The following is a 71,816-nucleotide window of genomic DNA, read 5'->3' as shown; positions in this document are numbered from 1 at the left end:
AATATCACTAATTATCAGAGAAATGCAAATCAAAACTACAATGAGGTATCATCTCACACCAGTCAGAATGGTCATCATTAAAAAGTCCACAAACCATAAATGCTGGAGGGGGTGTGAAGAAAAGGGAACCCTCCTACAATGCTGATGGGAATGTTGAAAGACATTATGGAAAACAGTATGGAGATTCCTCAAAAGACTAAAAGCACACTTACCATATGATTCAGCAAACCCACTCCTGGGCATATATCCTAGGAGGGAACTCTATTTGAAAAGATACATGCACCCCAATGTTCACAGCAGCACTATTTACAATAGTCAAGAAATGAAAACAGCCTAAATGTCCATAGACAGATGACTAGATAAAGAAGCTGTGTTATATTTATACAATGGAATACTACTCAGCCATAAAAAATAATAAAGTAATGCCATTTGCAGCAACATGGATGAACTTGGAAAATGTCATTCTAAATGAAGTAAGCCAGAAAGAGAAAGAAAAACACCACATGATATCACTTATTTGTGGCATCTAAAAAAAAAAAGGAAAAAAAGAACACTATGAACTCATCTACAAAACAGAAACAGACTCACAGACATAGTAAACAATCTTATGGTTACTGGGGAAAGGGGGTGGGAAGGGATAGATTTGGGAGTTTGAGATTTGCAAATGTTAGCCACTAAATATAAAAATATCTGCTAGATTAGGTCTGATAGCAGGACCCAGTGATCTCCAGAATCTCACTCTAGATTCTGGTCCATCAGATATGGTAATAGCCTATAGAATGTGACTCTACCAGGATCTCCTAGTAACCATGCTTCTTTGGACTAACCAGCTCAAATGGAAACATTTTAGGATAAAAGGAAATGCAGCATGAACTACCTCAATCTTTTTTGGGAATTAATTCAAATGGAAATGCTTAAGCAAGTATTCTCCTTAGTCAAACTCCAAGAGCATGTGATTGTAGATATCAAGGGCAGTTTCTGGTTGTCCTCCTCTTTCAATTCCTTCTGTGACCTGAAACCTGCCCAACAGAACTCTGAGGATATGTTCATTTGTAGGCAAGACAGAGAGGAATCAATTGCAATTAAAATGACAGGATTTTGGGGACCCTTGATAGAAGGTGATCATGAGAAACATGGGGAAACTTAGTGGTCCTAAATCAGGAAATCTGGATATTCGGACCGGTTTCTGGTCGAGATCTTTTTAGCATTTACTTGCTTGATTTATTCTCCTCTCTGTCAGTCTGTGGGTCTATGTCTATATATGCAGGGACCCAGGAGTAGGGGTGGGGAGGATGTATATAATAATCAGAATCTTAGGGCCACTTAGAGTGAAAAATCTATCCGGGATCACAGATATCCACTACATGCTAAAGACCCGGATAGGGTAAGTCAAATTGAAAATGATTCCAGAGTATATCACTGTGGCCAAAGGAAACTGGGACTTAGTAATACAGACATTCTATGTGTGTGGTATCCAGCAGCATCCCAAGAAGCACGTGTCGTATGGCACTAGTTGTAAGTTTGTGAAGGCTGTTCATTCCCGGACACTTCTCTGATGGATAAGATTCCCCCTTCTTTTTGACTCTGGCAGGCCTGGAATTGCTTTGACTGATGGAGTATGGAAGAAATGATGTTATGCTCATTACAGAGCTAATCTCTAAGAGGGCTCTTAGTTTCTGCCTTGCTGTTTGAGAGTTCTGAGCTGACAAGTAAAAAAAAAAAAAACAAAAAAAAAAAACAAAAAAAAAACAAAAAAAAACCAAACCTGCTGGACACTCCCATGGAGGGATACCTCCAGGGCACTAGCACTAGTGTCAGGTGTCTCTTACACTGCAGAGTAGATTAGGCAATAGCTGAGTACCGTTGGGTGACCCTAGCTTGGTTTATACTTTAAGAGTAAGTTACACTTCTACTTTGGGCAGTAAATGGAAGGGAAAATGAAAACCTTCCATTCAAAGCATGAGAAATGTCTTGACAAAATTATTTATATACATTATTTAAAATGTTCAACTTTGTGTGAATAGTGACAGAAATTAATAGTTCACTAAGACCTTTAACAATTATAGTTCCTTGAATGATTGCACCCAAATAAAAACACTAGACTTTCCTTACGGGAAAGGAAGATGCCAAAGAAAATTCTATTCCACAGCCTGGTTTTGAGTGGGAAGATCTCCTTGAGAATTTGTAATCACAAGAGATCCCTTTGGTAGCTTTTGGGTTCATATTAGCATTATCATCATGGCCCAAACAATTCCTTGTTGCATTTTTTCCCCCACAAATTTAACATTGTATTGTGTTTACTATTAACAAATATAGTTGTTTTTTTCTTTATGATTAGAACTATTTTATTAGCAGTAGTATTAGCGGCTCTTTAAAGACCTTACAGGAAATGCATTTGGAAGTATGACCATTTAATTTTTAAAACTTTTTTTCGGGGAGGGGGGAGACAATTAGCATTACTTATTCACTTATTTTTACAGGAGCTACTGGGTATTGAACCCAGGACCTTGTGTGTTCTAAGCATGCACTCTACCTCGAGCTATACCCTCCCCCAGTATGACCATTTCCACCATAGCACAATTGCTTCAAATTTTCATAAATCCCTTTCGGCTCACTGGGTGTAATTAATTTTCATGGGAGTGCATAAAATACCTCTGCTTGTAGAATCATTTATTTTTCAAAGGAATACGTTTCTACTTTTAAAGTATTTCCATTTCATTCATTCTTCTTCTCTCACCCTGGGGGTATCTTAGAGAATCAGACTAAGCTTTTCTTGAACTGACAGCTCAAGGTTCTCTTCATCAATTCAGTAGATGTGGTAGTCTGAGGGAGCCTGAGGAATTTTAAAAACAATTTAAGTTTGGTAAATGTTAAATATTTTTAATATTTCTGTGCAGGTATCCCACTTTTGTAGGGTTCCGTCTGTGAAGAATGCGGTTTTGCCGTTCTCTTTCTTCTGATTCACTGAAGGTTTTGATAAGAATTGCAGGTAAGAGCTGGTCAGTCGTGTCTACGAGTTTGAGGCGCCCTCCGCTCACCGAGTCGGACAGCTCCTCCTCAAGCCACCGCCGCGCACTCAGCCGCCGAGAGAGCAGGTTCTGGGTGCAAGTCAAATGACCCCCAGGGGGCCAGTCATTCTGAGGCGTCACGACTTGGGTTGCGGAGGTCAGACCCTCTCAGGGAGATCAAAGTGATTTTTCTTCCGCGTAGGAGACCGAGCGTTTGACCTCTCTGCAAAGTTCTCACGCATAACTGGTAGGCATAAAGCAGCTGAGGGGAACGGATGATCTTTTCCGACATTACTTGCGTGTTGCAAAGCTTTTCTGGTGGAGGTCATGGAAAGTTTAAACGTCACCTGCTGGAGGTCACGGAAAGTTTAAAGGCCACCAGATTGCCACTCGGATTGGTTGATGTGCGGCCAAGCCCCGGGGTATCCAAGGACATATGACATGGCCTGCCTTAGCGACACGGCTCCTTGCACCGCATCCTGTCCAATCAGATCTGCAGATTGGCCGTGACGTAAGGCAAGGCAGGCTTGATAAACCGGTCCTTGCAGCTGCCGATGCCTTTCCTTCTGAGCTGTGGGGAAGGCGAGCGACTCCAACATAGCTGAGCCGTGGTCTTCCCACACTTCGGAGGAGATCTTGGACACTGAGAAGCGCAAAGAAGCCGAGTCCAAGAGCCCAGAGCAGAAGACGCCGAAGCAGAAGACGCAGAAGCAGAAGACGCAGAAGCAGAAGACGCCGAAGCAGAAGACACACGTGCGCCGCCAACGACGCCGCCGCCGCCCAGCAGACGACTTCGCCAGTTTCGCCACTTACTTCCGCAGGGTGCTGAAGTGGGTACACACAGGCCTGAGCCTCTCGCAGGAGGCCGTGAGCTTCATGGATTCGTTCGTTAAGGACATCTTCGAGCGCGTCGCCAGCGAGGCCGCGCGCCTGGCCCGCTCCAACAAGCGCGTCACCATCACCTCCAGAGAGATCCACACCTCAGTGTGCCTGCTGCTGCCTGGGGAGATCGGCAAGTTTGCCGTGTCGGAGGGCACCAAGGCTGTCATCAGGTACACCATGGGCGAATGAGCTGCCTCAGGACCACCTGAGCATCGCAAACCAAAGGCTCTTTTCAGAGCCACTCACTTGGCGGGAAAAGACCTGTAGCACTGAAAAGTCCGAGCCACTCTGGTTTGTCGACCTGTGCCACTCTATTCATCCTTAAAGCGTTTCTTCCCTGAGGGAAACATTATGAACCTTATCAACTCCACTTGAGTGTACGTCTGTAGAGCCATGGGTTCCATGGAAACCCGTGCATTTTTCTTAAACATACTGCACGTCCTCCCTTCCTAAATGGTCATTTCTATTAGTTATATCTCTAGGTCAGCCTTTTTAGGGATCTTTACTGCCAAAGTTATCTCCCTAACAATTTAATTTGCCTTTTTAGGTTGTCATTCTTCCCCGTGGATGTAGCAGTATGATCCAGGATTTTTAATGTGTGAAATAGGGACAGAGAAAGTTCGGTAGCAGATATAAAAATCAAACTTGCCCATTCACACTCCTTCAGCATATTTCAAATCTCAATGCCATTCAATACATAAAATAATAGGACCCAAACACAGCGTAAAAAGAGATAAAGCAAATTTTCTAGACTCACTGGGTGACTCAAGCGCCATACCTATGGAAATTTCTCTTCTACCTAATTTATAATGATCTGAGTCTATTTTTCGGTAGCCTGTAACTTTTCACTTTTGAAGCAAGTCTTGACTGAACTGCAATTTTGCACGGATGCTGGGAGTGTCCGATGAGACCAGCGGCAGCCGCAGTCTCCACTAGCAGCAGCCAGTGAGGGACTCGCACCCCTTGGGGGCACAGCAATTGGCCCAAAGTGTGGTGGGGTGACCAGGACCGAATGTATAAGAGGCTTCCTGTGATACTCAGCCTGCAGACTTAGGGGGAAGGTGGTGTGATACTGTGCCTGGAGTTTTTCCTTCAACTACTTGCTTTTAACCATAGTGATTTAAGTATAGGCCTCCTGATCTGCTAGTGAGACTTGTGTCTACGTCCTGGCATCAAAATAAGAGGGGGATGTTGGGCATCAAGAGAACAAGATGCCTCCTTCCTCGACCTCACGTGATTTCAGTGTTAATGCCTATGATGGTATTAATTTAATTTAATATCCATTATTTTTTCTTCTTGGTGCATTGTCATCTTTATCTTTCGTTTCTCTGTAGGTATGCTGCTGAGTTTCAAAATACTCAGTGATTTTCCAATTCCTTTCCTTTTAACTTAATTTCTAGCTTCCTACATTGGTAGAGGGAGCACCCACTGTGGAATTTCAATCCTTTGAAATTTACTGTGGTTTACATTAGAACTCAGGATTTCATCATATTTTAAAGGGCTCATTTTGCACCTTGTAATTGCACAAGAAGGAAATGCTGAACAGCACAGGGAAATATTGCCATTATTTTGTAGAAATTTTAAACAGTGTCATCTATAAAACTGTTGAATCTCTATGTTGTGCATCCAAAACTAATATATAATATTCTCACAGCTATACTTTAATAAATGAATTGAAAAAACTTTTCAGTACCCGTTGATTTGGATGTAGGAAACTGTATAGAACATGACTCTGAGGCAAACCATGAGATAAAAGCAAGAGAAACTACTGAAATCCAACTTTTCCTTGAGCCCAGGTTTAGTGCTTTCTCTAGGTCAGCATTTATAGCTTTCTGAAAGGTTGCAATTGGCTTTGTATCATTTTCATTTCCCATTTTTTTCTCCTTCTCCCGCGAGTGCACTATGGACAATTTCAGAAGTATTTTGTGTATGATATGCAATAGATAGATGAAGCGAAGGAGCAGACACAGCCATCAACTACGCCTGTTACCTTTTTCAAAGTATCCCAGTTTAAGCATACATTGAACTATACAAATGGGGACTGGTGTTTAGTACAGAAATTGCTAAATGGAAGTTTTCAGACACATTTCACTTTTCTAAGTCCCGGGTTTTTGAAATTACTTTTCAAGTCCTTTCAGAGGTAGCCAATCGATTCTTCCCAGGCAGACAAACTTTTGATATTTTAAAACACACATTTTCATGACTGGCAATTTTTTTAGATCCATTGAAGAGTGTCCAGTGAGAGCAGCTCAAGCTCCTGGCCCCGCTGTTCCAGACAATGGGGGACTGGCAGTCTGTGAACCATAGTCATTGGCTCAAAGTGTGGTCCAGTGAGCAGAACTGAACACATCATAGCCTTTCTATAAAAATCAGCCTAGAGATTAAGGGGGAAGGAACTGTGGTAATTTGCATGATCTTTTTGGTTCGTTACTTGGATTGAATCCTGGGGATTTAAGGACATGAATCCAGGCAGATCCTGTGTTCAGCGTTGGCATCAATTTAGAGCAGGATTAGGAGCAATATCAGAAGTGAGATGTCCACTTTGCCCTCCAGTGGTTTGAATGTTCATATTCATGTTGGGATGCATATGTTTTCTTTTCCATCGTTTGTTCTTCATGGCCCGTGAAGATTACTTTTCGATTTTTATTGGTATCGTTTTTCTATAAATGTATTGCTGAATTTCAAAGAAGTTGCCAGTTTTCTATTACTTTTGTTTTTAAACAGATTTCTAGCTTCCAACATCTGTGGAGAGAGAACACACTGTGGGATTTCAGTCCTCTCCAATGTACCACAGTTTGCCCTAAAGCCCAGTATTTCATCATGACGGTTAAGTGTTTATTTGGGCATTTAAAATAAGATGTAGGTATAACCCTTTTGACTAGGATGTAGAAATTTATAAAGGATATTTCTATCTCAGCCAGATACAGAAACAATAGCTATATGAACTAGGAAATTCAAAACATTTCTTAGGCCCATTCTTCAGAGAGACCTAAAACAAAATTTTCTACCTGGAGAGAGCTGAAGTGTAAAATAGGGTGCAGGACAGGACACTAGAGAGATTTCACAAAATACTGCAAGCATGAAGGAGGCCAATATTACATCCAGACCTCTTCTTGAGTTCAAAAGAAGGGGGATTAAGGTAAATGCGGCCTCTCAGGTGGTTCATTACTTATATTATTCTGGAGTGATAAAAATTAATTAAAAGGATTTGAGAAAAGGAGCTTGCTGCACAAGTTGTCATTACAATCTGCAGCAAAATTTAGTGCTTACATTTTTGCATAGAAACTGAAAATTGTTGTCAACACAGGAGAAAATTTCTGAAGTCAAAACAACTTACAGAACCAAATGCATTTTAACATAAAGAAATGCAGCCTAGCTAGGGAAGAGCTGACATCACAAAATCACCTAATTTGTATCATGCTAATGGCTGCAGCTTTAAAATCCAAGTGTTTTTCAATATGATGCAGAGATATATCACCAAAGTTATTTTTGCATGCTGGTCCCTTAGTTATGGTACCATGTAAAAATAATTCGAAGAAATCTAATACACTGAGACCGTGTTATCTTGCTTGGGGGGACAGATGCGTTTGTAAACTCGGAAATGAAATAAGAGCATTAGTGAAACACGGTATAAATGCTGCATAATGGGTCTGGAGAGTGAAGACTGAGGGCGCAAGGGTGAGTGGCACCTATAAAATCGAGAAAGTAAAGGAAAAATGGAATTTTGGGTATGCGTGTGAAGATGGGGACGGGGAAGGCGGGATCGTGATTATTCCCTTCAGTGGGTGAATCGGAAAGCAGGGCACCCAGAGCACAATCTCGATCTAACGCTGTTGTTTATGTAAAGCTGAACTTGAGCGAAAGGAATCGCAGCTTAATCAACAAATTATAAACATCAACGCATAGAACACAGTAATGATAGGACCGATATATGCCATTCGAACTCATTTCTCCATTACCCACATTATGGAATTCGCTTATGCCTTGGATCCGAACACAGCAAACGAATAACGAAATCAAAAAGTTCAAGGAGAAAATTCTGTTACAGACTCGAATCTACCCGGAAGAAACTTAACTTTCTAACTGAAGGTACCAGGCTGACTTGTTCAAGACACCTCTTGCAACTTTTTTCCAGGCTTTACTCTTCCGCTACTGAAACCACAAACCTTCGTGATATGAGGCTCGGATGATGCGAGGTCCAATCAGGGAAGCTCAAACACCACTCGGCTCGCAGTCAGCCAATGAGAGACCGGCACCGGAGAGCCACAGCCATTGGTCCGATGTGCAAGCCGGTTTCCTGGGCTGAACAAGCAAGTGCCTTGCTGGGATGCTCAGCCTTAAGCGGGTATCAGGTACGATTATTTGGCTGCTCTTTGTTTCTTTGCTTGATTGACTGTATGATTCTAATGGGGATCACTTAAGACTGTTCTGTTTGCTGCCTACAAAATATACACTTTGCTGATGTGCAAAATGCCAGAGCTTGGCTTTCTCGAACAACACGAAACTAATGTCTCCTGCATGCGGAGGCTGGAAGTCCACATCAAGGTGCCAGCTTCTTTGTTGCCTTCAGCCTCATGTGAAGAAAGCAGCTGTTCCAGGCCTCTCTCCTTGGCTTGTAGACATGGCAGAGACCTCCCTGTACCGGTTCCTATTTTCCCCCCTCCGTGCGAGTCTCGGTGTCCCCATTGCCCCTTTATATATGGGCACAAGTCATTTTGCATTAGGGCCCATGTAATGAGTATATGTTCCCTTGATTCCGCCAATAAAGATCCTATCTCCATAGCAGATCGTGTATGAGGTCGTAAGGTTTAGGACTTCAGCGTGTGAGTTTTAGGGGAAAAGAATTCAACCCACAGGAGATACGAATTTTGAGTGAGCGGATCTCCTGATTCTTCCAGTATAAGAGGACACTGATTCTTCTCACACTTAAATGCTGGTGTCGTGTTCACTAGGAGGAGTAGTTCCAGGTTTAAAGCCTTGCAACACATATAAGCATAGACTATGGACGGGAAGTCCTACTTGAAGAGATTTTCTGATTCATCAAAGCCTCCAATTCCCTGAGCAATCCAGAAAGTTTTGAGTTTTTTAAATAGTGTACCATGTTTTAGCTATTGCTGCCTGGTAAACCACCTCAAAACTTAGTGGATTAAAGCAGCATGTATTACTTACCATGTACCTATGTGCCATCTGAATGCTCCTCCTGATCTTGGTGGTGTTTGTGTGAATTCTCATGTAGCCTTCCTCTCTTTCTTCATGGCCCCTGGTACGGTTCATATCACACCACTTCAAAATAAACAGTTTACAGGTCTCTTCTCTGTGTGTCAATACCGATGTTGGCTCATAAGCCATGCTTTTACATACTCATAAAGAAAAAAGGGAGAGGACACTGGTGACTACTCATGGGAAAATAAGGTGACCCTTCTCATGCAATTTACCTCAGTTATTTGAACAGTGAATAATTTTATTCATTTTTTTAACAAAATTCCTGACTTTCCATCTTTGTGAAGAGAGAACATGCTCTTCCATTTTTCCCTATGAATGCACTATTTTTGCTGCAAACACCAATATTTATTCAGTTTTATTTCCTCTTCCTTTTACAGTTTTTAAAGCGGGTGTAAATGTCCCTATTGATTAGGCTGGAGAGCCCTGAAAAGGATGTGACTCTCAGCCAAGCCATGAGACAAAATATGGACAAACTACAGAAATCAAAACTTTTCTTCAGGACCTGAGAGGAGGGACAGCACCATCTAGGAGAGACAAAAGAGAAAGCCTACTTAAACATTTCCAGAACCCCACAGGCTCAGGAAAAAAGAGAGAGCAAGCAAGGCAGGACATGAGAGAGAAACGAAATACTCTGATTTCTGTGCCTCTGGAGGTGGGAGGCAAATTGCCTGATGGAGGAGGCCTGGAAAGCTCTTCTTGTTTTCCCAACCAATGTAGGAGAACTCTGATGGGCCATTACCCCTGAAGAACTGTCTTTGGGATCCTTAGCCTAAGAGTTTGGAAGAAATGAACCTTTGAATGGAATAGTAATTATTTTTATTCTTGAAGATCAGAAACATCTCATGAAAATATTTGGCAAAAGGAATTTGATTCCCAAAGAGACTAGGAAAAACTACCACCCAATCACCTGCAAGTAACTCAGTTTGTGTGGTGACTTGGGAACTAAAGTTTGGATGAGAAGAGCTCTTGGTAAAGCTCTGTGCATTTTCAAAGACAGCATTATGGGCCAGTTTGAAAACACAGCACTTTGAGTAAGTCGTTTATTTTCTATCACACTCAGCGTTGCAACTTCAAATTGACAGTGTTTGCACGTGTGACATAGAGAAATCTTTCTCGAACTCGTTCTTGCACACTAGTCTCATACACACTGACTTCTGTGAGTAGTCATTTCAGGAAACTTACAACACTAAGATATCTTTAATTGTGCTTGGAGGTTGTGCACCTGTAAATTCAGAAATCAAACAGGAGCAGTATTAAACAATGTTCAAGATGCACCGTGACTGGGTTGTGAAGACTGGGAGCTCAAGGGCGACTGACGCCCTGGGAATCGAAGGAAGACAGGAACGACGGGGTCTGATGTTGAAGAGGATGAGGCCAAATAAGTACATGTGCTTACTCACTTCAGAAAGTGATTAAGGGGAAAGGGCACCTAGTGAGCAGTCATGATCTAACAGGGTGCTTTACTGTAGTGTCAAACTAAGGGAAAGGGCTTATGGCTTAAATAGCAAATGATAATCATCAACTCAGAGAAAAGAGAAGCAATAGGACAAAGGTACCCCATTCAAGCTTCTTCAACATTACTCGTGTCGTGGAAATCATTTGCAGACATAAGCGAGGACCCAAACACAGTACTGAAATCATTAAACCGAACTGTTCAGGAAACAGTACCTATCCAAGGTGGGGGGAAATGAAGGTACTAGTCTGACTGGGTCAGATTTATCCTTTGGTTTTTTTTTTTTTTTTTTTTTTTCTCTCCAGAGCACGGTCTCTTGTGTTTGAACACGGAAAGCTTCACGACTTGCAACTCAGCATCGTGGGGACGCTGGATGCGTCCAGAGCAGCCCAAGCGTCAATCTGGACCGGCTCAGCCAAAGAAAACCCTGCTACCCCTGAGGCACGGCCATTGACTGAAAGTGTCAACAGTTGTCCTGGGCTGAATCAAAAGGAATCTTTATTCTATGTTCAGCCTGGGAGATTGCGGGGTGGGTTAGGGATGGGATACCTTGCCCTTCAAGATTATTAAAACAATTTCCTTGAGTTTTAGTGGGATGTACACCAGAGCTTTGACTGGTGGCATTCTTTGATGTTTAAAAACATTTTTATGGGGAGAAAACAAATCCAAATTTCAATTCTATTTGAAGGTATGATTTTAGCGCAATTTCTTCCAGGAAATATGAATTTTGCTTAACTACACTGCATTTCATCACGTTCCTAAACTGTTGTATCTGTTAGTTCTTTCCTTAGGTCAACCTTTAAGGGGGTGTTTTTGTTACAGAAACCTGAATCCCATCCAGAGACCAAGCGACACTCGGAGGGTTGGAGAACTCTGGTTTATTATGCTGGCGGACCCAGAGGAGTTAACACTCCCGGCTCTGGACCACGTCTGTAGGTTTACACAGGCTTTTATATGGTTTTTGGTTTCGATTAAACTCATGCCATATGCAAATGAGGTGTTAGAAATGGACCAACCAGGAGTGGGCTTTTGGGAACCAAAGGGATTTTGGGGGTAAGTTTCATTTACCTAGAAGCAAGCCGTTTTATAGAAGCGCAAACGTGGTAAGGCAATGGCCCTACCTGGGAGGTCTTGCAGGCCCCTTTGTGGGTTTTGCCCCTTTATTTTCTTTTGCTGATACCTTTTACACTCTGATTCTCTCACGAGGGTACAGTGGCTTTTTCCACAAGTCCTTTTTTCTCAGATGGTCACACAGTGCAGAAGCACGTATGTGAATCCCTCTGGATTCTGTTGGGCCGTATATTAAGGAGATTTTCAAATGCCTAAAGTAATGTCAATCTTCTCTCCACTTTTCAGAAAAGTTATTTTTCATTTCATTTTGTAGTCTATGTTAACATGATGTAATGAGTTTTTATTATAGTTTTAAACGATTTAAAAAAAAAGAATGAATATTTCATTTGTGATGTTTTGTAGAACAAATATTGGCTGTTATAATGCACGTAAAAGATCTTTGGGTCCTAACATATGGTGAAAAAGATAGAACACGAATATAGGTAAGTTCATGTATGACTGAAGTATTATGCTGCACACCAGAAATTGACACAACATGGTAAACTGACTATACTTCACTAAATATATAGAGACAGATATATACAACTATATATAAACACACACAAAAAAAAGATCTTTGGGTCCCTATTGATTTTTAGATGTGTAAAGTTGTCTTGAGGCCAAAAAGGGGTCTAGATTTTTAGGGATTTGTGGTGCCAGTAGAGGAATTGAAAATAGCCTCCTTTTCAGTGGTTTTAAGCTTTTTCAAACTCACTATCTAATATTCAGCAAGACTTGGAAATCATAGTGTCGATAGGAAGCTTTCCCATCATCTTCCTCACTCTAATAAGAATGACAGTAGCATTGCATCAACAAACGCGATCTAGAGCTTTCATTTGTGGCCTTTATGTTCCCAATAACATCTTTGATTTCTGAGCATTTTAGGCAACATGACATATATCAAATATTCACTTAAGCCATCTTAGCAACTTTCGAAATTAACATGATTTTTAATGTTTCGTTTGCTCATATAAATCACAGTAATAGATTTTCCGCTATTAGATCACGCTAGAATTCTGGGAAGCAAATCCCTTCCTCCTGGGTAGGTTTCCTTGGCCATTATTTAGGTCCTTTCCTATGCAGACTCAAGAGCACAATCACCAGTATGATAGAGCTCTGATTTATCATGACGTCTGCTTCCTTGGTCCCTTGCTTCCTTCAACTGTCCCCTAAGCCATACTGCGTCTTGGGAACATCACTTTCCCAGAAGCAGCCCAGGCCCAGCACTTAGCTGGGCCCTGCACTGTGGTTTAAGGCAAAACAGGGGCTAGGGGAGTGGGCTTGACCTAATAAGTAACCTTTCTTTCAGCTGTTCCTATCTGAGTCTCCAACGCTCTGCACGCCTCAGATTTGAGGCACAGCTGTGCTGAGAAGGCAGCTGTGCTCAACCCCACTTGCTCCCAACAAGGGAAGTTCTGCATTCCAAGCATTCCTCTACCCCTGTTTCTTGACCACTCCAGGACCAACAACTGGAATGTAGTGAGAATGTCCTCCAAAGCTCACTTATAGTTTGTTTATTCCTTACTCCATCCTACTCCTCCCTGGTCGAACTCCACCCTCACTCAGGGGAGCTGCAGATCATGGCCCAACAGGTGTGTGAGCCTCGCAAAAAGCCCTGATGTGTGAGCCTGCTTGGCCTCTTCATAGGTAAGGGGATCGTACGTTCTCTTGTCCAATCCATGCAGACCCTTTGAAGAGTGAAAGGGCCACTGTGAATAATTGTGCTGGGACAACAGCAAAACCAGGGTGTGTGGATACCATTTAAGGGGAAAGAAGTGGGGAGAGAGTGAGGATATCTCTTGGGGCTTGGGAATTTGCAGAGCGCAAAGCTTAGTGGGAATATGAGAGTGCACCATCCTTTTCATGATTTGTTCTCTTCAGAGTTCTGGTGCCTTTGTTTTCTGGAGACAGTGTCGAGAGGCTGCATGAACAGGGGAAAGAGACACAGCATGGGGATAGTGTCTGTTTGGGTCCTGTAACTGCTGTGAGCTAGTGAGACGAGGCTTTACAGCACGAGTGATTAGGGACAGGATTGGCAGTCGGATTAGACCTGGGTTCACACTCTAGCCGTGTCCCTTACGTGCTGTGGTGCTTTGGGTAAGCGACTTGTCCTCTCTGAGCCCCAGGTTCCCCCTCTGTAGAATAGGACCTACAAGATTGTTGCGAGGATTCGGTGAGATAATACAGACAGAGGGCCCAAGGAATGGAGGCTATGATTATTCTCAGTGCTGAGATTCATGCTGTCAGGCAACTCGAGGGGTGGGGGTACGATTTGGTGCCCAACAGCTGTATGGACATGCTCTCCTGGCTGCCTTGGCCCGATCTGTTTGCTTAGGGCTGACAATGAGATAAGGGTGGATGACCTTTCCCTCCGGAGCCTCCCATTAGTGAGGCGGCAGAGATAACGCGGCTCTGAGTTGCGATGGGAAGTTGCTAGGAAGCAGTTGGGAAGTGCCTTGCTACCTTGCTGGCTTTGGGCATTGCTGACTCAGGGCTTTGTGGGCCAGCTGTTTCCACTATTAAATCACGGAGGCGGGAAAATGGGAACCGGTACAGGGATGTCTCTGCCATCTCTACAAGCCAAGGAGAGAGGCCTGGAACAGCTGCTTTCTTCACATGAGGCTGAAGGCAACAAAGAAGCTGACACCTTGATGTGGACTTCCAGCCTCCGCATGCAGGAGACATTAGTTTCGTGTTGTTCGAGAAAGCCAAGCTCTGGCATTTTGCACATCAGCAAAGTGTATATTTTGTAGGCAGCAAACAGAACAGTCTTAAGTGATCCCCATTAGAATCATACAGTCAATCAAGCAAAGAAACAAAGAGCAGCCAAATAATCGTACCTGATACCCGCTCAAGGCTGAGCATCCCAGCAAGGCACTTGCTTGTTCAGCCCAGGAAACCGGCTTGCACATCGGACCAATGGCTGTGGCTCTCCGGTGCCGGTCTCTCATTGGCTGACTCCGAGCCGAGTGGTGTTTGAGCTTCTCTGATTGGACCTCGAATCATCCGAGCCTCATAAGACGAAGGTTTGCGGTTTCAATAGCAGAACAGTAAAGCCTGGAAAAGAGTTGCAAGAGGTGTCCTGAACAAGTCTGCGTAGTACCTTTAGTTAGAAAATTAAGTTTCTTCCGGGTAGATTCGAGTCTGTAACAGAATTTTCTCCTTGAACTTTTTGATTTAGTTATTCGTTTGCTGTGTTCGGATCCAAGGCATAAGCGAATTCCATAATGTGGGTAGTGGAGAAAAGAGTTCGAACGGCATATATCGGTCCTATCAATACTGTGTCCCATGCGTTGATCTTTATAATTTGTTGATTAAGCTGCGATTCCTTTCACTCAAGTTCACCTTTGCATAAACAACAGCGTTAGATCGCGATTGTGCTCTGGGTGCCATGCTTTCCGATTCAGCCACTGAAGGGAATAATCACGATCCCACGTTCCCCGTCCCCATCTTCACACGCATACCCAAAATTCCATTTTTCTTTTACTTTCTCGATTTTATAGGTGCCACTCACCCTTGCGCCTTCAGTCTTCACTCTGCAGACCCATTATGCAGCATTTGTGCCGTGTTTCACTAACGCTCTTATTTCATTTCTGAATTTACAAACATACCCCCCTCAAAGCAAGATAACAGTAGCCTGATGTGTTAGATTTCTTAGAGTTACTTCTTACGTGATAAGATAGCTTAGGTAGCAGCATGCAAAAATGACTGGTGGTACATCTTAACGTCATATTGAAAAAAAAAAAAAAAACTTGGATTTTGAAGCCGCAACCATTAGCACGGTAGAAATTTAGTGATTTTTCTGCAGTTAGCTGCTTTCTAACTAATCCACACGTATTTCTCAGAAAATGCATTTGGCTCTGCAAGGTGTTTTGACTTCAGAAATTTAGAGTTGCTACACAAAAATGTAAGCTCTTCATTTTTCAGTTGATTTTAAAGACAACTTGTGCAGTAAGCTTTTTTTTTTTTTTTTTACCAATTCCTTTTATATGAATTTTTAAGTTTTCAGATTACAATAAGTTGTGAACCACATGAGGGGGCTTATTTGCCTTAATCCCGCTTCTCTTGACCTCAACAAGAGCTCTGGATGTAACATTGGCCCCCTTGAAGCTTGCAACCGTTTGCGAAATCTCCCTAGTGTCCTGTCCTGCACCCTATTTTATGCTTGAGCTCTGTCCAAGGTCGAATACTTTGTGTTTGGTCTCTCTGAGAAATGGGCCCAAGAAACGTATTTAATTTCCTAGTTCAAATAGCTATGTCTCCTTATCTGGTTGAGAGAGAGAGAGAGAGACATCGATTACAAGTTTGTACATCCTAGTCAAAAAGGTTATAACTGCATCTTATTTTTTTTTTAAATTTTTTTATTGAGTGATAGACATTTTACAATGTTGTGTCAAATTCTAGTGTAGAGCACAATTTTTCAGTTATACACGAACATATCTATATATATATAATATATATATATATATATATATATATATATATATATATATATATATATTCATTGTCACATTTTATTTCTTCGCTGTGAGTTACCACAAGATCTTGTATATATTTCCCTGAAGTATACAGTATACTTTTTTAATCGATTCTGCATTTTAAAATCTCAGTCTGTCTCTTCCCACCCCCCGCCCCTTTGGCAACCACAAGATTGTATTTTATGCCTAAGAGTCTCTTTCTGTTTTGTATTAATGTTTGTTTTCCTTTTTAGATTCCTCATATGAGCGATCTCATATGGTACTTTTCTTCCTATTTCTGTCTTACTTCACCTAACTACATCTTATTTTAAAGCCCAAATGAAACACTTAACCGTCATGATTAAATACTGGGCTTTTGGGCAAACCGTGATACATTTCAAAGGACTGAAATCCCACAGTGTGTCCTCTCTCCATAGATTCTGGAAGCTAGAAATCTGTTTAAGAAGAAAAGTAATAGAAAACCGGCAACTTCTTTGAAATTCAGCAATACATTTATAGAAAAATGATACCAATGAAAATGGAAAAGTAATCTTCATGGGCCATGAAGAAAAAACGATGGAAAAGAAAATATATGCATCCAAACATGAATATGAACATTCAAACCACTGGAGGGCAAAGTGGACATCTCACTTCTGATATTGCTCCTAATCCTTCTCGAAATTGATTCCAACGCTGAACAGAGGATCTGCCTGGATTCATGTCCTTAAATCCCCTGGGTTCAGTCTAAGTAAGGAATCAAAAAGAACAGGCAAATTGTCACAGACCCCTCCCCCTTAATCTCTAGGCTGATTTTTATAGAAAGGCAATGATGTGTTCAGTTCTGCTCACTGGACCACACTTTGAGCCAATGACTGTGGCTCACAGGCTGCCAGTCCCCCATTGTCTGGAACAGCAGAGCCAGGAGCTTGAGCTGCTCTCACTGGACACTCTTCAATGGATCTAAAATCGCCGGTCATGAAAAATGCGTGTTTTAAAATATCAAAAGATTGTCTGCCTGAGAAGAATTGACTGGCTACCTCTGAAAGGACTTGAAAAGTAATTTCAAACACCACGGACTTAGAAAAGTGAAATGTGTCTGAAAACTTGTGTTTTGCAATTTCTGTACTAAACACCAGTCCCCATTTGTATAGTTCAATGTATGCTTAAACTGGGATACTTTGAAAAATATAACAGGGGTAGTTGATGGCTGTGTCTGCTCCCTCGCTTCATCTATCTATTGCATATCACACACAAGATACTTCTGAAATTGTCCATAGTGCACTCGCGGGAGAAGGAGAAGAAAATGGGAAATGAAAGTGATACAAAGCTAATTTCAACCTTACAGAACGCTATAAATGCTGACCTAGAGAAAGCACTAAACGTGGGTTCAAGAAAAAGTTGGATTTCTGTAGTTTCTCTAGGTTTTAGCTCATGATTTGACTGAGAGTTACGTTCATCACAGCTTCGTACATCCAAATCAACGGGTACTGAAAAGTTTTTTTTTTTTAAACATATTTATTGAAGTATAGTTGTGCCAATATTATATATTTGTTTTGGATTTACAACATAGTGATTTAACAGTTTTATAGAAGACACTCTGTTTAAAATTTCTACAAAATAATGAAAATATTTCCCTGTGCTGTTCAGCTTTTCCTTGTTGTGCAATTACAAGGTGCAAAATGAGCCCTTTAAAATATGATGACACCCTGAGTTCTAATGAAAACCCACAGTAAGTTTCAAAGGATTGAAATCCCACAGTGGGTGCTCCCTCCACCAATGTACGAAGCTAGAAATTAAATTAAAAGGAAAGGAATTGGAAAATCACTGAGTACTTTGAAATTCAGCAACATACCTACAGAGAAACGAAAGAAAAAGAAGACAATGCACCAGGAAGAAAACATAATGCATATTAAATTAAATTAATATCATCATAGGCATTAACACTGAAATCACCTGAGGTCGAGGAAGGAGGCATCTTAGTTCGCTTAATTGGCCGACATCCCCCTCTTATTTTGATGCCAGGAGATAGAGACATGTCTCACTACCAGATCGGGAGGCCTAGACTTAAATCCCCATGGTTAAATGCAAGTCGTTGAAGGAAAACCTTCAGGGACACTATCACACCTGCTTCTCCCTCAATCTGCAGGCCGAGTATCACAGGGAGCCTCTTATAATTTCGGTCCTGGTCACCCCACCACACTTTGGGCCAATTGCTGTGCCCCCAAGGGGTGCGAGTCCCTCACTGGCTGCTGCTAGTGGAGACTGTGGTTGCAGCTGGTCTCATCGGACGCTCCCAGCATCTGTGCAAAATTGCACTTCAGTGAAGACTCTGGCTTCAAAAGTGAAAAGTTATGGGTGCAAAAAAATAGCATCAGATCATTATAAATTAGGTAGAAGAGAAATTTCCATAGGTATGGCGCTTGAGTCACCCAGTGAGTCTAGAAAATTTGCTTTATCTCTTTTTACGCTGTGTTTGGGTCCTATTGTTTCACGTATTGAATGGCATTGAGATTTGAAGTATGTTGAAGGAGTGTGAATGGGCAAGTTTGATTTTTATATCTGCTACCGAACTTTCTCTGTCCCTATTTCACACATTAAAAATCCTGGATGATACTGCTACATCCACGGGGAAGAATGACAACCTAAAAAGGCAAATTAAATTGTTAGGGAGATAACTTTGGCAGTAAAGATCCCTAAAAAGGCTGACCTAGAGATATAACTAATAGAAATGACCATTTAGGAAGGGAGGACGTGCAGTATGATTAAGAAAAATGCACGGGTTTCCATGGAACCCATGGCTCTACAGACGTACACTCAAGTGGAGTTGATAAGGTTCATAATGTTTCCCTCAGGGAAGAAACGCTTTAAGGATGAATAGAGTGGCACAGGTCGACAAACCAGAGTGGCTCGGACTTTTCAGTGCTACAGGTCTTTTCCCGCCAAGTGAGTGGCTCTGAAAAGAGCCTTTGGCTTGCGATGCTCAGGTGGTCCTGAGGCAGCTCATTCGCACAAGATGTACTTGATGAGAGCGTTAGTGCCCTTGGACACGGCAAACTTGCCGATCTTCCCAGGCAGCAGCAGGCACACCGAGGTCTGGATGTCTTCGTAGGTGATGGTGACGCGCTTTTTGGAGCGGGCCAGGCGCGCGGCCTCGCTGGCGATGCGCTCGAAGATGTCCTTAACGATCGAATCCATGACGCTCACGGCCTCCTGCGAGAGGCTCAGGCCTGTGTGCACCCGCTTCAGCACCCTGCGGAAGTAAGTGGCGAAACTGGCGAAGTCGTCTGCTGGGCGGCGGCGGCGGCGTTGGCGGCGCACGGGTGTCTTCTGCTTCGGCGTCTTCTGCTCTGGGCTCTTGCACTCGGCTTCTTTGGGCTCCCCGGTGTCCACGATCTCCTCCGAAGTGTGGGCGGACCGCGGCTCAGCCATGTCGGAGTGTCTCGCCTCCCCCACAGCTCAGAAGGAAGGGCAACAGCAGCTGCGAGGACCGGTTTATCAAGCCTGCCTTGCCTGACGTCACGGCCAATCTGCAGATCTGATTGGATAGGATGCGGGGCAGGGAGCCGTGTCGCTAAGGCAGGCCATGTCACGTGTCCTTGGTTGCCCCGCGGCTTGGCCGCACATCAACCAATCCGAGTGGCAATCTGGTGACCTTTAAACTTTCCGTGACCCCCACCAGGTGACCTGTAAACTTTCCACGACCTCCACCAGAAAAGCTTTGCAACACGCAAGTTCATGTCGAAAAATGACATCCGTTCCCCTCAGCTGCTTTATGCCTGCCAGTTATCCGCGAGAACTTTACAGAGAGGTCAAACCCACGTCTCCTACGCGGACGGAAAATCACTTTGATCTCCCTGAGAGGGTCTGACCTCCGCAACCCAAGTGCGTGACGCCTCAGAATGACTGGCCCCCTGGGGGCCATTTGACTTGCACCCAGAACCTGCTCTCTCGGCGGCTGAGTGCGCGGCGGTGGCTTGAGGAGGAGCTGTCCGACTCGGTGAGCGGAGGGCGCCTCAAACTCGTAGACACGACTGACCAGCTCTTACCTGCAATTCTTATCAAAACCTTCAGTGAATCAGAAGAAAGAGAACGGCAAAACCGCATTCTCCACAGACGGAACCCTACAAAAGTGGGATACCTGTACAGAAATATTAAAAATATTTAGTATTTGCCAAATTTTTAATCGTTTTGTAAACATTCCCTACGTTCCCCCCAAATACCACACGTAGTTGATTTGCTGAAAAAACTATGAGCTCTCAGTTGAAAGGAGCTATTTTTGTAATTCCTTAGAAACCTTTAGAGTGAGAGGAAAATAGTCAATTAAAGGGAACTTTTTAAAAAATTAAAAATATATTCCTTTCAAAAATCAGTAAGAATTCAAGCAAAACACATCTTTAACGTCTTTATAGAGAAATAAATTACAGATATTGAACCAAAGAGGACTTAGGAATAACTGAAGAACTAGAAGTCTTCAATGAGCTATGATCCTAATGCTCATGCTCCCAAGTGTCCTGTGGGACCTTCAAGAAATGAACGGTTAATTCTACCTCTAATAAGGTAGCTCCCGTCATGAAAGGAAAGATTCTGTTTTTTATTACTAGAAACTATTATATGAAGACAAAACCATGGAAGAAAGTTTGCAACAGGGAATTATTTGGACTGTGATGACGATGATAATGTGAACCCTAACGTTTTCGGAGGACGCCCTTGTGGTTACAAATTCTTAAGCAGATATTTTCCCTCACCCAAAATCAAGGACATGGAGTAGAATTCTTTGGGGATGGGGGGGGGGGCATCTGCCTTTTCCATTAAGAAATGTCCTGTTTTTCATTAACGGTGCAGTCATTCTAGTAACTACATTTATTAAAGGTCTCAGTGGACTACTAATTTCTGTCACTTTTCACGCATAGCTGAGCGTTTTAATGAATATATATGAATACTTTTGTCAAGTTATTTTTCATGTTTTAAATGGAAAATGTTCTCATTTTCTTTTCCATTTATTGAGCAAATTAGAAGGGCAAGTGACCCTTTAAACTACTCTGCAACCTAAGAGACAACTGACCCTCATACTGGTGCCCTGGAGGTACCCCTCCATGGGTGTGTCCAGCAGGACAGGCAGACTTTTTACTTGTCGGCTCAGAACTCTCAAGCAGCAAGGCAGAAGTTATGTGTCCTCTTAAGGATTAGTTCTGTAATGGACATAACGTCACTTCTCCCATACTCCATTGATCAAAGACATTACAGGTCTACCAGAGTCAAAAAGAGGGGAAAACAGACAGGACTTTTCCGTTGGAGAAGCGTCCAGGAACAAGCAGCCTTTGTGAAGTCAATGAAAGGCATCATACAACACATGCTTCTCGAGATGCTGCTGGGTGCTACACACATGATATATCCGTAGCACAAAGTCCTGGTATCCTTGCACCTCAGTGTTAATCTAAGGAATACTTTCCCACTTTATTCACTGCTATATGGGTGACCGCAGGCATGCAGTGAATCCCTATAATCCAGGGCAGAGTTTTCACTCTAGTGGCATGAGTTTTCTGACCATTGTAGGCATTCCCTCCCACCCCTGGGTCCCTGGACATAGAGACACCGACATACAGATGGACAGAAAGGAGAATGTATCAAATGAGTAAATGTTAAAACAAACTCTACCAGAAACTGATCTCAATATCAGATTTATTTTGATTTCCACATTAATGATCTTATCTCCAAACAAGATTATATCTGAGGTACTGGGGGTTAGGACTTCAATATAAGAACTTCAGGAGGGCACAATTCAACTTATATGTAATATGAAACCTGAACTGTGGATCAGCACATATGCTGCCTCTTCCATCATATTGATTATTCCAATTTGGAATATGGATTGTTCCATATTTCCAATTAAGAGAAAAAAGGTGACCTCATTCATCCTCTTTGTACTCAGACTATGCATTGCTTAATTTATTAATAATTTTTTTTCATTTCTAGCTTCCTACCTCTGTGAAGAGGGAAGGTAACTCTGTGATTTCAATTCTTAGAAATGGTTGATGATTTTCTTTAAACCCCTAATTAGTTCAATATTTTAAAGAATGGTCTTTGTACTTTTAAATTAATTTGTAATCTCCCCTGTGAAGAATATCACTTTGAGCCAAACATAGAGACACAGTCTGGATAATCTGCAAAATCACAACTTTCCTTGAGCCCATCAGAAGAGGGATAGGAAAGTCTAAGAGAGGCAAATCTATTTATCTTTGGCAGGACTGCACTAACTCAAGAGAAAGGGTGTGGGCAGGGCAGGGTACTAAAATTGCTTTACTAAGTAGTGCAGGCATGAAGGAAAGCAATTCCTGATCCAGGACTGTGTACAAACCTGTTTGTTTCTTGTTCTGTCCAATGTGGAAGATCTCTGATGAGCTACTATACTTCAGAGTTCTCCTTGGGATCATTAGAGTAAGGATTTAGGATAAATTCACTCTCCTCATGAGGGTCATTAGCTAAAATTATTCTGAAATATTAGAAAAATGTCACTAAAGAATTTGAAAAAAAAAAAAAAAGATTTTCTTCCCAAGGAGACTAGGAAAAATGATCGTGAAATCAACTACAAGTAAATCCCTCTGAATAGTCCTCCGAGATTGCCATACAGATAGGGAACAAAACTTTGAGAGCCAAAGGCTCTTTGGAAATCATGCTCATTTTCAAAGATGGAACTGTGAACCAATTTGAATGCACAGCATTTCATAAGTCCTTTCATTTCCATCATGCTCATTACTGCTATTTCAAAATCCCAGTGTTTGTCCATATGACGTACACATGTTTTGCCAACCTGGATCTTGCCTACTAGTCTCCTGCATATTGTTTTATGTGAGAACTTATTTTTAAGAAAATGAGTCCTTTAGGACATTTTTATAGTTTTTGTGTGTGTTTTGCACCTAAAATTTCAGAAACCGAATAAAAGCATTAGTGAAACAACATTTAAAATGTACCATACAGACAGCGAAGACTGGGAGTGCAGGGGTGAATGACTGATATGAAATCTAGGAGAGAGAGAGGAAAATGAGTTTTGATGTGAAGACTGGAAGCTGAAGTGAGTACATTTGATCATTTACTCAGAAGGTGATTGAAGGTAAAGGGGACCTGATGAGCAATTATTCTCTAACGGTATGGTTAACAGTAAAGACTAATTGAAGCAAGGTTCAAACTTCCAATTTTAAAACAAAGAAGTCCCAGGGATCTAACATACGACATAGTGGCTGCAGTTAAATACTGTATTGTATATGTGAGTGTTGCTAAGAAAGCAGTTCTTAAAAGTTCTCATGAGAGGAAAAAAAAATTTGCATAATGGGTCTGGAGAGTGAAGACCGAGGGCGCAAGGGTGAGTGGCACCTATAAAATCGAGAAAGTAAAGGAAAAATGGAATTTTGGGTATGCGTGTAAAGATGCGGACGGGGAACGCGGGATCGTGATTATTCCCTTCAGTGGTGAATCGAAAAGCAGGGCACCCAGAGCGCAATCGCGATCTAACGCTGTTGTTTATGCAAAGGTGAACTTGAGCGAAAGGAATCGCAGCTTAATCAACAAATTATAAAGATCAACGCATGGGACACAGTATTGATAGGACCGATATATGCCATTCGAACTCTTTTCTCCACTACCTAAATTATGGAATTCGCTTATGGCTTGGATCCGAACACAGCAAACGAATAACTAAATCAAAAAGTTCAAGGAGAAAATTCTGTTACAGACTCGAATCTACCCGGAAGAAACTTAACTTTCTAACTGAAGGTACCAGGCCGACTTGTTCAGGACACCTCTTGCAACTCTTTTCCAGGCTTTACTCTTCCGCTATTGAAACCGCAAACCTTCGTGATATGAGGCTCGGATGATGCGAGGTCCAATCAGAGAAGCTCAAACACCATCGGCTCGGAGTCAGCCAATGAGAGACCGGCACCGGAGAGCCACAGCCATTGGTCCGATGTGCAAGCCGGTTTCCTGGGCTGAACAAGCAAGCGCCTTGCTGGGATGCTCAGCCTTGAGCGGGTATCAGGTACGATTATTTGGCTGCTCTTTGTTTCTTTGCTTGATTGACTGTATGATTCTAATGGGGATCACTTAAGACTGTTCTGTTTGCTGCCTACAAAATATACACTTTGCCGATGTGCAAAATGCCAGAGCTTGGCTTTCTCGAACAACACGAAACTAATGTCTCCTGCATGCGGAGGCTGGAAGTCCACATCAAGGTGTCAGCTTCTTTGTTGCCTTCAGCCTCATGTGAAGAAAGCAGCTGTTCCAGGCCTCTCTCCTTGGCTTGTAGACACGGCAGAGACCTCCCTGTACTGGTTCCTATTTTCCCCCCTCCGTGCGAGTCTCGGTGTCCCCATTGCCCCTTTATATATGGGCACAAGTCATTTTGCATTAGGGCCCATGTAATGAGTATATGTTCCCTTGATTCCGCCAATAAAGATCCTATCTCCATAGCAGATCGTGTATGAGGTCGTAAGGTTTAGGACTTCAGCGTGTGAGTTTTAGGGGAAAAGAATTCAACCCACAGGAGATACGAATTTTGAGTGAGCGGATCTCCTGATTCTTCCAGTATAAGAGGACACTGATTCTTCTCACACTTAAATGCTGGTGTCGTGTTCACTAGGAGGAGTAGTTCCAGGTTTAAAGCCTTGCAACACATATAAGCATAGACTATGGACGGGAAGTCCTACTTGAAGAGATTTTCTGATTCATCAAAGCCTCCAATTCCCTGAGCAATCCAGAAAGTTTTGAGTTTTTTAAATAGTGTACCATGTTTTAGCTATTGCTGCCTGGTAAACCACCTCAAAACTTAGTGGATTAAAGCAGCATGTATTACTTACCATGTACCTCTGTGCCATCTGAATGCTCCTCCTGATCTTGGTGGTGTTTGTGTGAATTCTCATGTAGCCTTCCTCTCTTTCTTCATGGCCCCTGGTACGGTTCATATCACACCACTTCAAAATAAACAGTTTACAGGTCTCTTCTCTGTGTGTCAATACCGATGTTGGCTCATAAGCCATGCTTTTACATACTCATAAAGAAAAAAGGGAGAGGACACTGGTGACTACTCATGGGAAAATAAGGTGACCCTTCTCATGCAATTTACCTCAGTTATTTGAACAGTGAATAATTTTATTCATTTTTTTAACAAAATTCCTGACTTTCCATCTTTGTGAAGAGAGAACATGCTCTTCCATTTTTCCCTATGAATGCACTATTTTTGCTGCAAACACCAATATTTATTCAGTTTTATTTCCTCTTCCTTTCACAGTTTTTAAAGCGGGTGTAAATGTCCCTATTGATTAGGCTGGAGAGCCCTGAAAAGGATGTGACTCTCAGCCAAGCCATGAGACAAAATATGGACAAACTACAGAAATCAAAACTTTTCTTCAGGACCTGAGAGGAGGGACAGCACCATCTAGGAGAGACAAAAGAGAAAGCCTACTTAAACATTTCCAGAACCCCACAGGCTCAGGAAAAAAGAGAGAGCAAGCAAGGCAGGACATGAGAGAGAAACGAAATACTCTGATTTCTGTGCCTCTGGAGGTGGGAGGCAAATTGCCTGATGGAGGAGGCCTGGAAAGCTCTTCTTGTTTTCCCAACCAATGTAGGAGAACTCTGATGGGCCATTACCCCTGAAGAACTGTCTTTGGGATCCTTAGCCTAAGAGTTTGGAAGAAATGAACCTTTGAATGGAATAGTAATTATTTTTATTCTTGAAGATCAGAAACATCTCATGAAAATATTTGGCAAAAGGAATTTGATTCCCAAAGAGACTAGGAAAAACTACCACCCAATCACCTGCAAGTAACTCAGTTTGTGTGGTGACTTGGGAACTAAAGTTTGGATGAGAAGAGCTCTTGGTAAAGCTCTGTGCATTTTCAAAGACAGCATTATGGGCCAGTTTGAAAACACAGCACTTTGAGTAAGTCGTTTATTTTCTATCACACTCAGCGTTGCAACTTCAAATTGACAGTGTTTGCACGTGTGACATAGAGAAATCTTTCTCGAACTCGTTCTTGCACACTAGTCTCATACACACTGACTTCTGTGAGTAGTCATTTCAGGAAACTTACAACACTAAGATATCTTTAATTGTGCTTGGAGGTTGTGCACCTGTAAATTCAGAAATCAAACAGGAGCAGTATTAAACAATGTTCAAGATGCACCGTGACTGGGTTGTGAAGACTGGGAGCTCAAGGGCGACTGACGCCCTGGGAATCGAAGGAAGACAGGAACGACGGGGTCTGATGTTGAAGAGGATGAGGCCAAATAAGTACATGTGCTTACTCACTTCAGAAAGTGATTAAGGGGAAAGGGCACCTAGTGAGCAGTCATGATCTAACAGGGTGCTTTACTGTAGTGTCAAACTAAGGGAAAGGGCTTATGGCTTAAATAGCAAATGATAATCATCAACTCAGAGAAAAGAGAAGCAATAGGACAAAGGTACCCCATTCAAGCTTCTTCAACATTACTCGTGTCGTGGAAATCATTTGCAGACATAAGCGAGGACCCAAACACAGTACTGAAATCATTAAACCGAACTGTTCAGGAAACAGTACCTACCCAAGGTGGGGGGAAATGAAGGTACTAGTCTGACTGGGTCAGATTTATCCTTTGGTTTTTTTTTTTTTTTTTTTTTTTTCTCTCCAGAGCACGGTCTCTTGTGTTTGAACACGGAAAGCTTCACGACTTGCAACTCAGCATCGTGGGGACGCTGGATGCATCCAGAGCAGCCCAAGCGTCAATCTGGACCGGCTCAGCCAAAGAAAACCCTGCTACCCCTGAGGCACGGCCATTGACTGAAAGTGTCAACAGTTGTCCTGGGCTGAATCAAAAGGAATCTTTATTCTATGTTCAGCCTGGGAGATTGCGGGGTGGGTTAGGGATGGGATACCTTGCCCTTCAAGATTATTAAAACAATTTCCTTGAGTTTTAGTGGGATGTACACCAGAGCTTTGACTGGTAGCATTCTTTGATGTTTAAAAACATTTTTATGGGGAGAAAACAAATCCAAATTTCAATTCTATTTGAAGGTATGATTTTAGCGCAATTTCTTCCAGGAAATATGAATTTTGCTTAACTACACTGCATTTCATCACGTTCCTAAACTGTTGTATCTGTTAGTTCTTTCCTTAGGTCAACCTTTAAGGGGGTGTTTTTGTTACAGAAACCTGAATCCCATCCAGAGACCAAGCGACACTCGGAGGGTTGGAGAACTCTGGTTTATTATGCTGGCGGACCCAGAGGAGTTAACACTCCCGGCTCTGGACCACGTCTGTAGGTTTACACAGGCTTTTATATGGTTTTTGGTTTCGATTAAACTCATGCCATATGCAAATGAGGTGTTAGAAATGGACCAACCAGGAGTGGGCTTTTGGGAACCAAAGGGATTTTGGGGGTAAGTTTCATTTACCTAGAAGCAAGCCGTTTTATAGAAGCGCAAACGTGGTAAGGCAATGGCCCTGCCTGGGAGGTCTTGCAGGCCCCTTTGTGGGTTTTGCCCCTTTATTTTCTTTTGCTGATACCTTTTACACTCTGATTCTCTCACGAGGGTACAGTGGCTTTTTCCACAAGTCCTTTTTTCTCAGATGGTCACACGGTGCAGAAGCACGTATGTGAATCCCTCTGGATTCTGTTGGGCCGTATATTAAGGAGATTTTCAAATGCCTAAAGTAATGTCAATCTACTCTCCACTTTTCAGAAAAGTTATTTTTCATTTCATTTTGTAGTCTATGTTAACATGATGTAATGAGTTTTTATTATATTTTTAAATGATTTTTAAAAAAAGAATGAACATTTCAGTTGTAATGTTTTGTAGAAGAAATATTGGCAGATATAATGCACGTAAAAGATCTTTGGGTCCTAACATATGGTGAAAAAGATAGAACACGAATATAGGTATGTTCATGTATGACTGAAGTATTACGCTGCGCACCAGAAATTGACACAACATTGTAAACTGACTATACTTCACTAAATATATAGAGACAGATATATACAACTATATATACACACACAAAAAAAGATCTTTGGGTCCCTATTGATTTTTAGATGTGTAAAGTTGTCTTGAGGCCAAAAAGGGTTCTAGATTTTTAGGGATTTGTGGTGCCAGTAGAGGAATTGAAAATAGCCTCCTTTTCAGTGGTTTTAAGCTTTTTCAAACTCACTATCTAATATTCAGCAAGACTTGGAAATCATAGTGTCGATAGGAAGCTTTCCCATCATCTTCCTCACTCTAATAAGAATGACAGTAGCATTGCATCAACAAACGCGATCTAGAGCTTTCATTTGTGGCCTTTGTGTTCCCAATAACATCTTTGATTTCTGAGCATTTTAGGCAACATGACATATATCAAATATTCACTTAAGCCATCTTAGCAACTTTCGAAATTAACATGATTTTTAATGTTTCGTTTGCTCATATAAATCACAGTAATAGATTTTCCACTATTAGATCACGCTAGAATTCTGGGAAGCAAATCCCTTCCTCCTGGGTAGGTTTCCTTGGCCATTATTTAGGTCCTTTCCTATGCAGACTCAAGAGCACAATCACCAGTATGATAGAGCTCTGATTTATCATGACGTCTGCTTCCTTGGTCCCTTGCTTCCTTCAACTGTCCCCTAAGCCATACTGCGTCTTGGGAGCGTCACTTTCCCAGAAGCAGCCCAGGCCCAGCACTTAGCTGGGCCCTGCACTGTGGTTTAAGGCAAAACAGGGGCTAGGGGAGTGGGCTTGACCTAATAAGTAACCTTTCTTTCAGCTGTTCCTATCTGAGTCTCCAACGCTCTGCACGCCTCAGATTTGAGGCACAGCTGTGCTGAGAAGGCAGCTGTGCTCAACCCCACTTGCTCCCAACAAGGGAAGTTCTGCATTCCAAGCATTCCTCTACCCCTGTTTCTTGACCACTCCAGGACCAACAACTGGAATGTAGTGAGAATGTCCTCCAAAGCTCACTTATAGTTTGTTTATTCCTTACTCCATCCTACTCCTCCCTGGTCGAACTCCACCCTCACTCAGGGGAGCTGCAGATCATGGCCCAACAGGTGTGTGAGCCTCGCAAAAAGCCCTGATGTGTGAGCCTGCTTGGCCTCTTCATAGGTAAGGGGATCGTACGTTCTCTTGTCCAATCCATGCAGACCCTTTGAAGAGTGAAAGGGCCACTGTGAATAATTGTGCTGGGACAACAGCAAAACCAGGATGTGTGGATACCATTTAAGGGGAAAAGAAGTGGGGAGAGAGTGAGGATATCTCTTGGGGCTTGGGAATTTGCAGAGCGCAAAGCTTAGTGGGAATATGAGAGTGCACCATCCTTTTCATGATTTGTTCTCTTCAGAGTTCTGGTGCCTTTGTTTTCTGGAGACAGTGTCGAGAGGCTGCATGAACAGGGGAAAGAGACACAGCATGGGGATAGTGTCTGTTTGGGTCCTGTAACTGCTGTGAGCTAGTGAGACGAGGCTTTACAGCACGAGTGATTAGGGACAGGATTGGCAGTCGGATTAGACCTGGGTTCACACTCTAGCCGTGTCCCTTACGTGCTGTGGTGCTTTGGGTAAGCGACTTGTCCTCTCTGAGCCCCAGGTTCCCCCTCTGTAGAATAGGACCTACAAGATTGTTGCGAGGATTCGGTGAGATAATACAGACAGAGGGCCCAAGGAATGGAGGCTATGATTATTCTCAGTGCTGAGATTCATGCTGTCAGGCAACTCGAGGGGTGGGGGTACGATTTGGTGCCCAACAGCTGTATGGACATGCTCTCCTGGCTGCCTTGGCCCGATCTGTTTGCTTAGGGCTGACAATGAGATAAGGGTGGATGACCTTTCCCTCCGGAGCCTCCCATTAGTGAGGCGGCAGAGATAACGCGGCTCTGAGTTGCGATGGGAAGTTGCTAGGAAGCAGTTGGGAAGTGCCTTGCTACCTTGCTGGCTTTGGGCATTGCTGACTCAGGGCTTTGTGGGCCAGCTGTTTCCACTATTAAATCACGGAGGCGGGAAAATGGGAACCGGTACAGGGATGTCTCTGCCATCTCTACAAGCCAAGGAGAGAGGCCTGGAACAGCTGCTTTCTTCACATGAGGCTGAAGGCAACAAAGAAGCTGACACCTTGATGTGGACTTCCAGCCTCCGCATGCAGGAGACATTAGTTTCGTGTTGTTCGAGAAAGCCAAGCTCTGGCATTTTGCACATCAGCAAAGTGTATATTTTGTAGGCAGCAAACAGAACAGTCTTAAGTGATCCCCATTAGAATCATACAGTCAATCAAGCAAAGAAACAAAGAGCAGCCAAATAATCGTACCTGATACCCGCTCAAGGCTGAGCATCCCAGCAAGGCACTTGCTTGTTCAGCCCAGGAAACCGGCTTGCACATCGGACCAATGGCTGTGGCTCTCCGGTGCCGGTCTCTCATTGGCTGACTCCGAGCCGATGGTGTTTGAGCTTCTCTGATTGGACCTCGAATCATCCGAGCCTCATAAGACGAAGGTTTGCGGTTTCAATAGCAGAACAGTAAAGCCTGGAAAAGAGTTGCAAGAGGTGTCCTGAACAAGTCTGCGTAGTACCTTTAGTTAGAAAATTAAGTTTCTTCCGGGTAGATTCGAGTCTGTAACAGAATTTTCTCCTTGAACTTTTTGATTTAGTTATTCGTTTGCTGTGTTCGGATCCAAGGCATAAGCGAATTCCATAATGTGGGTAGTGGAGAAAAGAGTTCGAATGGAATATATCGGTCCTATCAATACTGTGTCCCATGCGTTGATCTTTATAATTTGTTGATTAAGCTGCGATTCCTTTCACTCAAGTTCACCTTTGCATAAACAACAGCGTTAGATCGCGATTGTGCTCTGGGTGCCATGCTTTCCGATTCAGCCACTGAAGGGAATAATCACGATCCCACGTTCCCCGTCCCCATCTTCACACGCATACCCAAAATTCCATTTTTCTTTTACTTTCTCGATTTTATAGGTGCCACTCACCCTTGCGCCTTCAGTCTTCACTCTGCAGACCCATTATGCAGCATTTGTGCCGTGTTTTACTAACGCTCTTATTTCATTTCTGAATTTACAAACATACCCCCCTCAAAGCAAGATAACAGTAGCCTGATGTGTTAGATTTCTTAGAGTTACTTCTTACGTGATAAGATAGCTTAGGTAGCAGCATGCAAAAATGACTGGTGGTACATCTTAACGTCATATTGAAAAAAAAAAAAAAAACTTGGATTTTGAAGCCGCAACCATTAGCACGGTAGAAATTTAGTGATTTTTCTGCAGTTAGCTGCTTTCTAACTAATCCACACGTATTTCTCAGAAAATGCATTTGGCTCTGCAAGGTGTTTTGACTTCAGAATTTTAGAGTTGCTACACAAAAATGTAAGCTCTTCATTTTTCAGTTGATTTTAAAGACAACTTGTGCAGTAAGCTTTTTTTTTTTTTTTACCAATTCCTTTTATATGAATTTTTAAGTTTTCAGATTACAATAAGTTGTGAACCACATGAGGGGGCTTATTTGCCTTAATCCCGCTTCTCTTGACCTCAACAAGAGCTCTGGATGTAACATTGGCCCCCTTGAAGCTTGCAACCGTTTGTGAAATCTCCCTAGTGTCCTGTCCTGCACCCTATTTTATGCTTGAGCTCTGTCCAAGGTCGAATACTTTGTGTTTGGTCTCTCTGAGAAATGGGCCCAAGAAACGTATTGAATTTCCTAGTTCAAATAGCTATGTCTCCTTATCTGGTTGAGAGAGAGAGACATCGATTACAAGTTTGTACATCCTAGTCAAAAAGGTTATAACTGCATCTTATTTTTTTTTTACATTTTTTTATTGAGTGATAGACATTTTACAATGTTGTGTCAAATTCTAGTGTAGAGCACAATTTTTCAGTTATACACGAACATACATATATATATATATATATATTCATTGTCATATTTTATTTCTTCGCTGTGAGTTACCACAAGATCTTGTATATATTTCCCTGAAGTATACAGTATACTTTTTTAATCGATTCTGCATTTTAAAATCTCAGTCTGTCCCTTCCCACCCCCCGCCCCTTTGGCAACCACAAGATTGTATTTTATGCCTAAGAGTCTCTTTCTGTTTTGTATTAATGTTTGTTTTCCTTTTTAGATTCCTCATATGAGCGATCTCATATGGTACTTTTCTTCCTCTTTCTGTCTTACTTCACCTAACTACATCTTATTTTAAAGCCCAAATGAAACACTTAACCGTCATGATTAAATACTGGGCTTTTGGGCAAACCGTGATACATTTCAAAGGACTGAAATCCCACAGTGTGTCCTCTCTCCATAGATTCTGGAAGCTAGAAATCTGTTTAAGAAGAAAAGTAATAGAAAACCGGCAACTTCTTTGAAATTCAGCAATACATTTATAGAAAAATGATACCAATGAAAATGGAAAAGTAATCTTCATGGGCCATGAAGAAAAAACGATGGAAAAGAAAATATATGCATCCAAACATGAATATGAACATTCAAACCACTGGAGGGCAAAGTGGACATCTCACTTCTGATATTGCTCCTAATCCTTCTCGAAATTGATTCCAACGCTGAACAGAGGATCTGCCTGGATTCACGTCCTTAAATCCCCTGGGTTCAGTCTAAGTAAGGAATCAAAAAGAACAGGCAAATTGTCACAGACCCCTCCCCCTTAATCTCTAGGCTGATTTTTATAGAAAGGCAATGATGTGTTCAGTTCTGCTCACTGGACCACACTTTGAGCCAATGACTGTGGCTCACAGGCTGCCAGTCCCCCATTGTCTGGAACAGCAGAGCCAGGAGCTTGAGCTGCTCTCACTGGACACTCTTCAATGGATCTAAAATCGCTGGTCATGAAAAATGCGTGTTTTAAAATATCAAAAGATTGTCTGCCTGAGAAGAATTGACTGGCTACCTCTGAAAGGACTTGAAAAGTAATTTCAAACACCACGGACTTAGAAAAGTGAAATGTGTCTGAAAACTTGTGTTTTGCAATTTCTGTACTAAACACCAGTCCCCATTTGTATAGTTCAATGTATGCTTAAACTGGGATACTTTGAAAAATATAACAGGGGTAGTTGATGGCTGTGTCTGCTCCCTCGCTTCATCTATCTATTGCATATCACACACAAGATACTTCTGAAATTGTCCATAGTGCACTCGCGGGAGAAGGAGAAGAAAATGGGAAATGAAAGTGATACAAAGCTAATTTCAACCTTACAGAACGCTATAAATGCTGACCTAGAGAAAGCACTAAACGTGGGTTCAAGAAAAAGTTGGATTTCTGTAGTTTCTCTAGGTTTTAGCTCATGATTTGACTGAGAGTTACGTTCATCACAGCTTCGTACATCCAAATCAACGGGTACTGAAAAGTTTTTTTTTTTTAAACATATTTATTGAAGTATAGTTGTGCCAATATTATATATTTGTTTTGGATTTACAACATAGTGATTTAACAGTTTTATAGAAGACACTCTGTTTAAAATTTCTACAAAATAATGAAAATATTTCCCTGTGCTGTTCAGCTTTTCCTTGTTGTGCAATTACAAGGTGCAAAATGAGCCCTTTAAAATATGATGACACCCTGAGTTCTAATGAAAACCCACAGTAAGTTTCAAAGGATTGAAATCCCACAGTGGGTGCTCCCTCCACCAATGTACGAAGCTAGAAATTAAATTAAAAGGAAAGGAATTGGAAAATCACTGAGTACTTTGAAATTCAGCAACATACCTACAGAGAAACGAAAGAAAAAGAAGACAATGCACCAGGAAGAAAACATAATGCATATTAAATTAAATTAATATCATCATAGGCATTAACACTGAAATCACCTGAGGTCGAGGAAGGAGGCATCTTAGTTCGCTTAATTGGCCGACATCCCCCTCTTATTTTGATGCCAGGAGATAGAGACATGTCTCACTACCAGATCGGGAGGCCTAGACTTAACTCCCCATGGTTAAATGCAAGTCGTTGAAGGAAAACCTTCAGGGACACTATCACACCTGCTTCTCCCTCAATCTGCAGGCCGAGTATCACAGGGAGCCTCTTATAATTTCGGTCCTGGTCACCCCACCACACTTTGGGCCAATTGCTGTGCCCCCAAGGGGTGCGAGTCCCTCACTGGCTGCTGCTAGTGGAGACTGTGGTTGCAGCTGGTCTCATCGGACGCTCCCAGCATCTGTGCAAAATTGCACTTCAGTGAAGACTCTGGCTTCAAAAGTGAAAAGTTATGGGTGCAAAAAAATAGCATCAGATCATTATAAATTAGGTAGAAGAGAAATTTCCATAGGTATGGCGCTTGAGTCACCCAGTGAGTCTAGAAAATTTGCTTTATCTCTTTTTACGCTGTGTTTGGGTCCTATTATTTCACGTATTGAATGGCATTGAGATTTGAAGTATGTTGAAGGAGTGTGAATGGGCAAGTTTGATTTTTATATCTGCTACCGAACTTTCTCTGTCCCTATTTCACACATTAAAAATCCTGGATGATACTGCTACATCCACGGGGAAGAATGACAACCTAAAAAGGCAAATTAAATTGTTAGGGAGATAACTTTGGCAGTAAAGATCCCTAAAAAGGCTGACCTAGAGATATAACTAATAGAAATGACCATTTAGGAAGGGAGGACGTGCAGTATGATTAAGAAAAATGCACGGGTTTCCATGGAACCCATGGCTCTACAGACGTACACTCAAGTGGAGTTGATAAGGTTCATAATGTTTCCCTCAGGGAAGAAACGCTTTAAGGATGAATAGAGTGGCACAGGTCGACAAACCAGAGTGGCTCGGACTTTTCAGTGCCACAGGTCTTTTCCCGCCAAGTGAGTGGCTCTGAAAAGAGCCTTTGGCTTGCGATGCTCAGGTGGTCCTGAGGCAGCTCATTCGCACAAGATGTACTTGATGAGAGCGTTAGTGCCCTTGGACACGGCAAACTTGCCGATCTTCCCAGGCAGCAGCAGGCACACCGAGGTCTGGATGTCTTCGTAGGTGATGGTGACGCGCTTTTTGGAGCGGGCCAGGCGCGCGGCCTCGCTGGCGATGCGCTCGAAGATGTCCTTAACGATCGAATCCATGACGCTCACGGCCTCCTGCGAGAGGCTCAGGCCTGTGTGCACCCGCTTCAGCACCCTGCGGAAGTAAGTGGCGAAACTGGCGAAGTCGTCTGCTGGGCGGCGGCGGCGGCGTTGGCGGCGCACGGGTGTCTTCTGCTTCGGCGTCTTCTGCTCTGGGCTCTTGCACTCGGCTTCTTTGGGCTCCCCGGTGTCCACGATCTCCTCCGAAGTGTGGGCGGACCGCGGCTCAGCCATGTCGGAGTGTCTCGCCTCCCCCACAGCTCAGAAGGAAGGGCAACGGCAGCTGCGAGGACCGGTTTATCAAGCCTGCCTTGCCTGACGTCACGGCCAATCTGCAGATCTGATTGGATAGGATGCGGGGCAGGGAGCCGTGTCGCTAAGGCAGGCCATGTCACGTGTCCTTGGTTGCCCCGCGGCTTGGCCGCACATCAACCAATCCGAGTGGCAATCTGGTGACCTTTAAACTTTCCGTGACCCCCACCAGGTGACCTGTAAACTTTCCACGACCTCCACCAGAAAAGCTTTGCAACACGCAAGTTCATGTCGAAAAATGACATCCGTTCCCCTCAGCTGCTTTATGCCTGCCAGTTATCCGCGAGAACTTTACAGAGAGGTCAAACCCACGTCTCCTACGCGGACGGAAAATCACTTTGATCTCCCTGAGAGGGTCTGACCTCCGCAACCCAAGTGCGTGACGCCTCAGAATGACTGGCCCCCTGGGGGCCATTTGACTTGCACCCAGAACCTGCTCTCTCGGCGGCTGAGTGCGCGGCGGTGGCTTGAGGAGGAGCTGTCCGACTCGGTGAGCGGAGGGCGCCTCAAACTCGTAGACACGACTGACCAGCTCTTACCTGCAATTCTTATCAAAACCTTCAGTGAATCAGAAGAAAGAGAACGGCAAAACCGCATTCTCCACAGACGGAACCCTACAAAAGTGGGATACCTGTACAGAAATATTAAAAATATTTAGTATTTGCCAAATTTTTAATCGTTTTGTAAACATTCCCTACGTTCCCCCCAAATACCACACGTAGTTGATTTGCTGAAAAAACTATGAGCTCTCAGTTGAAAGGAGCTATTTTTGTAATTCCTTAGAAACCTTTAGAGTGAGAGGAAAATAGTCAATTAAAGGGAACTTTTTAAAAAATTAAAAATATATTCCTTTCAAAAATCAGTAAGAATTCAAGCAAAACACATCTTTAACGTCTTTATAGAGAAATAAATTACAGATATTGAACCAAAGAGGACTTAGGAATAACTGAAGAACTAGAAGTCTTCAATGAGCTATGATCCTAATGCTCATGCTCCCAAGTGTCCTGTGGGACCTTCAAGAAATGAACGGTTAATTCTACCTCTAATAAGGTAGCTCCCGTCATGAAAGGAAAGATTCTGTTTTTTATTACTAGAAACTATTATATGAAGACAAAACCATGGAAGAAAGTTTGCAACAGGGAATTATTTGGACTGTGATGACGATGATAATGTGAACCCTAACGTTTTCGGAGGACGCCCTTGTGGTTACAAATTCTAAAGCAGATATTTTCCCTCACCCAAAATCAAGGACATGGAGTAGAATTCTTTGGGGATGGGGGGGGGCATCTGCCTTTTCCATTAAGAAATGTCCTGTTTTTCATTAACGGTGCAGTCATTCTAGTAACTACATTTATTAAAGGTCTCAGTGGACTACTAATTTCTGTCACTTTTCACACATAGCTGAGCGTTTTAATGAATATATACGAATACTTTTGTCAAGTTATTTTTCATGTTTTAAATGGAAAATGTTCTCATTTTCTTTTCCATTTATTGAGCAAATTAGAAGGGCAAGTGACCCTTTAAACTACTCTGCAACCTAAGAGACAACTGACCCTCATACTGGTGCCCTGGAGGTACCCCTCCATGGGTGTGTCCAGCAGGACAGGCAGACTTTTTACTTGTCGGCTCAGAACTCTCAAGCAGCAAGGCAGAAGTTATGTGTCCTCTTAAGGATTAGTTCTGTAATGGACATAACGTCACTTCTCCCATACTCCATTGATCAAAGACATTACAGGTCTACCAGAGTCAAAAAGAGGGGAAAACAGACAGGACTTTTCCGTTGGAGAAGCGTCCAGGAACAAGCAGCCTTTGTGAAGTCAATGAAAGGCATCATACAACACATGCTTCTCGAGATGCTGCTGGGTGCTACACACATGAAATATCCGTAGCACAAAGTCCTGGTATCCTTGCACCTCAGTGTTAATCTAAGGAATACTTTCCCACTTTATTCACTGCTATATGGGTGACCGCAGGCATGCAGTGAATCCCTATAATCCAGGGCAGAGTTTTCACTCTAGTGGCATGAGTTTTCTGACCATTGTAGGCATTCCCTCCCACCCCTGGGTCCCTGGACATAGAGACACCGACATACAGATGGACAGAAAGGAGAATGTATCAAATGAGTAAATGTTAAAACAAACTCTACCAGAAACTGATCTCAATATCAGATTTATTTTGATTTCCACATTAATGATCTTATCTCCAAACAAGATTATATCTGAGGTACTGGGGGTTAGGACTTCAATATAAGAACTTCAGGAGGGCACAATTCAACTTATATGTAATATGAAACCTGAACTGTGGATCGGCACATATGCTGCCTCTTCCATCATATTGATTATTCCAATTTGGAATATGGATTGTTCCATATTTCCAATTAAGAGAAAAAAGGTGACCTCATTCATCCTCTTTGTACTCAGACTATGCATTGCTTAATTTATTAATAATTTTTTTCTCATTTCTAGCTTCCTACCTCTGTGAAGAGGGAAGGTAACTCTGTGATTTCAATTCTTAGAAATGGTTGATGATTTTCTTTAAACCCCTAATTAGTTCAATATTTTAAAGAATGGTCTTTGTACTTTTAAATTAATTTGTAATCTCCCCTGTGAAGAATATCACTTTGAGCCAAACATAGAGACACAGTCTGGATAATCTGCAAAATCACAACTTTCCTTGAGCCCATCAGAAGAGGGATAGGAAAGTCTAAGAGAGGCAAATCTATTTATCTTTGGCAGGACTGCACTAACTCAAGAGAAAGGGTGTGGGCAGGGCAGGGTACTAAAATTGCTTTACTAAGTAGTGCAGGCATGAAGGAAAGCAATTCCTGATCCAGGACTGTGTACAAACCTGTTTGTTTCTTGTTCTGTCCAATGTGGAAGATCTCTGATGAGCTACTATACTTCAGAGTTCTCCTTGGGATCATTAGAGTAAGGATTTAGGATAAATTCACTCTCCTCATGAGGGTCATTAGCTAAAATTATTCTGAAATATTAGAAAAATGTCACTAAAGAATTTGAAAAAAAAAAAAAAAGATTTTCTTCCCAAGGAGACTAGGAAAAATGATCGTGAAATCAACTACAAGTAAATCCCTCTGAATAGTCCTCCGAGATTGCCATACAGATAGGGAACAAAACTTTGAGAGCCAAAGGCTCTTTGGAAATCATGCTCATTTTCAAAGATGGAACTGTGAACCAATTTGAATGCACAGCATTTCATAAGTCCTTTCATTTCCATCATGCTCATTACTGCTATTTCAAAATCCCAGTGTTTGTCCATATGACGTACACATGTTTTGCCAACCTGGATCTTGCCTACTAGTCTCCTGCATATTGTTTTATGTGAGAACTTATTTTTAAGAAAATGAGTCCTTTAGGACATTTTTATAGTTTTTGTGTGTGTTTTGCACCTAAAATTTCAGAAACCGAATAAAAGCATTAGTGAAACAACATTTAAAATGTACCATACAGACAGCGAAGACTGGGAGTGCAGGGGTGAATGACTGATATGAAATCTAGGAGAGAGAGAGGAAAATGAGTTTTGATGTGAAGACTGGAAGCTGAAGTGAGTACATTTGATCATTTACTCAGAAGGTGATTGAAGGTAAAGGGGACCTGATGAGCAATTATTCTCTAACGGTATGGTTAACAGTAAAGACTAATTGAAGCAAGGTTCAAACTTCCAATTTTAAAACAAAGAAGTCCCAGGGATCTAACATACGACATAGTGGCTGCAGTTAAATACTGTATTGTATATGTGAGTGTTGCTAAGAAAGCAGTTCTTAAAAGTTCTCATGAGAGGAAAAAAAAATTTGCATAATGGGTCTGGAGAGTGAAGACCGAGGGCGCAAGGGTGAGTGGCACCTATAAAATCGAGAAAGTAAAGGAAAAATGGAATTTTGGGTATGCGTGTAAAGATGCGGACGGGGAACGCGGGATCGTGATTATTCCCTTCAGTGGTGAATCGAAAAGCAGGGCACCCAGAGCGCAATCGCGATCTAACGCTGTTGTTTATGCAAAGGTGAACTTGAGCGAAAGGAATCGCAGCTTAATCAACAAATTATAAAGATCAACGCATGGGACACAGTATTGATAGGACCGATATATGCCATTCGAACTCTTTTCTCCACTACCTAAATTATGGAATTCGCTTATGGCTTGGATCCGAACACAGCAAACGAATAACTAAATCAAAAAGTTCAAGGAGAAAATTCTGTTACAGACTCGAATCTACCCGGAAGAAACTTAACTTTCTAACTGAAGGTACCAGGCCGACTTGTTCAGGACACCTCTTGCAACTCTTTTCCAGGCTTTACTCTTCCGCTATTGAAACCGCAAACCTTCGTGATATGAGGCTCGGATGATGCGAGGTCCAATCAGAGAAGCTCAAACACCATCGGCTCGGAGTCAGCCAATGAGAGACCGGCACCGGAGAGCCACAGCCATTGGTCCGATGTGCAAGCCGGTTTCCTGGGCTGAACAAGCAAGTGCCTTGCTGGGATGCTCAGCCTTGAGCGGGTATCAGGTACGATTATTTGGCTGCTCTTTGTTTCTTTGCTTGATTGACTGTATGATTCTAATGGGGATCACTTAAGACTGTTCTGTTTGCTGCCTACAAAATATACACTTTGCTGATGTGCAAAATGCCAGAGCTTGGCTTTCTCGAACAACACGAAACTAATGTCTCCTGCATGCGGAGGCTGGAAGTCCACATCAAGGTGTCAGCTTCTTTGTTGCCTTCAGCCTCATGTGAAGAAAGCAGCTGTTCCAGGCCTCTCTCCTTGGCTTGTAGACACGGCAGAGACCTCCCTGTACTGGTTCCTATTTTCCCCCCTCCGTGCGAGTCTCGGTGTCCCCATTGCCCCTTTATATATGGGCACAAGTCATTTTGCATTAGGGCCCATGTAATGAGTATATGTTCCCTTGATTCCGCCAATAAAGATCCTATCTCCATAGCAGATCGTGTATGAGGTCGTAAGGTTTAGGACTTCAGCGTGTGAGTTTTAGGGGAAAAGAATTCAACCCACAGGAGATACGAATTTTGAGTGAGCGGATCTCCTGATTCTTCCAGTATAAGAGGACACTGATTCTTCTCACACTTAAATGCTGGTGTCGTGTTCACTAGGAGGAGTAGTTCCAGGTTTAAAGCCTTGCAACACATATAAGCATAGACTATGGACGGGAAGTCCTACTTGAAGAGATTTTCTGATTCATCAAAGCCTCCAATTCCCTGAGCAATCCAGAAAGTTTTGAGTTTTTTAAATAGTGTACCATGTTTTAGCTATTGCTGCCTGGTAAACCACCTCAAAACTTAGTGGATTAAAGCAGCATGTATTACTTACCATGTACCTCTGTGCCATCTGAATGCTCCTCCTGATCTTGGTGGTGTTTGTGTGAATTCTCATGTAGCCTTCCTCTCTTTCTTCATGGCCCCTGGTACGGTTCATATCACACCACTTCAAAATAAACAGTTTACAGGTCTCTTCTCTGTGTGTCAATACCGATGTTGGCTCATAAGCCATGCTTTTACATACTCATAAAGAAAAAAGGGAGAGGACACTGGTGACTACTCATGGGAAAATAAGGTGACCCTTCTCATGCAATTTACCTCAGTTATTTGAACAGTGAATAATTTTATTCATTTTTTTAACAAAATTCCTGACTTTCCATCTTTGTGAAGAGAGAACATGCTCTTCCATTTTTCCCTATGAATGCACTATTTTTGCTGCAAACACCAATATTTATTCAGTTTTATTTCCTCTTCCTTTTACAGTTTTTAAAGCGGGTGTAAATGTCCCTATTGATTAGGCTGGAGAGCCCTGAAAAGGATGTGACTCTCAGCCAAGCCATGAGACAAAATATGGACAAACTACAGAAATCAAAACTTTTCTTCAGGACCTGAGAGGAGGGACAGCACCATCTAGGAGAGACAAAAGAGAAAGCCTACTTAAACATTTCCAGAACCCCACAGGCTCAGGAAAAAAGAGAGAGCAAGCAAGGCAGGACATGAGAGAGAAACGAAATACTCTGATTTCTGTGCCTCTGGAGGTGGGAGGCAAATTGCCTGATGGAGGAGGCCTGGAAAGCTCTTCTTGTTTTCCCAACCAATGTAGGAGAACTCTGATGGGCCATTACCCCTGAAGAACTGTCTTTGGGATCCTTAGCCTAAGAGTTTGGAAGAAATGAACCTTTGAATGGAATAGTAATTATTTTTATTCTTGAAGATCAGAAACATCTCATGAAAATATTTGGCAAAAGGAATTTGATTCCCAAAGAGACTAGGAAAAACTACCACCCAATCACCTGCAAGTAACTCAGTTTGTGTGGTGACTTGGGAACTAAAGTTTGGATGAGAAGAGCTCTTGGTAAAGCTCTGTGCATTTTCAAAGACAGCATTATGGGCCAGTTTGAAAACACAGCACTTTGAGTAAGTCGTTTATTTTCTATCACACTCAGCGTTGCAACTTCAAATTGACAGTGTTTGCACGTGTGACATAGAGAAATCTTTCTCGAACTCGTTCTTGCACACTAGTCTCATACACACTGACTTCTGTGAGTAGTCATTTCAGGAAACTTACAACACTAAGATATCTTTAATTGTGCTTGGAGGTTGTGCACCTGTAAATTCAGAAATCAAACAGGAGCAGTATTAAACAATGTTCAAGATGCACCGTGACTGGGTTGTGAAGACTGGGAGCTCAAGGGCGACTGACGCCCTGGGAATCGAAGGAAGACAGGAACGACGGGGTCTGATGTTGAAGAGGATGAGGCCAAATAAGTACATGTGCTTACTCACTTCAGAAAGTGATTAAGGGGAAAGGGCACCTAGTGAGCAGTCATGATCTAACAGGGTGCTTTACTGTAGTGTCAAACTAAGGGAAAGGGCTTATGGCTTAAATAGCAAATGATAATCATCAACTCAGAGAAAAGAGAAGCAATAGGACAAAGGTACCCCATTCAAGCTTCTTCAACATTACTCGTGTCGTGGAAATCATTTGCAGACATAAGCGAGGACCCAAACACAGTACTGAAATCATTAAACCGAACTGTTCAGGAAACAGTACCTACCCAAGGTGGGGGGAAATGAAGGTACTAGTCTGACTGGGTCAGATTTATCCTTTGGTTTTTTTTTTTTTTTTTTTTTTTTCTCTCCAGAGCACGGTCTCTTGTGTTTGAACACGGAAAGCTTCACGACTTGCAACTCAGCATCGTGGGGACGCTGGATGCGTCCAGAGCAGCCCAAGCGTCAATCTGGACCGGCTCAGCCAAAGAAAACCCTGCTACCCCTGAGGCACGGCCATTGACTGAAAGTGTCAACAGTTGTCCTGGGCTGAATCAAAAGGAATCTTTATTCTATGTTCAGCCTGGGAGATTGCGGGGTGGGTTAGGGATGGGATACCTTGCCCTTCAAGATTATTAAAACAATTTCCTTGAGTTTTAGTGGGATGTACACCAGAGCTTTGACTGGTAGCATTCTTTGATGTTTAAAAACATTTTTATGGGGAGAAAACAAATCCAAATTTCAATTCTATTTGAAGGTATGATTTTAGCGCAATTTCTTCCAGGAAATATGAATTTTGCTTAACTACACTGCATTTCATCACGTTCCTAAACTGTTGTATCTGTTAGTTCTTTCCTTAGGTCAACCTTTAAGGGGGTGTTTTTGTTACAGAAACCTGAATCCCATCCAGAGACCAAGCGACACTCGGAGGGTTGGAGAACTCTGGTTTATTATGCTGGCGGACCCAGAGGAGTTAACACTCCCGGCTCTGGACCACGTCTGTAGGTTTACACAGGCTTTTATATGGTTTTTGGTTTTGATTAAACTCATGCCATATGCAAATGAGGTGTTAGAAATGGACCAACCAGGAGTGGGCTTTTGGGAACCAAAGGGATTTTGGGGGTAAGTTTCATTTACCTAGAAGCAAGCCGTTTTATAGAAGCGCAAACGTGGTAAGGCAATGGCCCTGCCTGGGAGGTCTTGCAGGCCCCTTTGTGGGTTTTGCCCCTTTATTTTCTTTTGCTGATACCTTTTACACTCTGATTCTCTCACGAGGGTACAGTGGCTTTTTCCACAAGTCCTTTTTTCTCAGATGGTCACACGGTGCAGAAGCACGTATGTGAATCCCTCTGGATTCTGTTGGGCCGTATATTAAGGAGATTTTCAAATGCCTAAAGTAATGTCAATCTACTCTCCACTTTTCAGAAAAGTTATTTTTCATTTCATTTTGTAGTCTATGTTAACATGATGTAATGAGTTTTTATTATATTTTTAAATGATTTTTAAAAAAAGAATGAACATTTCAGTTGTAATGTTTTGTAGAAGAAATATTGGCAGATATAATGCACGTAAAAGATTTTTGGGTCCTAACATATGGTGAAAAAGATAGAACACGAATATAGGTATGTTCATGTATGACTGAAGTATTACGCTGCGCACCAGAAATTGACACAACATTGTAAACTGACTATACTTCACTAAATATATAGAGACAGATATATACAACTATATATACACACACAAAAAAAGATCTTTGGGTCCCTATTGATTTTTAGATGTGTAAAGTTGTCTTGAGGCCAAAAAGGGTTCTAGATTTTTAGGGATTTGTGGTGCCAGTAGAGGAATTGAAAATAGCCTCCTTTTCAGTGGTTTTAAGCTTTTTCAAACTCACTATCTAATATTCAGCAAGACTTGGAAATCATAGTGTCGATAGGAAGCTTTCCCATCATCTTCCTCACTCTAATAAGAATGACAGTAGCATTGCATCAACAAACGCGATCTAGAGCTTTCATTTGTGGCCTTTGTGTTCCCAATAACATCTTTGATTTCTGAGCATTTTAGGCAACATGACATATATCAAATATTCACTTAAGCCATCTTAGCAACTTTCGAAATTAACATGATTTTTAATGTTTCGTTTGCTCATATAAATCACAGTAATAGATTTTCCACTATTAGATCACGCTAGAATTCTGGGAAGCAAATCCCTTCCTCCTGGGTAGGTTTCCTTGGCCATTATTTAGGTCCTTTCCTATGCAGACTCAAGAGCACAATCACCAGTATGATAGAGCTCTGATTTATCATGACGTCTGCTTCCTTGGTCCCTTGCTTCCTTCAACTGTCCCCTAAGCCATACTGCGTCTTGGGAGCGTCACTTTCCCAGAAGCAGCCCAGGCCCAGCACTTAGCTGGGCCCTGCACTGTGGTTTAAGGCAAAACAGGGGCTAGGGGAGTGGGCTTGACCTAATAAGTAACCTTTCTTTCAGCTGTTCCTATCTGAGTCTCCAACGCTCTGCACGCCTCAGATTTGAGGCACAGCTGTGCTGAGAAGGCAGCTGTGCTCAACCCCACTTGCTCCCAACAAGGGAAGTTCTGCATTCCAAGCATTCCTCTACCCCTGTTTCTTGACCACTCCAGGACCAACAACTGGAATGTAGTGAGAATGTCCTCCAAAGCTCACTTATAGTTTGTTTATTCCTTACTCCATCCTACTCCTCCCTGGTCGAACTCCACCCTCACTCAGGGGAGCTGCAGATCATGGCCCAACAGGTGTGTGAGCCTCGCAAAAAGCCCTGATGTGTGAGCCTGCTTGGCCTCTTCATAGGTAAGGGGATCGTACGTTCTCTTGTCCAATCCATGCAGACCCTTTGAAGAGTGAAAGGGCCACTGTGAATAATTGTGCTGGGACAACAGCAAAACCAGGATGTGTGGATACCATTTAAGGGGAAAAGAAGTGGGGAGAGAGTGAGGATATCTCTTGGGGCTTGGGAATTTGCAGAGCGCAAAGCTTAGTGGGAATATGAGAGTGCACCATCCTTTTCATGATTTGTTCTCTTCAGAGTTCTGGTGCCTTTGTTTTCTGGAGACAGTGTCGAGAGGCTGCATGAACAGGGGAAAGAGACACAGCATGGGGATAGCGTCTGTTTGGGTCCTGTAACTGCTGTGAGCTAGTGAGACGAGGCTTTACAGCACGAGTGATTAGGGACAGGATTGGCAGTCGGATTAGACCTGGGTTCACACTCTAGCCGTGTCCCTTACGTGCTGTGGTGCTTTGGGTAAGCGACTTGTCCTCTCTGAGCCCCAGGTTCCCCCTCTGTAGAATAGGACCTACAAGATTGTTGCGAGGATTCGGTGAGATAATACAGACAGAGGGCCCAAGGAATGGAGGCTATGATTATTCTCAGTGCTGAGATTCATGCTGTCAGGCAACTCGAGGGGTGGGGGTACGATTTGGTGCCCAACAGCTGTATGGACATGCTCTCCTGGCTGCCTTGGCCCGATCTGTTTGCTTAGGGCTGACAATGAGATAAGGGTGGATGACCTTTCCCTCCGGAGCCTCCCATTAGTGAGGCGGCAGAGATAACGCGGCTCTGAGTTGCGATGGGAAGTTGCTAGGAAGCAGTTGGGAAGTGCCTTGCTACCTTGCTGGCTTTGGGCATTGCTGACTCAGGGCTTTGTGGGCCAGCTGTTTCCACTATTAAATCACGGAGGCGGGAAAATGGGAACCGGTACAGGGATGTCTCTGCCATCTCTACAAGCCAAGGAGAGAGGCCTGGAACAGCTGCTTTCTTCACATGAGGCTGAAGGCAACAAAGAAGCTGACACCTTGATGTGGACTTCCAGCCTCCGCATGCAGGAGACATTAGTTTCGTGTTGTTCGAGAAAGCCAAGCTCTGGCATTTTGCACATCAGCAAAGTGTATATTTTGTAGGCAGCAAACAGAACAGTCTTAAGTGATCCCCATTAGAATCATACAGTCAATCAAGCAAAGAAACAAAGAGCAGCCAAATAATCGTACCTGATACCCGCTCAAGGCTGAGCATCCCAGCAAGGCACTTGCTTGTTCAGCCCAGGAAACCGGCTTGCACATCGGACCAATGGCTGTGGCTCTCCGGTGCCGGTCTCTCATTGGCTGACTCCGAGCCGATGGTGTTTGAGCTTCTCTGATTGGACCTCGAATCATCCGAGCCTCATAAGACGAAGGTTTGCGGTTTCAATAGCAGAACAGTAAAGCCTGGAAAAGAGTTGCAAGAGGTGTCCTGAACAAGTCTGCGTAGTACCTTTAGTTAGAAAATTAAGTTTCTTCCGGGTAGATTCGAGTCTGTAACAGAATTTTCTCCTTGAACTTTTTGATTTAGTTATTCGTTTGCTGTGTTCGGATCCAAGGCATAAGCGAATTCCATAATGTGGGTAGTGGAGAAAAGAGTTCGAATGGAATATATCGGTCCTATCAATACTGTGTCCCATGCGTTGATCTTTATAATTTGTTGATTAAGCTGCGATTCCTTTCACTCAAGTTCACCTTTGCATAAACAACAGCGTTAGATCGCGATTGTGCTCTGGGTGCCATGCTTTCCGATTCACCCACTGAAGGGAATAATCACGATCCCACGTTCCCCGTCCCCATCTTCACACGCATACCCAAAATTCCATTTTTCTTTTACTTTCTCGATTTTATAGGTGCCACTCACCCTTGCGCCTTCAGTCTTCACTCTGCAGACCCATTATGCAGCATTTGTGCCGTGTTTCACTAACGCTCTTATTTCATTTCTGAATTTACAAACATACCCCCCTCAAAGCAAGATAACAGTAGCCTGATGTGTTAGATTTCTTAGAGTTACTTCTTACGTGATAAGATAGCTTAGGTAGCAGCATGCAAAAATGACTGGTGGTATATCTTAACGTCATATTGAAAAAAAAAAAAAACTTGGATTTTGAAGCCGCAACCATTAGCACGGTAGAAATTTAGTGATTTTTCTGCAGTTAGCTGCTTTCTAACTAATCCACACGTATTTCTCAGAAAATGCATTTGGCTCTGCAAGGTGTTTTGACTTCAGAAATTTAGAGTTGCTACACAAAAATGTAAGCTCTTCATTTTTCAGTTGATTTTAAAGACAACTTGTGCAGTAAGCTTTTTTTTTTTTTTTACCAATTCCTTTTATATGAATTTTTAAGTTTTCAGATTACAATAAGTTGTGAACCACATGAGGGGGCTTATTTGCCTTAATCCCGCTTCTCTTGACCTCAACAAGAGCTCTGGATGTAACATTGGCCCCCTTGAAGCTTGCAACCGTTTGTGAAATCTCCCTAGTGTCCTGTCCTGCACCCTATTTTATGCTTGAGCTCTGTCCAAGGTCGAATACTTTGTGTTTGGTCTCTCTGAGAAATGGGCCCAAGAAACGTATTGAATTTCCTAGTTCAAATAGCTATGTCTCCTTATCTGGTTGAGAGAGAGAGAGAGAGACATCGATTACAAGTTTGTACATCCTAGTCAAAAAGGTTATAACTGCATCTTATTTTTTTTTTTACATTTTTTTATTGAGTGATAGACATTTTACAATGTTGTGTCAAATTCTAGTGTAGAGCACAATTTTTCAGTTATACACGAACATACATATATATATATATATATATATTCATTGTCACATTTTATTTCTTCGCTGTGAGTTACCACAAGATCTTGTATATATTTCCCTGAAGTATACAGTATACTTTTTTAATCGATTCTGCATTTTAAAATCTCAGTCTGTCCCTTCCCACCCCCCGCCCCTTTGGCAACCACAAGATTGTATTTTATGCCTAAGAGTCTCTTTCTGTTTTGTATTAATGTTTGTTTTCCTTTTTAGATTCCTCATATGAGCGATCTCATATGGTACTTTTCTTCCTCTTTCTGTCTTACTTCACCTAACTACATCTTATTTTAAAGCCCAAATGAAACACTTAACCGTCATGATTAAATACTGGGCTTTTGGGCAAACCGTGATACATTTCAAAGGACTGAAATCCCACAGTGTGTCCTCTCTCCATAGATTCTGGAAGCTAGAAATCTGTTTAAGAAGAAAAGTAATAGAAAACCGGCAACTTCTTTGAAATTCAGCAATACATTTATAGAAAAATGATACCAATGAAAATGGAAAAGTAATCTTCATGGGCCATGAAGAAAAAACGATGGAAAAGAAAATATATGCATCCAAACATGAATATGAACATTCAAACCACTGGAGGGCAAAGTGGACATCTCACTTCTGATATTGCTCCTAATCCTTCTCGAAATTGATTCCAACGCTGAACAGAGGATCTGCCTGGATTCACGTCCTTAAATCCCCTGGGTTCAGTCTAAGTAAGGAATCAAAAAGAACAGGCAAATTGTCACAGACCCCTCCCCCTTAATCTCTAGGCTGATTTTTATAGAAAGGCAATGATGTGTTCAGTTCTGCTCACTGGACCACACTTTGAGCCAATGACTGTGGCTCACAGGCTGCCAGTCCCCCATTGTCTGGAACAGCAGAGCCAGGAGCTTGAGCTGCTCTCACTGGACACTCTTCAATGGATCTAAAATCGCCGGTCATGAAAAATGCGTGTTTTAAAATATCAAAAGATTGTCTGCCTGAGAAGAATTGACTGGCTACCTCTGAAAGGACTTGAAAAGTAATTTCAAACACCACGGACTTAGAAAAGTGAAATGTGTCTGAAAACTTGTGTTTTGCAATTTCTGTACTAAACACCAGTCCCCATTTGTATAGTTCAATGTATGCTTAAACTGGGATACTTTGAAAAATATAACAGGGGTAGTTGATGGCTGTGTCTGCTCCCTCGCTTCATCTATCTATTGCATATCACACACAAGATACTTCTGAAATTGTCCATAGTGCACTCGCGGGAGAAGGAGAAGAAAATGGGAAATGAAAGTGATACAAAGCTAATTTCAACCTTACAGAACGCTATAAATGCTGACCTAGAGAAAGCACTAAACGTGGGTTCAAGAAAAAGTTGGATTTCTGTAGTTTCTCTAGGTTTTAGCTCATGATTTGACTGAGAGTTACGTTCATCACAGCTTCGTACATCCAAATCAACGGGTACTGAAAAGTTTTTTTTTTTTAAACATATTTATTGAAGTATAGTTGTGCCAATATTATATATTTGTTTTGGATTTACAACATAGTGATTTAACAGTTTTATAGAAGACACTCTGTTTAAAATTTCTACAAAATAATGAAAATATTTCCCTGTGCTGTTCAGCTTTTCCTTGTTGTGCAATTACAAGGTGCAAAATGAGCCCTTTAAAATATGATGACACCCTGAGTTCTAATGAAAACCCACAGTAAGTTTCAAAGGATTGAAATCCCACAGTGGGTGCTCCCTCCACCAATGTACGAAGCTAGAAATTAAATTAAAAGGAAAGGAATTGGAAAATCACTGAGTACTTTGAAATTCAGCAACATACCTACAGAGAAACGAAAGAAAAAGAAGACAATGCACCAGGAAGAAAACATAATGCATATTAAATTAAATTAATATCATCATAGGCATTAACACTGAAATCACCTGAGGTCGAGGAAGGAGGCATCTTAGTTCGCTTAATTGGCCGACATCCCCCTCTTATTTTGATGCCAGGAGATAGAGACATGTCTCACTACCAGATCGGGAGGCCTAGACTTAACTCCCCATGGTTAAATGCAAGTCGTTGAAGGAAAACCTTCAGGGACACTATCACACCTGCTTCTCCCTCAATCTGCAGGCCGAGTATCACAGGGAGCCTCTTATAATTTCGGTCCTGGTCACCCCACCACACTTTGGGCCAATTGCTGTGCCCCCAAGGGGTGCGAGTCCCTCACTGGCTGCTGCTAGTGGAGACTGTGGTTGCAGCTGGTCTCATCGGACGCTCCCAGCATCTGTGCAAAATTGCACTTCAGTGAAGACTCTGGCTTCAAAAGTGAAAAGTTATGGGTGCAAAAAAATAGCATCAGATCATTATAAATTAGGTAGAAGAGAAATTTCCATAGGTATGGCGCTTGAGTCACCCAGTGAGTCTAGAAAATTTGCTTTATCTCTTTTTACGCTGTGTTTGGGTCCTATTATTTCACGTATTGAATGGCATTGAGATTTGAAGTATGTTGAAGGAGTGTGAATGGGCAAGTTTGATTTTTATATCTGCTACCGAACTTTCTCTGTCCCTATTTCACACATTAAAAATCCTGGATGATACTGCTACATCCACGGGGAAGAATGACAACCTAAAAAGGCAAATTAAATTGTTAGGGAGATAACTTTGGCAGTAAAGATCCCTAAAAAGGCTGACCTAGAGATATAACTAATAGAAATGACCATTTAGGAAGGGAGGACGTGCAGTATGATTAAGAAAAATGCACGGGTTTCCATGGAACCCATGGCTCTACAGACGTACACTCAAGTGGAGTTGATAAGGTTCATAATGTTTCCCTCAGGGAAGAAACGCTTTAAGGATGAATAGAGTGGCACAGGTCGACAAACCAGAGTGGCTCGGACTTTTCAGTGCCACAGGTCTTTTCCCGCCAAGTGAGTGGCTCTGAAAAGAGCCTTTGGCTTGCGATGCTCAGGTGGTCCTGAGGCAGCTCATTCGCACAAGATGTACTTGATGAGAGCGTTAGTGCCCTTGGACACGGCAAACTTGCCGATCTTCCCAGGCAGCAGCAGGCACACCGAGGTCTGGATGTCTTCGTAGGTGATGGTGACGCGCTTTTTGGAGCGGGCCAGGCGCGCGGCCTCGCTGGCGATGCGCTCGAAGATGTCCTTAACGATCGAATCCATGACGCTCACGGCCTCCTGCGAGAGGCTCAGGCCTGTGTGCACCCGCTTCAGCACCCTGCGGAAGTAAGTGGCGAAACTGGCGAAGTCGTCTGCTGGGCGGCGGCGGCGGCGTTGGCGGCGCACGGGTGTCTTCTGCTTCGGCGTCTTCTGCTCTGGGCTCTTGCACTCGGCTTCTTTGGGCTCCCCGGTGTCCACGATCTCCTCCGAAGTGTGGGCGGACCGCGGCTCAGCCATGTCGGAGTGTCTCGCCTCCCCCACAGCTCAGAAGGAAGGGCAACGGCAGCTGCGAGGACCGGTTTATCAAGCCTGCCTTGCCTGACGTCACGGCCAATCTGCAGATCTGATTGGATAGGATGCGGGGCAGGGAGCCGTGTCGCTAAGGCAGGCCATGTCACGTGTCCTTGGTTGCCCCGCGGCTTGGCCGCACATCAACCAATCCGAGTGGCAATCTGGTGACCTTTAAACTTTCCGTGACCCCCACCAGGTGACCTGTAAACTTTCCACGACCTCCACCAGAAAAGCTTTGCAACACGCAAGTTCATGTCGAAAAATGACATCCGTTCCCCTCAGCTGCTTTATGCCTGCCAGTTATCCGCGAGAACTTTACAGAGAGGTCAAACCCACGTCTCCTACGCGGACGGAAAATCACTTTGATCTCCCTGAGAGGGTCTGACCTCCGCAACCCAAGTGCGTGACGCCTCAGAATGACTGGCCCCCTGGGGGCCATTTGACTTGCACCCAGAACCTGCTCTCTCGGCGGCTGAGTGCGCGGCGGTGGCTTGAGGAGGAGCTGTCCGACTCGGTGAGCGGAGGGCGCCTCAAACTCGTAGACACGACTGACCAGCTCTTACCTGCAATTCTTATCAAAACCTTCAGTGAATCAGAAGAAAGAGAACGGCAAAACCGCATTCTCCACAGACGGAACCCTACAAAAGTGGGATACCTGTACAGAAATATTAAAAATATTTAGTATTTGCCAAATTTTTAATCGTTTTGTAAACATTCCCTACGTTCCCCCCAAATACCACACGTAGTTGATTTGCTGAAAAAACTATGAGCTCTCAGTTGAAAGGAGCTATTTTTGTAATTCCTTAGAAACCTTTAGAGTGAGAGGAAAATAGTCAATTAAAGGGAACTTTTTAAAAAATTAAAAATATATTCCTTTCAAAAATCAGTAAGAATTCAAGCAAAACACATCTTTAACGTCTTTATAGAGAAATAAATTACAGATATTGAACCAAAGAGGACTTAGGAATAACTGAAGAACTAGAAGTCTTCAATGAGCTATGATCCTAATGCTCATGCTCCCAAGTGTCCTGTGGGACCTTCAAGAAATGAACGGTTAATTCTACCTCTAATAAGGTAGCTCCCGTCATGAAAGGAAAGATTCTGTTTTTTATTACTAGAAACTATTATATGAAGACAAAACCATGGAAGAAAGTTTGCAACAGGGAATTATTTGGACTGTGATGACGATGATAATGTGAACCCTAACGTTTTCGGAGGACGCCCTTGTGGTTACAAATTCTTAAGCAGATATTTTCCCTCACCCAAAATCAAGGACATGGAGTAGAATTCTTTGGGGATGGGGGGGGGGCATCTGCCTTTTCCATTAAGAAATGTCCTGTTTTTCATTAACGGTGCAGTCATTCTAGTAACTACATTTATTAAAGGTCTCAGTGGACTACTAATTTCTGTCACTTTTCACGCATAGCTGAGCGTTTTAATGAATATATATGAATACTTTTGTCAAGTTATTTTTCATGTTTTAAATGGAAAATGTTCTCATTTTCTTTTCCATTTATTGAGCAAATTAGAAGGGCAAGTGACCCTTTAAACTACTCTGCAACCTAAGAGACAACTGACCCTCATACTGGTGCCCTGGAGGTACCCCTCCATGGGTGTGTCCAGCAGGACAGGCAGACTTTTTACTTGTCGGCTCAGAACTCTCAAGCAGCAAGGCAGAAGTTATGTGTCCTCTTAAGGATTAGTTCTGTAATGGACATAACGTCACTTCTCCCATACTCCATTGATCAAAGACATTACAGGTCTACCAGAGTCAAAAAGAGGGGAAAACAGACAGGACTTTTCCGTTGGAGAAGCGTCCAGGAACAAGCAGCCTTTGTGAAGTCAATGAAAGGCATCATACAACACATGCTTCTCGAGATGCTGCTGGGTGCTACACACATGATATATCCGTAGCACAAAGTCCTGGTATCCTTGCACCTCAGTGTTAATCTAAGGAATACTTTCCCACTTTATTCACTGCTATATGGGTGACCGCAGGCATGCAGTGAATCCCTATAATCCAGGGCAGAGTTTTCACTCTAGTGGCATGAGTTTTCTGACCATTGTAGGCATTCCCTCCCACCCCTGGGTCCCTGGACATAGAGACACCGACATACAGATGGACAGAAAGGAGAATGTATCAAATGAGTAAATGTTAAAACAAACTCTACCAGAAACTGATCTCAATATCAGATTTATTTTGATTTCCACATTAATGATCTTATCTCCAAACAAGATTATATCTGAGGTACTGGGGGTTAGGACTTCAATATAAGAACTTCAGGAGGGCACAATTCAACTTATATGTAATATGAAACCTGAACTGTGGATCAGCACATATGCTGCCTCTTCCATCATATTGATTATTCCAATTTGGAATATGGATTGTTCCATATTTCCAATTAAGAGAAAAAAGGTGACCTCATTCATCCTCTTTGTACTCAGACTATGCATTGCTTAATTTATTAATAATTTTTTTTTCATTTCTAGCTTCCTACCTCTGTGAAGAGGGAAGGTAACTCTGTGATTTCAATTCTTAGAAATGGTTGATGATTTTCTTTAAACCCCTAATTAGTTCAATATTTTAAAGAATGGTCTTTGTACTTTTAAATTAATTTGTAATCTCCCCTGTGAAGAATATCACTTTGAGCCAAACATAGAGACACAGTCTGGATAATCTGCAAAATCACAACTTTCCTTGAGCCCATCAGAAGAGGGATAGGAAAGTCTAAGAGAGGCAAATCTATTTATCTTTGGCAGGACTGCACTAACTCAAGAGAAAGGGTGTGGGCAGGGCAGGGTACTAAAATTGCTTTACTAAGTAGTGCAGGCATGAAGGAAAGCAATTCCTGATCCAGGACTGTGTACAAACCTGTTTGTTTCTTGTTCTGTCCAATGTGGAAGATCTCTGATGAGCTACTATACTTCAGAGTTCTCCTTGGGATCATTAGAGTAAGGATTTAGGATAAATTCACTCTCCTCATGAGGGTCATTAGCTAAAATTATTCTGAAATATTAGAAAAATGTCACTAAAGAATTTGAAAAAAAAAAAAAAAAGATTTTCTTCCCAAGGAGACTAGGAAAAATGATCGTGAAATCAACTACAAGTAAATCCCTCTGAATAGTCCTCCGAGATTGCCATACAGATAGGGAACAAAACTTTGAGAGCCAAAGGCTCTTTGGAAATCATGCTCATTTTCAAAGATGGAACTGTGAACCAATTTGAATGCACAGCATTTCATAAGTCCTTTCATTTCCATCATGCTCATTACTGCTATTTCAAAATCCCAGTGTTTGTCCATATGACGTACACATGTTTTGCCAACCTGGATCTTGCCTACTAGTCTCCTGCATATTGTTTTATGTGAGAACTTATTTTTAAGAAAATGAGTCCTTTAGGACATTTTTATAGTTTTTGTGTGTGTTTTGCACCTAAAATTTCAGAAACCGAATAAAAGCATTAGTGAAACAACATTTAAAATGTACCATACAGACAGCGAAGACTGGGAGTGCAGGGGTGAATGACTGATATGAAATCTAGGAGAGAGAGAGGAAAATGAGTTTTGATGTGAAGACTGGAAGCTGAAGTGAGTACATTTGATCATTTACTCAGAAGGTGATTGAAGGTAAAGGGGACCTGATGAGCAATTATTCTCTAACGGTATGGTTAACAGTAAAGACTAATTGAAGCAAGGTTCAAACTTCCAATTTTAAAACAAAGAAGTCCCAGGGATCTAACATACGACATAGTGGCTGCAGTTAAATACTGTATTGTATATGTGAGTGTTGCTAAGAAAGCAGTTCTTAAAAGTTCTCATGAGAGGAAAAAAAAATTTGCATAATGGGTCTGGAGAGTGAAGACCGAGGGCGCAAGGGTGAGTGGCACCTATAAAATCGAGAAAGTAAAGGAAAAATGGAATTTTGGGTATGCGTGTAAAGATGCGGACGGGGAACGCGGGATCGTGATTATTCCCTTCAGTGGTGAATCGAAAAGCAGGGCACCCAGAGCGCAATCGCGATCTAACGCTGTTGTTTATGCAAAGGTGAACTTGAGCGAAAGGAATCGCAGCTTAATCAACAAATTATAAAGATCAACGCATGGGACACAGTATTGATAGGACCGATATATGCCATTCGAACTCTTTTCTCCACTACCTAAATTATGGAATTCGCTTATGGCTTGGATCCGAACACAGCAAACGAATAACTAAATCAAAAAGTTCAAGGAGAAAATTCTGTTACAGACTCGAATCTACCCGGAAGAAACTTAACTTTCTAACTGAAGGTACCAGGCCGACTTGTTCAGGACACCTCTTGCAACTCTTTTCCAGGCTTTACTCTTCCGCTATTGAAACCGCAAACCTTCGTGATATGAGGCTCGGATGATGCGAGGTCCAATGAGAGAAGCTCAAACACCATCGGCTCGGAGTCAGCCAATGAGAGACCGGCACCGGAGAGCCACAGCCATTGGTCCGATGTGCAAGCCGGTTTCCTGGGCTGAACAAGCAAGCGCCTTGCTGGGATGCTCAGCCTTGAGCGGGTATCAGGTACGATTATTTGGCTGCTCTTTGTTTCTTTGCTTGATTGACTGTATGAGTCTAATGGGGATCACTTAAGACTGTTCTGTTTGCTGCCTACAAAATATACACTTTGCCGATGTGCAAAATGCCAGAGCTTGGCTTTCTCGAACAACACGAAACTAATGTCTCCTGCATGCGGAGGCTGGAAGTCCACATCAAGGTGTCAGCTTCTTTGTTGCCTTCAGCCTCATGTGAAGAAAGCAGCTGTTCCAGGCCTCTCTCCTTGGCTTGTAGACACGGCAGAGACCTCCCTGTACTGGTTCCTATTTTCCCCCCTCCGTGCGAGTCTCGGTGTCCCCATTGCCCCTTTATATATGGGCACAAGTCATTTTGCATTAGGGCCCATGTAATGAGTATATGTTCCCTTGATTCCGCCAATAAAGATCCTATCTCCATAGCAGATCGTGTATGAGGTCGTAAGGTTTAGGACTTCAGCGTGTGAGTTTTAGGGGAAAAGAATTCAACCCACAGGAGATACGAATTTTGAGTGAGCGGATCTCCTGATTCTTCCAGTATAAGAGGACACTGATTCTTCTCACACTTAAATGCTGGTGTCGTGTTCACTAGGAGGAGTAGTTCCAGGTTTAAAGCCTTGCAACACATATAAGCATAGACTATGGACGGGAAGTCCTACTTGAAGAGATTTTCTGATTCATCAAAGCCTCCAATTCCCTGAGCAATCCAGAAAGTTTTGAGTTTTTTAAATAGTGTACCATGTTTTAGCTATTGCTGCCTGGTAAACCACCTCAAAACTTAGTGGATTAAAGCAGCATGTATTACTTACCATGTACCTCTGTGCCATCTGAATGCTCCTCCTGATCTTGGTGGTGTTTGTGTGAATTCTCATGTAGCCTTCCTCTCTTTCTTCATGGCCCCTGGTACGGTTCATATCACACCACTTCAAAATAAACAGTTTACAGGTCTCTTCTCTGTGTGTCAATACCGATGTTGGCTCATAAGCCATGCTTTTACATACTCATAAAGAAAAAAGGGAGAGGACACTGGTGACTACTCATGGGAAAATAAGGTGACCCTTCTCATGCAATTTACCTCAGTTATTTGAACAGTGAATAATTTTATTCATTTTTTTAACAAAATTCCTGACTTTCCATCTTTGTGAAGAGAGAACATGCTCTTTCATTTTTCCCTATGAATGCACTATTTTTGCTGCAAACACCAATATTTATTCAGTTTTATTTCCTCTTCCTTTCACAGTTTTTAAAGCGGGTGTAAATGTCCCTATTGATTAGGCTGGAGAGCCCTGAAAAGGATGTGACTCTCAGCCAAGCCATGAGACAAAATATGGACAAACTACAGAAATCAAAACTTTTCTTCAGGACCTGAGAGGAGGGACAGCACCATCTAGGAGAGACAAAAGAGAAAGCCTACTTAAACATTTCCAGAACCCCACAGGCTCAGGAAAAAAGAGAGAGCAAGCAAGGCAGGACATGAGAGAGAAACGAAATACTCTGATTTCTGTGCCTCTGGAGGTGGGAGGCAAATTGCCTGATGGAGGAGGCCTGGAAAGCTCTTCTTGTTTTCCCAACCAATGTAGGAGAACTCTGATGGGCCATTACCCCTGAAGAACTGTCTTTGGGATCCTTAGCCTAAGAGTTTGGAAGAAATGAACCTTTGAATGGAATAGTAATTATTTTTATTCTTGAAGATCAGAAACATCTCATGAAAATATTTGGCAAAAGGAATTTGATTCCCAAAGAGACTAGGAAAAACTACCACCCAATCACCTGCAAGTAACTCAGTTTGTGTGGTGACTTGGGAACTAAAGTTTGGATGAGAAGAGCTCTTGGTAAAGCTCTGTGCATTTTCAAAGACAGCATTATGGGCCAGTTTGAAAACACAGCACTTTGAGTAAGTCGTTTATTTTCTATCACACTCAGCGTTGCAACTTCAAATTGACAGTGTTTGCACGTGTGACATAGAGAAATCTTTCTCGAACTCGTTCTTGCACACTAGTCTCATACACACTGACTTCTGTGAGTAGTCATTTCAGGAAACTTACAACACTAAGATATCTTTAATTGTGCTTGGAGGTTGTGCACCTGTAAATTCAGAAATCAAACAGGAGCAGTATTAAACAATGTTCAAGATGCACCGTGACTGGGTTGTGAAGACTGGGAGCTCAAGGGCGACTGACGCCCTGGGAATCGAAGGAAGACAGGAACGACGGGGTCTGATGTTGAAGAGGATGAGGCCAAATAAGTACATGTGCTTACTCACTTCAGAAAGTGATTAAGGGGAAAGGGCACCTAGTGAGCAGTCATGATCTAACAGGGTGCTTTACTGTAGTGTCAAACTAAGGGAAAGGGCTTTTGGCTTAAATAGCAAATGATAATCATCAACTCAGAGAAAAGAGAAGCAATAGGACAAAGGTACCCCATTCAAGCTTCTTCAACATTACTCGTGTCGTGGAAATCATTTGCAGACATAAGCGAGGACCCAAACACAGTACTGAAATCATTAAACCGAACTGTTCAGGAAACAGTACCTACCCAAGGTGGGGGGAAATGAAGGTACTAGTCTGACTGGGTCAGATTTATCCTTTGGTTTTTTTTTTTTTTTTTTTTTTTTTTTTCTCTCTAGAGCACGGTCTCTTGTGTTTGAACTCGGAAAGCTTCACGACTTGCAACTCAGCATCGTGGGGACGCTGGATGCGTCCAGAGCAGCCCAAGCGTCAATCTGGACCGGCTCAGCCAAAGAAAACCCTGCTACCCCTGAGGCACGGCCATTGACTGAAAGTGTCAACAGTTGTCCTGGGCTGAATCAAAAGGAATCTTTATTCTATGTTCAGCCTGGGAGATTGCGGGGTGGGTTAGGGATGGGATACCTTGCCCTTCAAGATTATTAAAACAATTTCCTTGAGTTTTAGTGGGATGTACACCAGAGCTTTGACTGGTAGCATTCTTTGATGTTTAAAAACATTTTTATGGGGAGAAAACAAATCCAAATTTCAATTCTATTTGAAGGTATGATTTTAGCGCAATTTCTTCCAGGAAATATGAATTTTGCTTAACTACACTGCATTTCATCACGTTCCTAAACTGTTGTATCTGTTAGTTCTTTCCTTAGGTCAACCTTTAAGGGGGTGTTTTTGTTACAGAAACCTGAATCCCATCCAGAGACCAAGCGACACTCGGAGGGTTGGAGAACTCTGGTTTATTATGCTGGCGGACCCAGAGGAGTTAACACTCCCGGCTCTGGACCACGTCTGTAGGTTTACACAGGCTTTTATATGGTTTTTGGTTTCGATTAAACTCATGCCATATGCAAATAAGGTGTTAGAAATGGACCAACCAGGAGTGGGCTTTTGGGAACCAAAGGGATTTTGGGGGTAAGTTTCATTTACCTAGAAGCAAGCCGTTTTATAGAAGCGCAAACGTGGTAAGGCAATGGCCCTGCCTGGGAGGTCTTGCAGGCCCCTTTGTGGGTTTTGCCCCTTTATTTTCTTTTGCTGATACCTTTTACACTCTGATTCTCTCACGAGGGTACAGTGGCTTTTTCCACAAGTCCTTTTTTCTCAGATGGTCACACGGTGCAGAAGCACGTATGTGAATCCCTCTGGATTCTGTTGGGCCGTATATTAAGGAGATTTTCAAATGCCTAAAGTAATGTCAATCTACTCTCCACTTTTCAGAAAAGTTATTTTTCATTTCATTTTGTAGTCTATGTTAACATGATGTAATGAGTTTTTATTATATTTTTAAATGATTTTTAAAAAAAGAATGAACATTTCAGTTGTAATGTTTTGTAGAAGAAATATTGGCAGATATAATGCACGTAAAAGATCTTTGGGTCCTAACATATGGTGAAAAAGATAGAACACGAATATAGGTATGTTCATGTATGACTGAAGTATTACGCTGCGCACCAGAAATTGACACAACATTGTAAACTGACTATACTTCACTAAATATATAGAGACAGATATATACAACTATATATACACACACAAAAAAAGATCTTTGGGTCCCTATTGATTTTTAGATGTGTAAAGTTGTCTTGAGGCCAAAAAGGGTTCTAGATTTTTAGGGATTTGTGGTGCCAGTAGAGGAATTGAAAATAGCCTCCTTTTCAGTGGTTTTAAGCTTTTTCAAACTCACTATCTAATATTCAGCAAGACTTGGAAATCATAGTGTCGATAGGAAGCTTTCCCATCATCTTCCTCACTCTAATAAGAATGACAGTAGCATTGCATCAACAAACGCGATCTAGAGCTTTCATTTGTGGCCTTTGTGTTCCCAATAACATCTTTGATTTCTGAGCATTTTAGGCAACATGACATATATCAAATATTCACTTAAGCCATCTTAGCAACTTTTGAAATTAACATGATTTTTAATGTTTCGTTTGCTCATATAAATCACAGTAATAGATTTTCCACTATTAGATCACGCTAGAATTCTGGGAAGCAAATCCCTTCCTCCTGGGTAGGTTTCCTTGGCCATTATTTAGGTCCTTTCCTATGCAGACTCAAGAGCACAATCACCAGTATGATAGAGCTCTGATTTATCATGACGTCTGCTTCCTTGGTCCCTTGCTTCCTTCAACTGTCCCCTAAGCCATACTGCGTCTTGGGAGCGTCACTTTCCCAGAAGCAGCCCAGGCCCAGCACTTAGCTGGGCCCTGCACTGTGGTTTAAGGCAAAACAGGGGCTAGGGGAGTGGGCTTGACCTAATAAGTAACCTTTCTTTCAGCTGTTCCTATCTGAGTCTCCAACGCTCTGCACGCCTCAGATTTGAGGCACAGCTGTGCTGAGAAGGCAGCTGTGCTCAACCCCACTTGCTCCCAACAAGGGAAGTTCTGCATTCCAAGCATTCCTCTACCCCTGTTTCTTGACCACTCCAGGACCAACAACTGGAATGTAGTGAGAATGTCCTCCAAAGCTCACTTATAGTTTGTTTATTCCTTACTCCATCCTACTCCTCCCTGGTCGAACTCCACCCTCACTCAGGGGAGCTGCAGATCATGGCCCAACAGGTGTGTGAGCCTCGCAAAAAGCCCTGATGTGTGAGCCTGCTTGGCCTCTTCATAGGTAAGGGGATCGTACGTTCTCTTGTCCAATCCATGCAGACCCTTTGAAGAGTGAAAGGGCCACTGTGAATAATTGTGCTGGGACAACAGCAAAACCAGGATGTGTGGATACCATTTAAGGGGAAAAGAAGTGGGGAGAGAGTGAGGATATCTCTTGGGGCTTGGGAATTTGCAGAGCGCAAAGCTTAGTGGGAATATGAGAGTGCACCATCCTTTTCATGATTTGTTCTCTTCAGAGTTCTGGTGCCTTTGTTTTCTGGAGACAGTGTCGAGAGGCTGCATGAACAGGGGAAAGAGACACAGCATGGGGATAGCGTCTGTTTGGGTCCTGTAACTGCTGTGAGCTAGTGAGACGAGGCTTTACAGCACGAGTGATTAGGGACAGGATTGGCAGTCGGATTAGACCTGGGTTCACACTCTAGCCGTGTCCCTTACGTGCTGTGGTGCTTTGGGTAAGCGACTTGTCCTCTCTGAGCCCCAGGTTCCCCCTCTGTAGAATAGGACCTACAAGATTGTTGCGAGGATTCGGTGAGATAATACAGACAGAGGGCCCAAGGAATGGAGGCTATGATTATTCTCAGTGCTGAGATTCATGCTGTCAGGCAACTCGAGGGGTGGGGGTACGATTTGGTGCCCAACAGCTGTATGGACATGCTCTCCTGGCTGCCTTGGCCCGATCTGTTTGCTTAGGGCTGACAATGAGATAAGGGTGGATGACCTTTCCCTCCGGAGCCTCCCATTAGTGAGGCGGCAGAGATAACGCGGCTCTGAGTTGCGATGGGAAGTTGCTAGGAAGCAGTTGGGAAGTGCCTTGCTACCTTGCTGGCTTTGGGCATTGCTGACTCAGGGCTTTGTGGGCCAGCTGTTTCCACTATTAAATCACGGAGGCGGGAAAATGGGAACCGGTACAGGGATGTCTCTGCCATCTCTACAAGCCAAGGAGAGAGGCCTGGAACAGCTGCTTTCTTCACATGAGGCTGAAGGCAACAAAGAAGCTGACACCTTGATGTGGACTTCCAGCCTCCGCATGCAGGAGACATTAGTTTCGTGTTGTTCGAGAAAGCCAAGCTCTGGCATTTTGCACATCAGCAAAGTGTATATTTTGTAGGCAGCAAACAGAACAGTCTTAAGTGATCCCCATTAGAATCATACAGTCAATCAAGCAAAGAAACAAAGAGCAGCCAAATAATCGTACCTGATACCCGCTCAAGGCTGAGCATCCCAGCAAGGCACTTGCTTGTTCAGCCCAGGAAACCGGCTTGCACATCGGACCAATGGCTGTGGCTCTCCGGTGCCGGTCTCTCATTGGCTGACTCCGAGCCGATGGTGTTTGAGCTTCTCTGATTGGACCTCGAATCATCCGAGCCTCATAAGACGAAGGTTTGCGGTTTCAATAGCAGAACAGTAAAGCCTGGAAAAGAGTTGCAAGAGGTGTCCTGAACAAGTCTGCGTAGTACCTTTAGTTAGAAAATTAAGTTTCTTCCGGGTAGATTCGAGTCTGTAACAGAATTTTCTCCTTGAACTTTTTGATTTAGTTATTCGTTTGCTGTGTTCGGATCCAAGGCATAAGCGAATTCCATAATGTGGGTAGTGGAGAAAAGAGTTCGAATGGAATATATCGGTCCTATCAATACTGTGTCCCATGCGTTGATCTTTATAATTTGTTGATTAAGCTGCGATTCCTTTCACTCAAGTTCACCTTTGCATAAACAACAGCGTTAGATCGCGATTGTGCTCTGGGTGCCATGCTTTCCGATTCACCCACTGAAGGGAATAATCACGATCCCACGTTCCCCGTCCCCATCTTCACACGCATACCCAAAATTCCATTTTTCTTTTACTTTCTCGATTTTATAGGTGCCACTCACCCTTGCGCCTTCAGTCTTCACTCTGCAGACCCATTATGCAGCATTTGTGCCGTGTTTCACTAACGCTCTTATTTCATTTCTGAATTTACAAACATACCCCCCTCAAAGCAAGATAACAGTAGCCTGATGTGTTAGATTTCTTAGAGTTACTTCTTACGTGATAAGATAGCTTAGGTAGCAGCATGCAAAAATGACTGGTGGTACATCTTAGCGTCATATTGAAAAAAAAAAAAAAAAACTTGGATTTTGAAGCCGCAACCATTAGCACGGTAGAAATTTAGTGATTTTTCTGCAGTTAGCTGCTTTCTAACTAATCCACACGTATTTCTCAGAAAATGCATTTGGCTCTGCAAGGTGTTTTGACTTCAGAAATTTAGAGTTGCTACACAAAAATGTAAGCTCTTCATTTTTCAGTTGATTTTAAAGACAACTTGTGCAGTAAGCTTTTTTTTTTTTTTTTACCAATTCCTTTTATATGAATTTTTAAGTTTTCAGATTACAATAAGTTGTGAACCACATGAGGGGGCTTATTTGCCTTAATCCCGCTTCTCTTGACCTCAACAAGAGCTCTGGATGTAACATTGGCCCCCTTGAAGCTTGCAACCGTTTGTGAAATCTCCCTAGTGTCCTGTCCTGCACCCTATTTTATGCTTGAGCTCTGTCCAAGGTCGAATACTTTGTGTTTGGTCTCTCTGAGAAATGGGCCCAAGAAACGTATTGAATTTCCTAGTTCAAATAGCTATGTCTCCTTATCTGGTTGAGAGAGAGAGAGAGAGACATCGATTACAAGTTTGTACATCCTAGTCAAAAAGGTTATAACTGCATCTTATTTTTTTTTTTACATTTTTTTATTGAGTGATAGACATTTTACAATGTTGTGTCAAATTCTAGTGTAGAGCACAATTTTTCAGTTATACACGAACATACATATATATATATATATATATATTCATTGTCACATTTTATTTCTTCGCTGTGAGTTACCACAAGATCTTGTATATATTTCCCTGAAGTATACAGTATACTTTTTTAATCGATTCTGCATTTTAAAATCTCAGTCTGTCCCTTCCCACCCCCCGCCCCTTTGGCAACCACAAGATTGTATTTTATGCCTAAGAGTCTCTTTCTGTTTTGTATTAATGTTTGTTTTCCTTTTTAGATTCCTCATATGAGCGATCTCATATGGTACTTTTCTTCCTCTTTCTGTCTTACTTCACCTAACTACATCTTATTTTAAAGCCCAAATGAAACACTTAACCGTCATGATTAAATACTGGGCTTTTGGGCAAACCGTGATACATTTCAAAGGACTGAAATCCCACAGTGTGTCCTCTCTCCATAGATTCTGGAAGCTAGAAATCTGTTTAAGAAGAAAAGTAATAGAAAACCGGCAACTTCTTTGAAATTCAGCAATACATTTATAGAAAAATGATACCAATGAAAATGGAAAAGTAATCTTCATGGGCCATGAAGAAAAAACGATGGAAAAGAAAATATATGCATCCAAACATGAATATGAACATTCAAACCACTGGAGGGCAAAGTGGACATCTCACTTCTGATATTGCTCCTAATCCTTCTCGAAATTGATTCCAACGCTGAACAGAGGATCTGCCTGGATTCACGTCCTTAAATCCCCTGGGTTCAGTCTAAGTAAGGAATCAAAAAGAACAGGCAAATTGTCACAGACCCCTCCCCCTTAATCTCTAGGCTGATTTTTATAGAAAGGCAATGATGTGTTCAGTTCTGCTCACTGGACCACACTTTGAGCCAATGACTGTGGCTCACAGGCTGCCAGTCCCCCATTGTCTGGAACAGCAGAGCCAGGAGCTTGAGCTGCTCTCACTGGACACTCTTCAATGGATCTAAAATCGCCGGTCATGAAAAATGCGTGTTTTAAAATATCAAAAGATTGTCTGCCTGAGAAGAATTGACTGGCTACCTCTGAAAGGACTTGAAAAGTAATTTCAAACACCACGGACTTAGAAAAGTGAAATGTGTCTGAAAACTTGTGTTTTGCAATTTCTGTACTAAACACCAGTCCCCATTTGTATAGTTCAATGTATGCTTAAACTGGGATACTTTGAAAAATATAACAGGGGTAGTTGATGGCTGTGTCTGCTCCCTCGCTTCATCTATCTATTGCATATCACACACAAGATACTTCTGAAATTGTCCATAGTGCACTCGCGGGAGAAGGAGAAGAAAATGGGAAATGAAAGTGATACAAAGCTAATTTCAACCTTACAGAACGCTATAAATGCTGACCTAGAGAAAGCACTAAACGTGGGTTCAAGAAAAAGTTGGATTTCTGTAGTTTCTCTAGGTTTTAGCTCATGATTTGACTGAGAGTTACGTTCATCACAGCTTCGTACATCCAAATCAACGGGTACTGAAAAGTTTTTTTTTTTTAAACATATTTATTGAAGTATAGTTGTGCCAATATTATATATTTGTTTTGGATTTACAACATAGTGATTTAACAGTTTTATAGAAGACACTCTGTTTAAAATTTCTACAAAATAATGAAAATATTTCCCTGTGCTGTTCAGCTTTTCCTTGTTGTGCAATTACAAGGTGCAAAATGAGCCCTTTAAAATATGATGACACCCTGAGTTCTAATGAAAACCCACAGTAAGTTTCAAAGGATTGAAATCCCACAGTGGGTGCTCCCTCCACCAATGTACGAAGCTAGAAATTAAATTAAAAGGAAAGGAATTGGAAAATCACTGAGTACTTTGAAATTCAGCAACATACCTACAGAGAAACGAAAGAAAAAGAAGACAATGCACCAGGAAGAAAACATAATGCATATTAAATTAAATTAATATCATCATAGGCATTAACACTGAAATCACCTGAGGTCGAGGAAGGAGGCATCTTAGTTCGCTTAATTGGCCGACATCCCCCTCTTATTTTGATGCCAGGAGATAGAGACATGTCTCACTACCAGATCGGGAGGCCTAGACTTAACTCCCCATGGTTAAATGCAAGTCGTTGAAGGAAAACCTTCAGGGACACTATCACACCTGCTTCTCCCTCAATCTGCAGGCCGAGTATCACAGGGAGCCTCTTATAATTTCGGTCCTGGTCACCCCACCACACTTTGGGCCAATTGCTGTGCCCCCAAGGGGTGCGAGTCCCTCACTGGCTGCTGCTAGTGGAGACTGTGGTTGCAGCTGGTCTCATCGGACGCTCCCAGCATCTGTGCAAAATTGCACTTCAGTGAAGACTCTGGCTTCAAAAGTGAAAAGTTATGGGTGCAAAAAAATAGCATCAGATCATTATAAATTAGGTAGAAGAGAAATTTCCATAGGTATGGCGCTTGAGTCACCCAGTGAGTCTAGAAAATTTGCTTTATCTCTTTTTACGCTGTGTTTGGGTCCTATTATTTCACGTATTGAATGGCATTGAGATTTGAAGTATGTTGAAGGAGTGTGAATGGGCAAGTTTGATTTTTATATCTGCTACCGAACTTTCTCTGTCCCTATTTCACACATTAAAAATCCTGGATGATACTGCTACATCCACGGGGAAGAATGACAACCTAAAAAGGCAAATTAAATTGTTAGGGAGATAACTTTGGCAGTAAAGATCCCTAAAAAGGCTGACCTAGAGATATAACTAATAGAAATGACCATTTAGGAAGGGAGGACGTGCAGTATGATTAAGAAAAATGCACGGGTTTCCATGGAACCCATGGCTCTACAGACGTACACTCAAGTGGAGTTGATAAGGTTCATAATGTTTCCCTCAGGGAAGAAACGCTTTAAGGATGAATAGAGTGGCACAGGTCGACAAACCAGAGTGGCTCGGACTTTTCAGTGCCACAGGTCTTTTCCCGCCAAGTGAGTGGCTCTGAAAAGAGCCTTTGGCTTGCGATGCTCAGGTGGTCCTGAGGCAGCTCATTCGCACAAGATGTACTTGATGAGAGCGTTAGTGCCCTTGGACACGGCAAACTTGCCGATCTTCCCAGGCAGCAGCAGGCACACCGAGGTCTGGATGTCTTCGTAGGTGATGGTGACGCGCTTTTTGGAGCGGGCCAGGCGCGCGGCCTCGCTGGCGATGCGCTCGAAGATGTCCTTAACGATCGAATCCATGACGCTCACGGCCTCCTGCGAGAGGCTCAGGCCTGTGTGCACCCGCTTCAGCACCCTGCGGAAGTAAGTGGCGAAACTGGCGAAGTCGTCTGCTGGGCGGCGGCGGCGGCGTTGGCGGCGCACGGGTGTCTTCTGCTTCGGCGTCTTCTGCTCTGGGCTCTTGCACTCGGCTTCTTTGGGCTCCCCGGTGTCCACGATCTCCTCCGAAGTGTGGGCGGACCGCGGCTCAGCCATGTCGGAGTGTCTCGCCTCCCCCACAGCTCAGAAGGAAGGGCAACGGCAGCTGCGAGGACCGGTTTATCAAGCCTGCCTTGCCTGACGTCACGGCCAATCTGCAGATCTGATTGGATAGGATGCGGGGCAGGGAGCCGTGTCGCTAAGGCAGGCCATGTCACGTGTCCTTGGTTGCCCCGCGGCTTGGCCGCACATCAACCAATCCGAGTGGCAATCTGGTGACCTTTAAACTTTCCGTGACCCCCACCAGGTGACCTGTAAACTTTCCACGACCTCCACCAGAAAAGCTTTGCAACACGCAAGTTCATGTCGAAAAATGACATCCGTTCCCCTCAGCTGCTTTATGCCTGCCAGTTATCCGCGAGAACTTTACAGAGAGGTCAAACCCACGTCTCCTACGCGGACGGAAAATCACTTTGATCTCCCTGAGAGGGTCTGACCTCCGCAACCCAAGTGCGTGACGCCTCAGAATGACTGGCCCCCTGGGGGCCATTTGACTTGCACCCAGAACCTGCTCTCTCGGCGGCTGAGTGCGCGGCGGTGGCTTGAGGAGGAGCTGTCCGACTCGGTGAGCGGAGGGCGCCTCAAACTCGTAGACACGACTGACCAGCTCTTACCTGCAATTCTTATCAAAACCTTCAGTGAATCAGAAGAAAGAGAACGGCAAAACCGCATTCTCCACAGACGGAACCCTACAAAAGTGGGATACCTGTACAGAAATATTAAAAATATTTAGTATTTGCCAAATTTTTAATCGTTTTGTAAACATTCCCTACGTTCCCCCCAAATACCACACGTAGTTGATTTGCTGAAAAAACTATGAGCTCTCAGTTGAAAGGAGCTATTTTTGTAATTCCTTAGAAACCTTTAGAGTGAGAGGAAAATAGTCAATTAAAGGGAACTTTTTAAAAAATTAAAAATATATTCCTTTCAAAAATCAGTAAGAATTCAAGCAAAACACATCTTTAACGTCTTTATAGAGAAATAAATTACAGATATTGAACCAAAGAGGACTTAGGAATAACTGAAGAACTAGAAGTCTTCAATGAGCTATGATCCTAATGCTCATGCTCCCAAGTGTCCTGTGGGACCTTCAAGAAATGAACGGTTAATTCTACCTCTAATAAGGTAGCTCCCGTCATGAAAGGAAAGATTCTGTTTTTTATTACTAGAAACTATTATATGAAGACAAAACCATGGAAGAAAGTTTGCAACAGGGAATTATTTGGACTGTGATGACGATGATAATGTGAACCCTAACGTTTTCGGAGGACGCCCTTGTGGTTACAAATTCTTAAGCAGATATTTTCCCTCACCCAAAATCAAGGACATGGAGTAGAATTCTTTGGGGATGGGGGGGGGCATCTGCCTTTTCCATTAAGAAATGTCCTGTTTTTCATTAACGGTGCAGTCATTCTAGTAACTACATTTATTAAAGGTCTCAGTGGACTACTAATTTCTGTCACTTTTCACGCATAGCTGAGCGTTTTAATGAATATATATGAATACTTTTGTCAAGTTATTTTTCATGTTTTAAATGGAAAATGTTCTCATTTTCTTTTCCATTTATTGAGCAAATTAGAAGGGCAAGTGACCCTTTAAACTACTCTGCAACCTAAGAGACAACTGACCCTCATACTGGTGCCCTGGAGGTACCCCTCCATGGGTGTGTCCAGCAGGACAGGCAGACTTTTTACTTGTCGGCTCAGAACTCTCAAGCAGCAAGGCAGAAGTTATGTGTCCTCTTAAGGATTAGTTCTGTAATGGACATAACGTCACTTCTCCCATACTCCATTGATCAAAGACATTACAGGTCTACCAGAGTCAAAAAGAGGGGAAAACAGACAGGACTTTTCCGTTGGAGAAGCGTCCAGGAACAAGCAGCCTTTGTGAAGTCAATGAAAGGCATCATACAACACATGCTTCTCGAGATGCTGCTGGGTGCTACACACATGATATATCCGTAGCACAAAGTCCTGGTATCCTTGCACCTCAGTGTTAATCTAAGGAATACTTTCCCACTTTATTCACTGCTATATGGGTGACCGCAGGCATGCAGTGAATCCCTATAATCCAGGGCAGAGTTTTCACTCTAGTAACATGAGTTTTCTGACCATTGTAGGCATTCCCTCCCACCCCTGGGTCCCTGGACATAGAGACACCGACATACAGATGGACAGAAAGGAGAATGTATCAAATGAGTAAATGTTAAAACAAACTCTACCAGAAACTGATCTCAATATCAGATTTATTTTGATTTCCACATTAATGATCTTATCTCCAAACAAGATTATATCTGAGGTACTGGGGGTTAGGACTTCAATATAAGAACTTCAGGAGGGCACAATTCAACTTATATGTAATATGAAACCTGAACTGTGGATCGGCACATATGCTGCCTCTTCCATCATATTGATTATTCCAACTTGGAATATGGATTGTTCCGTATTTCCAATTAAGAGAAAAAAGGTGACCTCATTCATCCTCTTTGTACTCAGACTATGCATTGCTTAATTTATGAATATTTTTTTTCATTTCTAGCTTCCTACCTCTGTGAAGAGGGAAGATAAAACTGTGATTTCAATTCTTAGAAATGGTTGATGATTTTCTTTAAACCTCTAATTAGTTCAATATTTTAAAGAATGGTCTTTGTACTTTTAAATTAATTTGTAATCTCCCCTGTGAAGAATATCACTTTGAGCCAAACATAGAGACACAGTCTGGATAATCTGCAAAATCTAAACTTTCCTTGAGCCCATCAGAAGCGGCATAGGAAAGTCTAAGAGAGGCAAATCTATTTATCATTGGCAGGACTGCACTAACTCAAGAGAAAGGGTGTGGGCAGGGCAGGGTACTAAAATTGCTTTACTAAGTAGTGCAGGCATGAAGGAAAGCAATTCCTGATCCAGGACTGTGTACAAACCTGTTTGTTTCTTGTTCTGTCCAATGTGGAAGATCTCTGATGAGCTACTATACTTCAGAGTTCTCCTTGGGATCATTAGAGTAAGGATTTAGGATAAATTCACTCTCCTCATGAGGGTCATTAGCTAAAATTATTCTGAAATATTAGAAAAATGTCACTAAAGAATTTGAAAAAAAAAATTTTCTTCCCAAGGAGACTAGGAAAAATGATCGTGAAATCAACTACAAGTAAATCCCTCTGAATAGTCCTCCGAGATTGCCATACAGATAGGGAACAAAACTTTGAGAGCCAAAGGCTCTTTGGAAATCATGCTCATTTTCAAAGATGGAACTGTGAACCAATTTGAATGCACAGCATTTCATAAGTCCTTTCATTTCCATCATGCTCATTACTGCTATTTCAAAATCCCAGTGTTTGTCCATATGACGTACACATGTTTTGCCAACCTGGATCTTGCCTACTAGTCTCCTGCATATTGTTTTATGTGAGAACTTATTTTTAAGAAAATGAGTCCTTTAGGACATTTTTATAGTTTTTGTGTGTGTTTTGCACCTAAAATTTCAGAAATCGAATAAAAGCATTAGTGAAACAACATTTAAAATGTACCATACAGACAGCGAAGACTGGGAGTGCAGGGGTGAATGACTGATATGAAATCTAGGAGAGAGAGAGGAAAATGAGTTTTGATGTGAAGACTGAAAGCTGAAGTGAGTACACTTGATCATTTACTCAGAAGGTGATTGAAGGTAAAGGGGACCTGATGAGCAATTATTCTCTAACGGTATGGTTAACAGTAAAGACTAATTGAAGCAAGGTTCAAACCTCCAATTTTAAAACAAAGAAGTCCCAGGGATCTAACATACGACATAGTGGCTGCAGTTAAATACTGTATTGTATATGTGAGTGTTGCTAAGAAAGCAGTTCTTAACAGTTCTCATGAGAGGAAAAAGAAATTTGCGTAATGGGTCTGGAGAGTGAAGACCGAGGGTGCAAGGGTGAGTGGCACCTATAAAATCGAGAAAGTAAAGGAAAAATGGAATTTTGTGTATGCGTGTGAAGATGGGGACGGGGAACCCGGGATCGTGATTATTCCCTTCAGTGGGTGAATCGGAAAGCATGGCACCCAGAGCACAATCGCGATCTAACGCTGTTGTTTATGCAAAGTTGAACTTGTGCGAAAGGAATCGCAGCTTAATCAACAAATTATAAAGATCAACGCATGGGACACAGTATTGATAGGACCGATATATGCCATTCGAACTCTTTTCTCCACTACCTAAATTATGGAATTCGCTTATGGCTTGGATCCGAGCACAGCAAACGAATAACTAAATCAAAAAGTTCAAGGAGAAAATTCTGTTACAGACTCGAATCTACCCGGAAGAAACTTAACTTTCTAACTGAAGGTACCAGGCTGACTAGTTCAGGACACCTCTTGCAACTCTTTTCCAGGCTTTACTCTTCCGGTATTGAAACTGCAAACTTTCGTCTTATGAGGCTCGGATAATGCGAGGTCAAATCAGGGAAGCTCAAACACCACTCGGCTCGTAGTCAGCCAATGAGAGACCGGCACCGGAGAGCCACAGCCATTGGTCCGATGTGCAAGCCGGTTTCCTGGGCTGAACAAGCAAGTGCCTTGCTGGGATGCTCAGCCTTGAGCGGGTATCAGGTACGATTATTAGGCTGCTCTTTGTTTCTTTGC

At 42.5% G+C, this 71,816-nt stretch overlaps 4 protein-coding genes and 1 long non-coding RNA gene across 5 annotated transcripts; 1 reads left to right on the top strand and 4 right to left on the bottom strand.

Moving 5' to 3' along the window:
* Positions 1-13,020: 13,020 nt before the first annotated feature.
* On the top strand, positions 13,021-32,955 carry LOC141576349 (uncharacterized). Its single transcript, XR_012504702.1, has 4 exons — positions 13,021-13,323; positions 23,947-24,162; positions 26,793-27,419; positions 32,440-32,955. It is a non-coding gene; the product is annotated as an uncharacterized LOC141576349 (long non-coding RNA).
* H2BW2 (H2B.W histone 2) lies at positions 16,881-19,597 on the bottom strand. Its single transcript, XM_074359232.1, has one exon. The coding sequence runs from the start codon at positions 19,560-19,562 to the stop codon at positions 19,134-19,136; it is 429 nt and encodes a 142-aa protein (XP_074215333.1). The 5' UTR covers positions 19,563-19,597; the 3' UTR covers positions 16,881-19,133.
* A 30-nt stretch (positions 32,956-32,985) lies between the features above and the next one.
* Positions 32,986-36,695, bottom strand: LOC141576348 (histone H2B type F-M-like). The gene has a single exon (XM_074359286.1). The coding sequence runs from the start codon at positions 35,429-35,431 to the stop codon at positions 35,003-35,005; it is 429 nt and encodes a 142-aa protein (XP_074215387.1). The 5' UTR covers positions 35,432-36,695; the 3' UTR covers positions 32,986-35,002.
* Positions 36,696-48,086: 11,391 nt separating this feature from the next.
* On the bottom strand, positions 48,087-52,570 carry LOC141576347 (histone H2B type F-M-like). The gene has a single exon (XM_074359285.1). It carries the CDS (start codon positions 51,304-51,306, stop codon positions 50,878-50,880), a length of 429 nt encoding a protein of 142 aa, XP_074215386.1. The 5' UTR covers positions 51,307-52,570; the 3' UTR covers positions 48,087-50,877.
* Positions 52,571-63,971: 11,401 nt separating this feature from the next.
* Positions 63,972-68,462, bottom strand: LOC141576293 (histone H2B type F-M-like). Its single transcript, XM_074359106.1, has one exon. The coding sequence runs from the start codon at positions 67,189-67,191 to the stop codon at positions 66,763-66,765; it is 429 nt and encodes a 142-aa protein (XP_074215207.1). The 5' UTR covers positions 67,192-68,462; the 3' UTR covers positions 63,972-66,762.
* Between the last annotated feature and the right edge of the window lie 3,354 nt (positions 68,463-71,816).

This window comes from Camelus bactrianus, chromosome X (assembly GCF_048773025.1).
Source record: "Camelus bactrianus isolate YW-2024 breed Bactrian camel chromosome X, ASM4877302v1, whole genome shotgun sequence".
Taxonomy (NCBI): Eukaryota; Metazoa; Chordata; class Mammalia; order Artiodactyla; family Camelidae; genus Camelus; species Camelus bactrianus.
The sequence above is the reverse complement of the archived record's forward strand: the minus strand, read 5'-3'. Positions and strand labels throughout refer to the sequence as shown.

Coding starts and splice junctions, on each gene's coding strand:
- H2BW2 (XM_074359232.1), bottom strand. CDS start 19,562: ATGGCTGAGCCGCGGTCCGCCCACACTTCGGAGGAGATCGTGGACACC.
- LOC141576348 (XM_074359286.1), bottom strand. CDS start 35,431: ATGGCTGAGCCGCGGTCCGCCCACACTTCGGAGGAGATCGTGGACACC.
- LOC141576347 (XM_074359285.1), bottom strand. CDS start 51,306: ATGGCTGAGCCGCGGTCCGCCCACACTTCGGAGGAGATCGTGGACACC.
- LOC141576293 (XM_074359106.1), bottom strand. CDS start 67,191: ATGGCTGAGCCGCGGTCCGCCCACACTTCGGAGGAGATCGTGGACACC.